The sequence below is a fragment of the Pteronotus mesoamericanus genome, unplaced genomic scaffold, assembly GCF_021234165.1.
Source record: "Pteronotus mesoamericanus isolate MK-2021 breed Mesoamerican mustached bat unplaced genomic scaffold, CSHL_Meso_final contig_94, whole genome shotgun sequence".
NCBI classification, from domain to species: Eukaryota; Metazoa; Chordata; class Mammalia; order Chiroptera; family Mormoopidae; genus Pteronotus; species Pteronotus mesoamericanus.
The window spans coordinates 51986334-52044763 of NW_026555285.1; the positions used below are offsets into that span (position 1 = coordinate 51986334).

Sequence of the window (58430 nt, forward strand, 5' to 3'; positions counted from 1 at the left end):
CTCCCTACGACCCCGCCTCCCCAGCGTGGCAGTCACCGCCCGGACGTTGACGACACGCAACGGCGTTCCGCTGCCACAGACCCTTAGAGCGCACACGGCACACCTGCCAGTAGAGAGTCCTCTCTGTTCATGGGCAAATAATGACTTCAGATAAGCAATTGACTTTAAGGACAAAGAGAAATACTACATCCCGTGACTGTAAACATTCACCAAGAGCTTCCAGGGCGGAACGAGGGGCGCGTGGCCGCGAGCCGCGCGGGCGCTTCTCCCTCGTCCCGCTATTGCTGAGATCAGGTAGGATCTGAAGGCGAACTGCCGCGAGCCTCGCGCGCACTCCCGTTAGGGACGTAGGTCTGGGTGTGTATCGTAGTCAGTGAGTGTATAGTCTAACGACTATACCAAGCACCATTTTCACGTACTTAAAGACAGAGTTAAGCTCAGCGGTATGTAGATGATCATCAAGGTCAGAAATGAAAAGTAACTGTGGGTCTCCAGTCCCCTCCCGTGGGCACGCGCGGGGCACGCGGGCGCCGGGGGAAGTCGCTCACGCCCACCGAGGGCGGCGGCTGCCCCAGGGCCGCGTGCCCCGCGAGTCTGAGGCACAACTATTACGTTTGTCCGTAGATGCTCACGAGCAGATTTAAGGCTGTGTTCGGCTCTAAAGAGTTCAACCTCCTCTTTAGTTCTCTCTACACCCGTCCCATCCACACAACTCAGAAGTCCATGGGGGGAGGTGAAAGGTCCCCGAACACTTTTTAAATATTCTTCTCCATAAAATTCATTGCCAGCATATTTACATAGGGGAGTGTTCATAATTAAAACCATTTTTTAAAATGCAATCATACTTTAAAACTCTTATTTATCCCATTTCCCCAGGATTATCCTCATCCTTATTCTCTGATTTTTGGCCAGCTGTACACTCGTCGGATTGTTCCCTGCGGTCGTAGGCGGCTCGGGCGTCTCTGCGAAGGCGAGTGCAAGTCCCGTTCACTGCCACCCGCTCTGGGACAGGCCCGGCTGCAAGGAGAAGGGCGTTCCCGGCGTGGACGGGTAGCTGGGGAACCCGTCCGGCGGAGCTGGGTAGCCGTCCAGCGCGGAGGCCGCGTGCGCCTGCGGGGAGAGGAGGGGGCAGGTGAGCGGGGCGGTGGGCGGGGCTGTGGGGGGCGTCCCGCCAGGTCGGCCTGTGCGGCCTCAGGGGCCGCGAAGGGAGAGAGGCCGGGCGAGATCGGGCTGCGAGGTCCCCTAAAATTTACAAGAAACATTCAACTTCTTCCGAGGGTGGAGGTGCCCAGAAATGCCATTATAATGTTTCATATTCTTTAAAAATTAAAAAAAAAAGGTTTTCTTAAAGTTTAGCTTGACATGTGGAACACAAGACAACATGTAACTGTCTCGTGTGAGATGCCGTTTGTAACCTCTCAACACTGAGACTTGAAAGCGGGAGGAGCGGTCCGCACAGACGCAGATATTCTAGCGCCTTTGTCAGCAGGCGCTGGGACAAGACACGAACGTTTTGCAGGTTTGGGGAGAATGAGTCACCGCGCCTACAGACGTCCCGCCAAGAGTCACTCGTGCCAGTGCGGGGACCTCGCCCGTGACGCTGGCAGGTGCCGGGAGGGCGCGGCCCACCGGCCGGGCCGCACGCGCCGCCCCCGCCGCGCCGCCGCCCCCGCCTCACCTGCTGCCGCTGCGCGGCGCCGCCGAGCTGCAGGTCCTGCAGGGGGGGCTGCGAGGGGGTCTGGGCAAACCCGGGGACGCCGGGCAGGGACAGGAGGCCTGGAAACACAGAGCTGCCCGCAGCCTGAAGGCCCGACGACAAGCTGAAACGACAGGGGCAGGTCAGGGCGTCAACAGGACGGAAAAGCTGTTCCCGTGCTTGTCAAGTTCTGCCTTAACGCGCGGAAAACGTCTTAGAGCCTCTGTCCAAGGAACCATGAAAGGCAGCCACTTACACAGAATTACTTTGTTATAAAGTATATTATTCTGAATTCCATTAGGTCTACATTTTGCACTGACATACTGAACACTTGTGTTTTATAATGAAGGTGCAGCACCAAACACAAACCCTAAGGCCATCCGAGCAGGCGTTCATGTTTTACACAGTCGCCTTGACGGGACTGAAGGCCAGCGGGCGCTTTATTTTAGGCCCTCAAGTTCCAGCCAGAGAAGCGCCGTTTAGCGGCGCCAAACGGCGCCCTTCCTGTGACGCAAGAGCGAGCCCGCGCAGCACAAGTTAGTAGAGAACGAGAGTCCCGCCCCCAGACGCGCACGTACCCGGCTTGTGCAACAAGAGCAGAGTTGAAATTGGAGCTAAAGGCCGAGGCGAAGCCCGGGAGGACGGGCGCAGGTGCCGGCGCGGTGGCGGCCACAGGTAGTGGGGCGACGGCGGCGACCGAGGAGGGTGCCTGCAGCCCCGCCAGCGAGGGGAGGGCGGGGGCCGCGCCGGCGACGGAGAAGCCGGGGTAGGGGGCGTTGGCGGAGGAGAGCGGCCCCTGGGCCACCGAGAAGAGCGAGGGGACCGCGGCGGACAGGGTCAGGGGGAAGGGCGCAGCCGAGACGGGCGCGGCGCCGGGGAGCCCTGAGAGCGCGGCTGCCGTGGAGCTGGGGTGCGGGGTCGCCGCGGAGGCAGCAGCCGCGGACGAGGTGACCAGCAGCGTCCCTGGGAGAGACACCGAGGGGCTGAGAGCCGGGGTCCCCGTCAGCGGGAAGCTGCCGGCCAGGGAGGTGAAGGGCGGGAGGGCGGTGAACACGGGCGCCAGCGCGGCCGAGGCCAGGGCGTGCGGGCCGTTGGCGGGCGCGCTCAGGCCGGACAGCCCGGACAAGGCGGGAGTAAGGCACGCGGGCAGCCCGACAGGCACGGACGTCGGCGGGTACGTGGGCCCCAGCGCGCCGGGCAGGCCTAAAGTGCCGTGGGCGGCGGCCACCGGGTGCGACGGGCCTTTGAAGGCGGAGGGCGTGGGGCTCGTGGGTTCGGTCTTAATGGTCACGGGGCAGGCGGTGGCCACCGGGCTCGGCGGGACCGGCTCGGCTGGGGCGCCGTGCGTGGGCGGGGCCGCGGGGCCGCCGCTCACAGGCCCTGAACTGGAAGCCGGGGCCGGGGCTGCCAGCGGGGGCGGGACGGGCGGCGCCGGCGGAGAGGCTGCGGAGGTGGCCACGGGCGAGGGCAGGCCCGGGAACAGGGCCAGGCCCGCGGCGGCGGGGCCTTGGCGGGCAGGCGGGGCCGAGGGCGCGTAGCACTTGCCGGCGGCCAGCGCCGGGGCGTCTGCGCTGTGGCTGGGGAGCGAGGGCAGCGTGGCTGGCCCGGTCGGGACGGCGGAGGGCAGCGAGGGAGGGCTGGTCAAGCCACTGTCGCCGGAAGTCAGGAAGCCTTTCAAAGCCGACAGGAGGGGGCTGCTGACCCCGAGGGGACAGGCCGCGCTGGGGGCGGCCCCGCCGGCGATTGCGGAGGGGGCAGGCTGGGACGCACCGTGGGAGGCGGGGGTCAGGGGCAAGGGCAGGCCCGCGAACACCGAGGACAAGGAGGCGGGCCCGGGGTGGCTGGTGGAGGTGGCCGTGCAGGGCGCGGGGAAGGGGAGGCCCACGAAAGGGGCGGCTGCGGAGGCGAACGCCTCGCTGGGAGCGGGGGCAGCCCGGGGCGCGGGGGCAGCGGCTGCACAAGGACCCGGCAGGGGAACGAGGCCCGGAAAAACGGAGGGGACCGGAGCAGGAGCGGGCGTTGCGCTGTGGACGGAGGCGGCCGGGGTGGCCAGCAGCGAAGGCGTTCGGACGACAGCTGGGTTTGGCTGCAGCGCGGGAGCGGCAGCAGAGACCTGACCCGGGAACACCGGGAGGACAGTGCCCAGCAGGCCCGGCCCCGGCCCCGTCGCGGCAGCAGGCGTGGACGGGTGACCGGCCGTCTTGACCGGGGACGCAGCGGGAGCAGGAGCGGCAGCGGCTGTCGCAGGGTTGGACCCGTGAGGAACGAAGAGCTGACTCGCTGGGGCAGAAAAAGCTGCAGGGGAGAAAGGCAAAAACGTATCACCATGCTGAGATGCCCAATTTTAAATCAAAAGAAACACACGACACTCTTTGTAATAGTTCACGAGTGTGGAAGACAATCAGTGACCAGTGTGGCAGCTCTTCCCGTGGATGAGTGACGGGCTCCACGGCCTGACTCCCACTGTGAGGCCCCAGCAGGTCCAGCGACACCCAGACGCGGCTCCGCAGGGCGCACCCAGCCACTGCAAGGAGGCCTCGCCAGGTCAGCAGAGACTGTCCCTTCATGGGGCCCAACTTTTAAAACGTTAAAGAATCTATTTTAATTGCAACTGATGTGGGTGCTATGGCTCTTCCTTTAGTTCTTTCAAGCCACTTACCTGGAGAAATAAGACAAGCCACATCCCCTGCTATGAGCCTGCACGACATCCGCTCTGGGGCCCTCTGGCCTCTGATGGGGAGCCCCCCAGGGAGCGGCCCCGACTGGCTCCGGTTTCCGACTTGTGGGCTGGCTCCCTCCCAGCCTCTCCTGACTCCAACTCCTCTCTAACTCCGGGGAGCTTGTCCTCAGAGCCCGCGCGGGCACAAGAGCCACGTCCGCAGCACCCACAGCCTCCACACCCCGCCCAGCGCCCGCACCTCCAGTGCGGTCCCCTTAACCCAGCCCCCGGGCCCACGTGAGGGCCCCATGCGAGAAAAGAAACACGGCGAAGAACGGACACAGTTGTGTGTAAACACATCAGCTTTCATTTCACTCCCAAAAAGGCCCACTTCAGACCCAAAGGTACAAACTAAAGCTGAAAGGGAGGGGACAGAGGCACACACCAGTGCCTGCGACCAACCCCGGCTGAAGTGATGGTACTTAGAAGACAAAGGAGGGCGTTAGAAGACAAAGGAGGGCGTTTCAGAACGGTAAAGGGATCAAGCCAACAAGGAAAGGCGGCCCTTGGACACGTGAGCATATCCACCCTGAAGCACCTAAGTGGACACATCAAATACGGGCAGACATGGGGCAGGCGACAGGACTGTGAGGCTGGCGGGTGCGCGCGCCCCTGGACCTCGCTGGGCGGGCCACTAGGCAGAGCGCCAGCGAGGAAACACCAGCCTCGGGATGCTGAGAGCAGATGCGTCCAGTGGGAACCGCACCTCTCACCCCGGAGCGGCAGGCGGCACATTCCTTCCAAATGCACATAGAACATAGTCCACGACAGGCCACATTAGGCCACAAAACATGTCACAGTGAATTTAAGACTGAAATTTTTTCAAGCATCTAGAAACGAGAAATCAACTACGAGAAGAAAACAGGAAGGACAAGCACATGGAGGCCACTTAATATGCTAATAAACAGCGAATGGGTTAACGGTTACATCGAGGAGGAAATCACACACACAAAAATAAAAGCACCAGGACCCAAAATCTGTAAGACACAGCAAAAATAGTTCCAAGAGAAGAAATTTATAACAATAGAGGCCTACCTCAAGAAACGAAAAAAAATCACCAAGAGAACCCAACCATTACTGTTTGCCTTATGCAAAAATCTTCTACAAAATATTAGCACACCAAATCCAGCAATACGTTAAACGTATCATAACCATGATCACCTGGGATTTATTACTGGTATGCAAGGTTGGAAATAAAATGAAGTATAAAAGTCATATGATCATATCAATCATTCTACAAAAATCATCCATTTATGATATGATAAAAACTCTCAGCAAACTGGAAATAGAGGGAACATACCTCAACATAATAAAGACCATATATGACAAACCCACAGCTAATATCATACTCAAAGGCTAAAAGTGTTTTCCTCAAGATCAGGAACAAGACAGGGATGTCCACTTTCACCACTTTCAGTCAACATAGTATTGGAAGTTCTAGACACAGCAATTAGACAAGAAAAATATATAAAAGGCATCCAGATTGGAAAGGAGGAAGTAAAACTCATTATTTGCAGATGACAAAATACTGTACAGAAATAAACCTAAAAGATTCCACCAAAATAACATTATTAAATCAATAAAGGGGGAGACAAAATGAACATTCAGAAATTGGTTGCACAAACTATCAGAGAAATTAGGGAAACATCACATTTATAATTGTATCAAAAAGAATAAAATACCTAGTAATAAATTTAACCAAGATAAAAGACCTATACGCAGAAAACTACAAGTCATTGATGAAAGATAGAGAAGATAAAAATAAACAGCACCATATGGATAGGAAGAACCAACATATCTAAAATGTCCATATTACCCAAAGCAGTTTACAGAGACCATGCAAACCCTATCAAAATACCAATGGTATTTTTCACAGAATTAGAACAAATAATTCTATATGAAAGAATCAAAAGACTCAGAATAGCCAAAGCAATCTTGAGAGAAGAGAATAAAGTTGGAGGTCTCATGCTACCTGATACCAAACTATACTACGAGGCTATAATAATCAAAACTGCATGGTACTGGCACAAAAACTAAAATATAGCTCAATGAATCAGAATACAGAACCCAGAAATACACCTATACCTATACGGTCAATTAATTTATGACAAAGGAGGCAAGAATATACAACAGGGTACAGACATTCTCTTTAATAAATGGTGTTGGGAAAAGCAGACAAGCACATGCAAAGAATAAACTAGATCCTTTCTTACACCATATACAAAAATAAACTCAAAATGGATTAAAGACTTAAATATAACACCCAAACCCATAAAACTTCTAGAAAGAAACTTGCACAGTGCATTCTTTGACATTGCTCTTAGAAACATTTTTGGATATGTCTGCTTAAGCAAGAGAAAAGAAAAAAATAAAACAAATGAGACTACATCAAACTAAAACGTTTTTACAGAGGAAACCATCAACAAAGTGAAAAGACAACCTACTAAGTGGAAGAACATTCACCAATATACATCCAATAAGTGGTGAATATCCAAAATGTATAAGGAACTTATAGAACTTAGCACTAAAAAAAACCAACAACCTGGTTAAAAAATGGGCAGAAGACACAATATAACGTACAGATGATGTATTACAGAACTGCACGCCTGAAACCTATGTAATTTATTAACAATGTCATCCCAAAAAGAAAACAAAAATGGGCAGAGGACCCAAGTAGATATTTCTCAAAAAAACATTCAAGAAAAGATGCTCAAGGTCACTAATTATCAAAGAAATGCATCTACCATGACCCAGCAATTCCATTTCCGGGTACTTATCTGAAGAAATCCAAAACACTAACGCTAATTTTGGGGTGGCCAAAAAGTCCGTCTGGTTTCCCCCCAAGACGGCTCTAGGGGCACGTGAAACAGTTCTGTTAGACGGCACTGCGGTGGCTGGCACATCAGCGTGCGTTTAAAGAAACGATCAGCATGGGTGAATTTCTGTGTAGCCATTTTAATGTGGAAGACGGAAGAAAATATGCAACATCTTCAGCATATTATGCTTTATTATTTCAAGAAAGGTGAAAATGCAACTGGAATGCAAAAAAGGATTTGTGCAGCGTGTGGAGAAGGTGCTGTGACTGATCGAATGTGTCAAAAGAGGTTTGTGAAGCTTCGTGCTGGAGGTTTCTCGCTGGACGATGCCCCGTGCTCAGATGGACCAGGTGAAGCCGACAGAACTCAAATCAAGACACTAACTGAGAACAATCAATGTTATACCACTCAGGAGACAGCCGGACACTCAAGATATCGCAATCAATAAGGTTATTGGTGAAAATGAAAAATGCGTGTTTTGTTTGACAGAGTAAGTGAAACAGACGTTTTGGCCGACCGAAGAGCCATGTGCATCCGAACGTCCCCTGCAGCGCCCTGCCCCACAGCCGAGGTACAAAAGCGACCGAAGCGCCCCCGGACAGGGGCGTGGGCAAAGCGGACGGGCGCGTGGACACATGGGACACCACTCAGGCGTAACGAATAATGAAACATTGCCATTTGTGACAACACGGATGGACCTAGAGGGTCTTGTGTTCAGTGAAATAAATCAGTCACAGAAAGACAAATACCATAAGATTTTACTTCTATGTGGAATCTTAACACAAAGTAAATGGACAAACAAAGCAGAAACAAACCTGTAGATCCAGGTAACAAACATGGTTGAGGGTCGAGGGGCCTGGTGAAGCGGCAAAGGGACCGAGAAGCGAGAAGCAAACCTCGGCCATTTCCAGGCAGCCCCGGGGCACCGGCCCTCCTGGCGGCCACGCCCACAGGTACAGAAACGCCTGCCCCGCCCGGCCGCACGCTTGGAGCCAATATTAAATGTTAACTGTATTTAAAAAAAATTTTAAAAGGCACCTGTTTTTAATCAAAATAATTAAGGTAGTACCTGATATAGCATTTTTTTTTTATCGCCCTGTGTGTTTTCTGTACAAAAGGAAATGAGGCTTCCAATACCACACACTGTGGAGTGACCGTGGAGGGAACCCACAGCAGCTCGATCACAGTGAAAACTCCGGTAACATGATACAAGGGCGCAGGGTTAACGTTAAATCCAGCGAGCGCGTGCGTTCCGAGGTGTATGTGCACCATGCGCCGCCACCAAGTCTCTTTCCGCGAGTGCCGATCAGTTCAGTTCTTTAACCAGGACTCACCCGCGAGCACAGGGACCCCGAGTATGCTTGGGCCCAGATGTCATCAGGGAGTGACAACAGAGCAGACTATCGAACGGACACCAGTTACCTGGGAATCAAATGTGGTACTTACTTGGATTCTGTGGTTTTGAAGAATTGGAAAGGTCTTCATTTTCTGTATGAAAATAAATAAAGAAAAGTTGATGGGAAGCTTTAGTCGAATTATTTACCACCATAATAATAATCAGCAACTGGGGTAACAAAGAAAAACCCAGGACACACAGGTGCCCTGCGTGAGCAAACACAACGTGTGCCGACACAGCACAGCGGGAACCGCCAGAATCGCAGCGGCAACTATGTACAGGCGCCAGCGTTAAGGACGACCGGCCCCCTGCACCTTCTCCCCCGCCTGCAGTCTCTGAGCCAGCGGTCACCTCACAGACACGTTTACGAGCCCCTTCAGGACAGACGGTGGCCTCAGCGCCGCCCAGGAGCAAGTGCAGCCTGCCCGTGCGGCATGGGGAGCAGCCGCTGTCCCCCGCTGGGTAGCCCCCCAGCGTGCGGTGCAGACCTGGGGGCAGGGGCAGATGCAGAGCGCGGCGCCCTCCGCCGTCTGAGGAGCCACCGGCGAGCCTCGCAGCCGCCAGGACAGCAGAAACAGGCTCTATGCCAGGGCCCGAACTGCCCCAGCGAGACTGACAGCCAGACACGGCCCCAGCGCCGGGTCCGAGGCCCGGCCGTCAAAGACGCGCTGCGGAGAAGGTGGCCTCTCGTGGCTTGGCTAGAACTGCCCAGGAGCCAACACCGTGATGCGGAAGGTCCAAGGGACCCACAGCCCAGACGGCGTCCCCTAAAGAACGTGTCTTGTTTAAGGAACTAGAGCAAACGACTACACAGGGTGTCTATCAGCAGAATGTCCCTGAAAGGAAGGGAAGAACCGTGAAACCCCACAGCGCAGACTAAGACCGCGCAGGCGCACAACGCTGCCAGATGCGCGCTGAGAGGGCGAAGACTTAGAAATATAAAAATCCGACTCCGAAATACTAAATGCAAGGAATGGTAAAGATCAGAAATAATATTACTTCAAGGCGAATTACTTAGGTAGAAGAAACAAACAAAAATAAACCCCACTGGGAATGGCAAAAATACAAAGAAAAAAAGCTATCATAAATAAAGAGATGAGCCACTTAGAAGACAAATACAGTGCAAATGAGGAGCACCAGAGAGAAAGGATGGGTGAAAAAGCAACAATTAAAGGAACAATAGGAACAAAGCTCCTGAGCTCCCCTTTGCACATCCATCCAAAGGGCCTGCAGGCCGGGACAAGAGAGGCAGGACAAGAGAGGCAGGACACACGCCAGGCGTCCTGGGGAAAGCGCTGCTCGCCTCTGAGGACACCTCTGACCCCTGGCGTGAGGACGCCGCTCCTTCTAGGCTCAGGGGAAGCGCCGAGGTTCTCATGAGGGAAAGGAAATAAACTGGAACTGGTTTCTCAGCTTCCACCTACACACGCCCTTTCTGAAGAAGCTACTTAGAAAAATGTTCTACTGTAAGAAAATGAGAATGAACAAATCAGAACAGGAAATCAAAGAACAGAAGAAACAGGAAGAAGCCAGGAGTCCAGAGGCAGAGACGAAAGGACGGGCCGCGCTCCAGCAGAACCAAAATGGACCAAGAGGGAGCCCGGCCCGGCGCGCCGAGCACAGTGCGGCCTCCCTGCTGTTATGCACCGACAACCACGGAGGACGTGGAGGCGATTGCTAGCGACAGTAAAGATAAATTTAAGATGAAAAACTGGGATACCATCATGAGCAAAAAATAAAATGGAAGAACTAAGAATATGTAACTTTTACAGTTGTTGGAAATTCCTAGTAAATCTCCCTCACCTGTTTAAAAATCAGAATCCATCTAAATATCATTCATAAACCAAGTAAACTACCAAAGAAACAAAACCCTAAAAAAATCAAAACTAAAGATTCAGGCAAAATACTTTTGTAAAATTTAAAAAAAAAAAAAAAAGGAGTTAAGACAATGTTAACACCCAATAAAGCCAGGGAAAAAAGAAATACTGTCATAGTAAAATACAGCTCCACTGATGTTATGTTAGACCCAGGAAACTCAAAACACTGTCAAGATTTAAAAAAAAAAAATAGGTGATCGGTAATAAGTAGCTAGAAATGAATTATTTCATTTAAAACTGCAACAAAAACTACTTCTAAAATCCCAGAGGCACAGAACCTATACTCTAGACAGTGGCAAAGTCTCCTTAGAGGGGCGGAAAGCAGCAGCCCCGGGCGGGAGACACCACCTGATGTGATGCACACAGGGACGCAGGGTGGGCCGGGAGGGCTCATATTATGAAAATGCCAGTGCCCCCCAAATTATTCCATAACTATACGCACACAAATTTAAGTTTTACTTGCATAAAATAATCTTTAAGCTCAGAGGGAAGAATTAGTTTCCAAAAATAGTTTAAAAATATGAAAACAATGACCAAAGGCAGCCTTATCAGTTATCAGAACACACTATATAAATCTGTTAATCAAGTCAATATAGAACTATCGTAACCTAAAATAACTATAATGGAACACAGTTTAAAAAAACACCACCACAGAATTAGAGCCCCATGTGGTATTTCCAAACAGTGGAGAAAATGCCTCCGGGAATAAACGACGCTATCATCTGGGTGACCTTCGACTCCAGATGGAGCAGGGCTCTCCCGAGACCCGGGCCACCTATGGCCATGAAGGTCTGGCCCACAACAGCGTGGTCCCAGCTGTCCCTTCACAGCCTGTGCGTGGCTACGCAAAAACGCAACACTCTCAAGGCAAGAAAAACGATCTATTTTGCAGAACGTGCTCTGCAGCTCTTACGGGTCAGAATACTCAGCTGCAAAACAGAACCGTTCTGGCTAGTGAAAAAGAATTTATTAAACGCTGTTAAGTAACTCTGAGTCTCTAGGAAGGCAGAAAAAAAATTAGGTTCTATCCCTACACTACACAGATATAAAAATAAATGGCAGTGGATTAAAACCTCCCTATGAAAGAAGAATCACTATAGACGTAATTAGAGAATAAAACACTATAGATGCTATTTCATACTGTTGGGGTGACACTTCCTAGGCAAAAAAGAAAACTCAGGAAAGTCAAATTTTAACAGCTAATCAAAATAAAAATTAAACTTCCATGTAAAATGTAAGTGAAAATGCACACTCCATCAGCCTTGTCAGAGCGGCGCGCGTTCAAAACTGACCCCACCCGAGTGAGAGTGCGCGAAGACGCGGCCCCAGCCCCTGGGGAAGACAGCTCCGCGACGCGCAGCGGCCAGACGCAGCCCGCCTGGTGCGGCTCAGCGGGTCAGGCGCCGTCCCACAAACCGCAGGGCCCGAGGTCCTTTCTGGTCAGGGCGCCTGCCTGGGCTGCGGGCCAGGTCCCCAGCAGGGGGCACGTGAGAGGCAACCACACGCTAATGTTTCTCTCCCTTCCCCTAAATAAAATCTTAAAAACAGACAAACAAGATTCCTACTTCACATCCAGTGTTCCCAGGAGGCCCAGGAAAAGGCTGAGCCAGGAAGTGCTGGGGAGAGAGGTTAAGCCCCTCCAAGCCCCCACAAGACTGCCTTCCCCACCGTGCATTTGCCTAAATGGTGACATTCACAAAGTCGATTAAACACTTTCTGTCAGTCACTGGCCCCTGAGGAGGACTCTCCTGTGTACCCTGCTCCTGCTCACGCACGCGGGGCAGCGGGCGGGCTCTGAGGGAGGCCGGGCCCGCCCAGGGGCCGCCTGCGCGCCCTCTGCTGCCACACAGCCCTCCAGACACCCCCCCATACCCCAGACTGCGAGCAGGAGGGGGTCGTTTCCTCTGCCCGCCAACGACACCACTGCTTTACCTGTCCCTGCGGGGTTCGGGGTGTACGCAGGCGGAGGGGGCACACCCGGAGCGATGACACTGGCCAGCGGCACCAGGCCCGCGTTGTTATAAGCACCTGTGATAAAAACAAAATAGAAAAAATATAGAACTCAGTGTCATTTTGTGGCCCCGAGCCCCAACTATATTAACGCACCTACTACTTTATTTTTAAAACTGCTACACAACATAGCTGCCTTCACGCTGTGGGGGTCCGTAGGATGACCACAGAGTCCCATGCGACCCCCGGCGCAAGCTGCTATGCACCAGCTCCTGGGCAGGGCCCACCGCACCGAGAGCGCCCGTCCCGCGTTGGACACACGCCCTCGGCCACCCGGGCGAAGGGCCTCCTCGATGGCGCCTTTAAGCGCCAGCTACCAGAAAGGGGTTCGTGCTGATGCACCAAAGCGAAAACCCGTAACCGTTAACAGTGGCCAAGGATAATCTGCAAGTCACTCGTGGACGGGAAAACGTCCTCCACCAACTCCGCCTGCTGCCCGGCTGTGGACCAAGATGCAGCCACCAACCGCAGGACGGTTAAACCGGGCGCGTCCGGCGAGAGCGGGAGCTTCCCCAGGAGCCCACACCCACACCGGCTTTCTCTTCACTAAGCGGAGAGCGCCAGGAACAGACGGGGCCTGCGAAGGCGTCCTTACTTGGTGTGACGGTCGCGTGGGGCCGGCATGGAGGTATCGGGTACGGGACGGGCCGGTGAGGGTTGTACGTGGAAGGAGGCTGGGCGGGGACAAAGCACAGTGGTTAGGGGAGGCCACGCGCACAACCCTGCTTCACAACAGCCCGAGAGGCTGGCGACGCCCCGAAGCACTTCCGTCACTGGACCCACACAGGGCACAGTCAAGGGAAACGTCTTTGCTTTAAAGGTGTGGCTCCTGCTAAATGGCAGAGGTGGACCCTGCAAAGGCCCCTGTGAAGGCGCTCCTTTTTTATTTCAGAGGATATCACCCGCAGTGAATGGTCAGGCCTTAGGCTGATCAGCAGACGCCCGTCTGACCTGCCTAGTCTCAGTCAGGTGCCGCTGCCGCCGCCTCCGCGACACACGAAACCCACTCGCTTGTGCAAGGTCAGCCCCCCAATCGAGAACCCCCAGACCCTCCCGAACCCACGAGGAACTCATCTCAGCGTTCTTACCCTCGTCTCTCCTTTTGGGAGGAAACAAAGCACTGTTTTCTTAAGCAGTCGGCATTCTGACAAATCCAGCAGAATGCAGACTGGAGCTGTGAATCCAGTATTTAGTCTTTTCGCCTTTTGAAACCCACAAATCTTTTATCGCTGATGGAACGTGTATAAATAACAAAGAACATTAAAAGAACTACTCTCTAGTGCTGACTGGCGGGCTCAGTGGGGTGGGCCTCACCCGGGAAAGCGGAAGGGTGTGGGCCCCCTCCACCCTCAGTGCACAGACCTGGGTGCGGGTTTGGCCACCGCACAAGAGGAAGCCACCGCCATCAGTCTGATAGTCGGTCTCTAGAGACCCAGAGCTAAGCCAACAGCACACTTGTAATGAGAGAGAGAGAGAGAGAGAGAGAGAGAGAGAGAGAGAGAGAGAGACGGGGAGGGGGGTGCTCGGGCTGCCCCCGACGCCCTGCCCTGGCCACGCCCTCCCCGAGGTGTTGGGCACCCTGGGCCCGCCCAGCACCGAGCGCAGCAGACACTCTGCAGAGACAGAAAGCTGCGTGAGAGCCCTGACCCGTTCCACCACTTGCATCCTGCACGTACCGGTTTGGACGGTCCAAGGATGCGCGCAGCTATTCCTTTGCCTTCACTGGTGCATTCTTCACCATCTTTTTTCAAAGGGGTTCCCTGTTTTAACAAAAAATAAAATAAAGACTTAAAAAAAAAGCCCCAGAGCAAAACCAAAACCAAACCCAGCCCCTGGCTGTGCAGGCCTGTCTCACTCTGGGGCACCCTTCCTTTATGCGTGTCCCCTCGCGAAGTAGGGCCCCCGGCCATGGCAAGCTCACGGCTCGCCTCCCAGACCACCACCCGTGCCGAGGTGGCCGCGAGCTGCCCCGCACGTCTCTACGGTCCGCCTGGGTGGCAGTGAAGGGAAGGGCTGAACTGCTCGGCATTTAAAGGCCAGGTCCGGCCCGCCCTGAGCGCGTGGCCCCGACAAGGTGGCACCCCATGCCACGGCGCTCCCCGCCAACCCCGCACGGGATGAGCGGGAAGCAGCCTGTTCTGGCCTCTCCCCAGGACAGGTGCGACCGGAGCTGCCGTCCGGCACCACGGCGCAGGCCACGCACAGAACCAGGGCCCGCGCTGCAGCCGAAACTGGACGGGCGAGGTGGGCTCGCGAGCGCGGGGCGCGCAGTCTGCACCGTGCAGGGCCAGGCGAGGCCTCCTTTACGCCAGTGCTTTCATGTGGTTTGCACGTCAACTTTCACTCTGTGCATTCAGTTGCTGACACTGTAACTTCCTTTCCTTTGTAGGAGCCCCGCCAACTGGCATTTTCTTTAAATATGAGAACTATGCTCAATCCACATTTCGCCACATGACGTTTCCACGGCGGCCACCAAAGCATGCTCACTGGGAAAACTCCATTAATGCGGCTCGGTCTCCCTTTTGGGTACGGGTTCCCTGGGATCGTCCCGCAGGAAGATATCATGGCATGAGGAGCTTTGCAGCCTCCCTTGAAAGCCTGCACCGTGAAAAAGAAGAGAGAGGAAAAGAAAAAGTCAGCGTCCTGGACCTGCCCGCGCCGCTGCAAGACATGCGCTACGGAACAGCCTCCCGTGCAATCAGCCACCATTTACAGTGCTGAACGGGACCAAAGTTAATGAGTAAAATCGCTTCATTTACATGGAATTGCTAATGACGGTAACAATGGTTTTAACATCTCAGTGATGGGCCCTGTACAAAGGCATCTTCGCCCTGCGTTTGGTAAACTGGGCGCAAAAGCCCGTTAACCACGGGCTACGTCCCATTTCTCCAATGACCAGGAGTCACAGTGTCCGTCTCTACAAACTGCCGGACACGGGGTTCAAAACGATGGCTGTGAGGGCACACAAGGGACTTGGTGAGAACTCCGACAGCACGAACAAGGATGGAGGAACCATAAAAAAGAACCGGACACAAATGAAGGACACACTAACTGAAATGGAGGCTACATTACAGGGAAGCAGCAGTAGCGTAGATGAAGCCAAGGATCAAATCTGCAATTTGGAATATCAGGAAGCAAAAAACACCCAATCAGAACAGCAAAGAGAGAAAACAATCCCCTCCCCCTCTAAAAAAGCCACTGTAAGGAGCCTCTGGGACCATGAGGGTTCGGGAAGGAGAGAGGGGACGAAACTGAAAACCTATTTGAAAAAACAAAGACAGAAAAGTTCCCTCACAACAGGGACCAAAGAGGCCCACTCCAAGACACAGGAAAATTAAGAAGCAAAAGGTTCAAGACAGAGAGAATCTTAAAAGCAGCAGGAGAAAAGCAGGTAGTTCCCTACAAGGGAGCTCCTGTAAGACTGCCTGCTGATTTCTCACAGATACTTGGCAGGCCGGAAGGGACCGGCAAGATATATTCGGAGTGATGACAAGCAGGAACCTACACCCTTACTCTACCAGCAAAGCGGTCGTTTAGGATCCAAGGACAAAGAAAGAGCTTCCCAGACAAGAAAAAGCTAGAGAAATTCATCACCACCCAACCAGCACTACATGAAATGTTAAAGGATCTTCTTTATGAAGGAAAAAAAGATAAAAAACAAGAATAATAAAATGGCAATACATATCTATCAACAATTGAATCTTAAAAACGAACAAACAAGCAGAACAGAAACAGATTCACAGAGACAGAGAGCATTTTGCTGGTCACCAGAGGGGTGGGGTTTGGGGAGAGGGCGGAGAAGGGGACGGGACTCAAGGACAGGCTGGTAGGTACGGAGCAGCGGTGGGGACGTACAGTGCAGGGAATACAGTCAGCAACCGTCTGATAACCACGCACGGGGTCAGGTGGGTACCAGGCCTGCCGGGGCGACCACTTGGTAAGTTACACACACGTCTAGTCACTGGGGTGCACGCCCGAAACTGATAAAGTATTTTGTTAACTGTAACTGAAAACAAAAAATGATTGAACAGAAAGAAAAAACAGGGGCTCAGACACCGCTCCTGTGGCTGCAACCGACGGCGAGGCCGGCTCTGCCGCCCGGGGCCTGCACGGGCGGAGGCCCCCCGGCGGCCGCGGGGCCCTGGTCCTCCTCGGGCAGGGCTGCCGCTGCTGCTTCAGGGCCAGCTGCCCACGCCCTGAGGAACAACCGCCTGGAGGACGACTCAAGTGGCCCGGGCTCAGGCCAGCACTGCTTCTCCCACCCTTAGAGATTCTAAGTGAATAAACGAGGATTTTGGTTTATCATTCTTCTCGTAAGCATTTGACTGATACGTATAAATGGAAGGACAACCGAATTCTAAAAGGCAAGTTCCTAGACACACAAAGCTACAGACGAAAGCCCAGAGCCCTGGCAGAGCCACCAAGGGCCAGGGCACACCCAGCGGGGGCGCGGGTGCTGCCGCCTGCCCCCGCCCCCGCAGAGCCCCCTGGGCGCGGCCCCACCCCCCGCCGCGGGCAGGGAGCTACCTGCTCCAGTACTCTCTTGCACCGCTTCTTCTCGGACATGTTTATCCTGAACAAATCTTCAATGGGACGAGAGTTCTGTGCATCGACAATGTTTCTACGAGAGAAAAACAATTTAGCTTTTCATTGAGGAACAGGGACAACACACTGAGGCCAAGGACTTTTGTTTACTGCACAAGTACATCCGAATGAGCTGCTCTCTGTGACAAAAAGGAAAGTGTGACTAGCTGGTGACTGTAAACAACATGGAACATAAAGATGGTGAAGTAATGATGGAGGTTAATCCGGTTTCCTCAAAGAAACAAAATGACCCTATAAATCAGACCCCTACGCTGAGGCCCCGAACGCACCGGCTCGCAGTGCGCGCTGGGAGGGCGATGGTGCCAGCACGGGCCCGCGCGCCAACTGCCCAAAAGCCATGATCGACCTCAAGGGAGGTTCCACCTCATGCTCAACGGTAGTCACACGTTTTGTGGACATCTGTAAACATATGAGACTTAAGCGTGCATGCGCAGCAAACAGCACTCACAGACTCATTACGCCAAGAGCAGGACCCTCTCTGAGCTCGCTTCCGCTCACTGTGACCTCAGGCGGCACCGCGCTAGGCGCTTGTGCACGTCCCGCCATGTTTAAAGTTCACGCATCCCCCTGAGCGGGCGGGACCCTTCTTTTTACAATTGAGGAGAATAAGGTCCAGAAATAGTACGTACATCTTAAGCGCTACCCTCCCCCCGCAAAATACCTTTGTCGGAATGTGGCAGAACTTATCTAACTACAAATCCTACGACGTGATCAGTGAGCCTTTCAGGTATTCCCAGTAGGAAGGCATGCAAGTCATTCATATACAGACATTTGCAAATAAATAAACTTGACAAGCCCATTACTTTGTAAGTTATAACCATGTGTCATATGCACACTAGACATTTTGATGTAAGAATTCAGTTTTATGTTTTCATAGATTTTATTATAGTTCCATTTACTGATATAAATCTGATACGTTAACAAACACTGAGTTAAAAGACACTTAAAAAGCCCTCCAAATTTCCTCCAATGAAGTAAAAAAAGAGAGGTACTCACGAAGCTAACAGCTCAAGAGCAACCAGCTTGTCTTTACTGAAGGTGAAACAGTTGAGGATATTGACCACTTCCGCTGGGTGGACAGCCACCATTTTCTATTAATATAAAAGATCATTTAATTTCAAAGCGAGGCAGTTTCAAAGCAGAAATTACCATTTTGGGGGAATGAACGTTTATATTCATAACACATGTACGTGAGGTGGAATCTGCCTCCTCACAGGCAAGCCCCACCTAACACGGGAATTAACTCCCGCTCCTCGGTGTCGCGATGTGAACTGGGACCCAGGTTCCCCGCCATGCGCTGCGTCCCCACGCCCCTCAGTGTGCTCGTCCACAGACAGAGCACGCACGTGTGCCGCTTCCCTCACACAGGTTAAGCAGAGTGTATTGGACCCAGGTTCCTTCTTTTTCAAGAGCAAGGAGAAGATCTGGCCGATTTATAGGTTTGTGTCACCAGTGAAGGGAACTCAAAAGCCAAGCCGACGTCAGAAGATCGGTTAGAAGCAACACCGACCAGGTTCCTGAAGTCCGGGGTGGGGGTTTGCTGACATTTAACGTGTGCACTGCCAAAGAGCTGGTGAAACTGCATAAGCCTCTCTGTTTTTAAACAGACATCTACAAAATTACCAGGAGTTTCAGTATTTGCAAAAGACCTATTTCCTCATTTGTAAGTTTATTATATGTTTGTAAAGACCTGGAACTACTGAGGGAGCTCATTTATGAAAACGTATCACGTAACCTAATTGTCGAAGTCTCTGGTGTGAAAACAGGCCAATCAGATGTCAGGAAAAGCCGGACTCATTTCAGTCCAAGTAAATCCATCACGTTGTGCCAGGGGAGCCTCCGTGGCTCTCGGCTTTAACCAGCAGGTAAGCTGGGCAGGGGGCCGCCAGGCCCGCCCCGGACAGAGGTCCGCGCTCGGCCCACCCCCCAGGACACCACCTGCCCCTCTGGCCCTCAGGGAAGGAGCTCCCCCGCCCTGTGACGGGCGGCGGCGGGTGAGACAGCTGGCTCTTCATAAGGCAGAACACAAGCAGCTGTTCAGAGAAGAGGCCGCACAGGCCTAGAGGCCTTCTCAGGCACGGTTGCTTGAAAGTTCAGGGTCCCCAGGCCCTACGGCCACCCACGCCTGACCCCGGCCTGACCCTCTATGAAACCACCCCGCACAGGCAGCCACCTTCGGGCACTGCTGAGCGCGGCTCCAGGGCGGTGCGGCCCCACGTTAACTAAAACAGAAGTGTGGCTCCTCGGGCAGGGCCCAGGGACTGTAAGTGCTGGGAGCCGGGGCAGCCGGTGAGGCGGCGCGGGCCCGCAGGGCGTCGCAAAAGCCCGCCTGCCTCCCCTCCGACCAAATATAAAGGGGCAAGGCTATCCGAAAGCAGGAGCCAGAAAAATACTGACAAGCTCAAATCCTGTGTTTGGCTTGCCTAACAATATCCTCTCCGATCTGCCAATTAAGAGCCTATGGTATTTGGTCTCAGAACGGTGTGCCGTGTAGTGGCAGCGTGCACACAATTCAAATTCTACACTCGAAGGGAAAGTAAGTTACTTACGTGCTGTAATGCTTTCATGGCCTTCAGCTGAGGCTCGGCCCAGGAGAAATACCTCAGTAAATCAACCACCTGGAAGCAAAGACGGGGTTTAGCTCTGATGACCGCGGGTCTGGAGCATCTCTGCAAAAGTTATGGCGGCATCGCGAATTCCTGCGCTCGGTGTGCTTCCCAGGCGCCGTGGCGGGGGGGACGCCAGGCAGCGGGGCTCAGGCTGTGTTGCCAGAGCAGCTGCGTGCAGCCACTTGAACTCTAACCCTAACCCTAATCGACTGAAATAAACCCAATAAAAGTCCAGTTCCTTGCTGGCACAAGCCACGTGAGGTGGGCGGCGCCCACCGTGGTGAGCGGGGACAGGGCACAGCTGTGGACCCCGGGCAGCGCCGGCCGAGAAATGAAGGACAGGGCAGCACAGGGACGCAGGCACAGGGACGTGCCGGCAGAAGGGGCGGGAGAAGCACGGGATGGAGACAAAGCGCCGGCCCGAGGACACAAAGATGCTCCGCGGCACCTCGGTCCTCGTCACCAATTCACCTGGAGCTTGTGACGAGTGCCCACACCCACCAATGCCGAGTGACGAAGAACTTTCTGTCATCAAAAAGCGATGAGTACAGGGTGGGATGAATCTGAGGCCGACGAGCACCGAGGGGCAACTGCATCAGCAGCAGAGAACTTTACACGTTTAGTGGGGGGCGGGCGTTAATCGTTCACAGGAGGGTATTCAGAAGTTTAGTGCAGGCCCACTGACTTCCATTCCTTTACTTGACTCGGGAGGGCCTAACGCTCCTTTTTACAACACAGATCCACCCCTTAAAGAAGCGAGAGCCACCAGGAACTGCTCGGAACGGCAGGCCACTTTGAGAGCGGCGCTGGCCAGGCCCTCTGCCTCCACCTCCAAGGATGTCACACAAGCCAGGGAGCTGGTGCGACAGCTCGTAAGAGGTGAGCAGGGCACCAGCCTCACATGACAGGCCCCCCACAAGGTCGCTACCACCCTGGTTAAGAGCCTCCAAGACACTCCAGATTAAACACACGCACGCACGCACGCGCACACACAGAGGCTCCGGAGAGAGTAATATAAAATCTGGGTTAATGAATCATGTTACTGTGAGCTCCTGAGAACAGAAGTTCTCAATAGTTCTATGAAGCAAGGTTAATTCTAGAAACCGGAGTGGTGTGTGTAAAAGAATAAAAATACTTTTTATTCCTGAAAAAGAGATTTAAAAAATAGCAAACAAGTATCACGTGTACTTTCTAGATAACTTGTTAAGAGAGCATTGTATGTCTTTACTCCTACAGGCCTGTGTTTACTACACAGCAGATGCTACCTGGCGCTTTGCCAGCTGCACACTTCGATCACCGCCAGGGCTGACACAGGAGGAGCCTTTGCCACCTCGAGGTGGCTTAGAAAGGCACATGCTTAGAAAGCGGCTTAGCGGAGTTTATAACGACTTTAGCAAAGTGGAACCACCCCTGAGAAGTTCTGTCCAACGGTTCACATGTGTGCGCACATGCACCAAGGGAAGAAAGCTATTCCCTATGAGAAATAACAAACCTTTTCAAAACATTTAAATTTTTAGAAAGCACAACGTGATTCTGAACAGCTGCGGTGGAGGAACACATGAAATGGCAGCAGCGTGTGCACGTGGCAGAGCGGCTCTGGGAACTTAGGAGGCACAAGCTCCACAGGCTGACGCCTCAGCCTCCACGCTGTGACCATCTCCCGCAGCGGCCAAAAGCTGGGGGCTGACGAGCTTGATCTGCGGGCGCAGACGCCGCCGCCCCGTCTGCCTCCCTCTCCAGGCCTCTCCTCCGGGTACGCGGGTCTGTTTTTGCCCTATTTCCCTATCAAGTGTTTTCCAAGTGCCCCTGGGAAATCAGTTCAGTGAACGTGTGCACATGCACACGCGTGCATATGTTTTTGAAGTGGCAAACTCTTCCTCTAGGTAGGTGGAAAGTTCTCACTAAACTGCCACTGGTCTTCTGGCAGGTACAGAAACTCCTTATTAGACACTGTATTTTTTCCCTTATTGTGAAAACTTTTATTTAGTGGCTTCATACAGGAAAATGTCTTCATTTAAGTTTTCTTTTACAATATGTGGTGAATTTTGCTACTATTAACTGATAAATGCTATACAAATTTGAGTATGTTTACCACTAGAAGCTTATAAATTTATGTGACATTGTGCCCAGAATGCCAAACACTTTGAACTGCTTTTTTTAGACACTGCATTTTAAAGTCATGTGCGTGTATGACATTGTGGTGATACCACATATCTGAACTATAAAATACCTGAACTATAAAGTTTCTAATGTTTTCTTCCAAAACTAAAAGTGTCTAAAGTTCCTGAATAAATACAGCAACAAAGTAAAGCAATTCTGACCCTGACCAGCAGGTAAACAGACATTAACCAAAAATATGTATTAAAAAAAAAACTTTTGATTAAACAGAGGAATACCTGTTCACTAGAGAAATATCCGTGCACATATTCAATTGCTTTTAATTTGTACTCTGTCAAAACAGCCTACAAAACATAGAAAAACAGCATTAATATAAGTGAACAGAACAGCAATATGTATACAGCAAAAATGCCCTCGCTTTAAATGATTGAAACGACACCCAGTATCACCTGCAGACCTGGGATACCAGGAATAGATCACCTGGTTTCAGCGGACTGACATTTACAAAGTCTGAGGGTAACTTTTAAAAACCAATGGTAACTCTCATACTTAGATATGCCTGCATTTTCATCCCAACTTCATAGACCAAGACAATATTGACACACCTAATTATTTGGCACAGGCAGCAAAAGACGTTTGGATTGCGTACCAGAAATAACGACTTAAGTGGCTGTTTTGTGTAACCATGATTTCCAACTCTGAAAAACTTGCTGTTCCCCTCATCAGTATTTACCATGTGATCTTTTCACAACTTAGAAAGGAGAGAATATGCAAAGTGACACCCTACGGCTTCCAACAGTAGAGGTCTACTGGCCCACCTGAATGCGCAAATTAGTTTCTCATCAACAGTAATTAAGTATCAGTTCAGGAACAAGTTGTGGCAAATTCCAAATACAGAGAAGCAAGCTGACATTTTATTGCAAATCTTAATTGGATAAACTGGGTTTGCAAAAGCAGGCATTTCCTTCAAAAAAGAACGTTCAATATCGTTGAATACGTGAATTCCACCTCACGTGCAAATTTGAAAAATGTTTTCGAAAAAATCACAAAACATTCTGCCTTATAGAGAATGAAGAAAAACAGCACATCCACAGACAATTTTGTTAGTAATTTCATAAGCTGAAACGAATAATAAGCGCCAGGCACAAGGTGACAAATGCTTCCCAGTCAGTCCCGGACCCAGGAGGCAGGGAAGGGAGGAGACGGTCGTCAAGAAGCGCGGGAGAGGCCCCTCTATTAGCATAAGAATGCGACCTTAAGTCCTTCCTGTTCTAAGCAGGTAAACGCTCACCTAAGCCCTGGAGGGAGCTATGCTCCAGGCCACATTCCAATTTTTTTTTTTTTTGCTGCCTGATTCTTTCTGGGAGGTAGGCTACATACAATAGCCTCAAAAAGAAGCAAAAACTTGGAAAGCAGGAAAAAAGGAGAAAAAAGGTTTCGGAATTCAAGTTATTGAAGCCCATTCCTCAGGGTGTGAATTTAAACTTCGTGTGACTTTAAACGTGAAGCCACACTTTTCATTCAGGCACCAGCGCTGGCTGCCCAGGCAACAGAGCGTGCCGATCCTCAGATCAGAAAACCGGTCCTACCACCAACGACCATTAAAGGAACATTCTACGCATTATCTCTGGCTTTCAATGTCTTAAGGGACTGAAAGGGGAAGACATCGGTCCAGACAAAGTACGAGGAATCGCGCCTCCAAAACGGGAGCGCGACTGAAGATCTGCAGAGCCAGCTTCGGAGCCGAGGACTCTTCATTTCACATCCCCGACACCGCGCTGTCAGCGTGTTTAAAGCGTTAACGTAATTTCTATTTGCGTCGTGTAATGTACCGAGACCTCATGTCCCACACTCTAGGTTAAAATTCCACCTAGTTTTGCAATCCTAAAACCCGTTATTTTGCACAATCTGCACGGTGCCTCCAAGAGAAAAGAGCATGAGAACTCGTTGCTCACAAAATGATTAATGGAATTAAATGTAGTTACCTTTCTAATTTCATCCAACACCATTTCAAACGACTTTTTGTCCATCTTGACGGCTCTCTCGGCGTGGTTTTGACAGTTACACTTTCAATGACAAAACGCTCGTCCCTGCTCAGCTCTGTCAGTCAAAATGTTGACAGCCGACGACGAAAAAGACTCCAGGAGCAAGAGACAGGATGCGTAGAGGTAGACTACTTGGAACTCCGGGAAAATATTCTAAAAATGGAGACTTACAAAGACTTTTTATTAAAAAACAAAAACCTTCAGGCTTCCGCAGCTTTTGCGCACAAAGCTTCAGGACACTTTGGGAAGAGCCGGGTCCTCTCTGAGTCCCGCAGAGAAACCCGGGTGTCGGCAGCCAGGGCTGAGCGCCGGTCCCCGCAGCGCGAGGCCAGGGCCGCCGGGGGACGGTCGCGAAGCCGCTCTTCCGGGCGGAGCGGCCGGGACCGCGGGGGCGCCCGAGTCCCGCGGGCGGCGAGGACGGAGGGGCCTGCCTCCCCGCCCGCCCAAGCGCTCCGGCCGCCGGCCTCACCGCCGCGAACCTGGACCCGTGGCCCAGCTCGCGCTCATCCCAGCAGCCTCGCCGGCCTCCTGGGGCCCCGCAGCCCCGCAGCGGCGGGCGGGCGGGCGGGCTCTTTGTTACCAGCTACACGGCTTCCGGGAGCGGGCCGGCGGCCGGGAGCACGGGGGCCGAGTGGAGGGGGACTCCGGAACCCCGCAGCGCCACTCTGCCAGGAGCCCCTCCCGGCTACCCCTCCAGCTCCCACCGGCTCCTGGGGGCCTTCGATGAAGCCCGTCGCGCCCAAGCAAACTCAACGCTGCGCCGCTAGTTTAGGCCACTCTTTCCTGAAAGCCAACGGAGGGGTCCTTGTGTGGGAACGTAGGTGTCCACGACATATGCCTGAATACTTCGGAATCGGATGCGGATGAACTGCGTCGCAGAACCTGGCAGGCAGTTTTTTGAGGGCCGCACCCCTATGGCGCGGGTTTGTGTGTGCCTGCTTCTGATTGGTCGACCTTAAAGTCAAGAGAATGAACGTCGAGTCGTTACGGCAGCGCTATGGGCGCCCTTATTTTGGCGGACAGAGTCCTCAGCGTAGGGCCGCTTTCCCGGAGGGGCGGAGAAGGTTGGTCTATGGGTCAGCCGGAGGGCACGTGACTCAGGGGCGGGGCTAGAAGGCACGTGGCACGGGGGCGGGGCTCCAGGGACGCCCTGGGGATCCCCGACCACCCAGCGTTGTGGTCCCTGCGTCTCTCGAACACGGCGCCTCCGAGGAAGGGCGGTCGGAGAGGAGCTTCAGCCCGGAAGCCGGGCAGTCGCTGAGCGCCGCAGGCAGCCGTGCGGACCGAGGCTGCTCGGCTGCCTCCGCCGCCTGCCCCAGGGCTTCGTCGCGCTTCCTGTTCCGTCATGGCCAGACTCTGGCTCTGCGCGGGGGGCGCGGGCTGCTTGCTCGTTTTTCTGGTTTTGCACTCGCGCCTTTCTGGCTCTCCGGTGAGTTGAAGAGCGAGGAGGTGGCTGTCTGGGGTGTGGACAGCACTTTTGGGAGGCGACGCTCCCCGCGGCACTGGAGGCGGTGGGCGCGGGCTTCTCTCTAGTCGGGGTGGGCGGGGTAGGGGCGCGGACCCCCGAGGGGTTGCCCTGGGTTAAAATGCACGCGCGGGAGGGCGGGGACATGGAGAGGGACCAGGGTGTAGGGTGGTTAGGTGGCGATGGAAAACAAAAGATAAGCAAATAATAAATTTCGGGGGGGAAATGGTTCTGCAGAGGGTCGCTGGCGTGTGGTTTTTCCGCGTTGCGATGGTGCAAAAGCGATACCCTTCAGGAGACGGTGCTTGCACGGGCTAGCGCTGTGCGGGTCTGCACGGCGTCCTGTGCTGTCAGCGTGTGGGGCTCTCGTGTTGTCGGGTCCCATCGAGTTATAGACACACACCTGTGTCTCTGCTTCTTCTGAGCGGAGGACGGAGGCCTCGTGAGATGAAACTCGAGCTCACGGCCGAACTGTAGGCTAATGGAAGTGTGCTGAGCACGTGTAAGGTCGGTTAGGCTGAGACGTTCCCTAGGTTTCGTGGAGAAAACGCAGTTTTGACTGAGGGCATTTTAAAATGATGGTGGGCTCACCGGGTTTTCCGGCTACGGCGACAGCCTCAGACAACGTGCAGGTCTGTGTTTTGGTCATCTTGGTGTTTAAACGAGTAAGGCCGTTTCTTCCCCCTCAGTTCTGACCTCTGTGTCAGGTGTCGAGGGATGCTTAAAAAATAGGCCTTTTTTTTTTTTAACCTAGAGTATAACCTGAATCCCAATCTTCTGATTTTATTTAAGGTTTTGAGGGAGTTTGTGTTTCAAATTTCCTGGAGAACTGAGGACGTCCCGTACCGGCTGGACGTGGGTTGGCCTAAGCACCCCGAGTACTTCACTGGGACAACATTTTGTGTTGCCGTTGACTCCCTGAACGGACTGGTTTACGTTGCCCAAGTAAGTAAAATTGGGGTTTTTAAGAAATACACGAACACAAAGGAAGCATCACCCTGTTCTACCCCACTAAGTAGCCACATGTTTTTATATCACGCTAATTATGGAATTGGCTTTTTGAATTGCTCTCACGTGAACACGACGACATTGAATTTGATACACGTTAATCTTGTTAGGTTTTGAAGCTGAGTTTTTTTAAGTGTCACTGGATTCCTCCATTAACTCTGGAATGGCGCTGCTTGCAGCCAAAATAAAGGCGACTTCCTTACACCCGATCCTACCTCGGCTGTTATCTTCGTGTCCCTCCAGAGAGGGGATGGCATCCAGAAGGTGTTAGTGTTCACAGAGGACGGGTACTTCCTGCGAGCGTGGAACCACACGGTGGACGCCCCACACGGCATGTTCGCTGCCAGCGCGCCGCAGGAGCAGTGGGTCTGGGTCACGGACGTCGGGAGCGGTACGTGTGCCAGCGCGCGGAGCTGTTCCGGCCTCTGCCGGAAGGTCCCCCTTGGCCCGCGCTCTAGCTCGTGCATTTGAAAATCACAGTCGCCCGATCTAATTTGCATTCGCTTACTGAGTCATGAAATCACTTATTTTTAAAAACAAGCTGTACTTCTGTAAAATTAAGACGTTTAACGAGGAGGCTATGTTAGAATTTTTAAACTTGATAAGAGCCTTTTTTTCTCTTTGAAACTTATTTTTCAATTTTTCGATAACAGCTTGCTTTTTAGTATTATTTTGTATTGATTTCAGCTTTACAGCGTACTGACTAGATGACCGTACATGTTCCAAAGTGTTTACCCTGATAGTTCCAGTCCCCACCTGGGACCATACATAGTATCCCAGTATTTTTGACTATTCCATGTGCTGTGCTTTCCGGCCCGTGACTGCACTGTGACCACCACCATGTCCTCCTTAATTCCGTCACGTCTGCCCCCCAGGCCCCCAGCCCCACTCCCATCTGGCGGTTGCCGTCCAGTCTCCGTGTTTATGGGTCTGTTTCAGTTGGGTTGGTTGGTTGGTTTGTTTTGTCCTTTAGACGCCCCGCGTCAGTGAGATCATAGGGCGCTCGCCTTTCTCTGACTGGCTTATGTCACTCGGCATCGAATCCTCTAGGTCCGTCCACGTTGTCACAAGTGGCAGGGTTCGTTCTTTCGATGGCCGGGTGATACTCCATTGTACCTGCGAACTGCAGCTTCTCACCCACTGGTCGGGGGGTGGGGGAGAGGCCCGCCCTCCCCCGGGACCCTGGTGGCTGTTGCCTCAGCTCTCTTCCCGGGGCCGGGGGCCCAGGCCCTGCTCACTCGGTTCTGGTCTGCTCTGTCGTAACTCCAGGCCTACGAGGTTGTCCCCTGATTCCCAGAAATCGACAGAACACCCTGCTCTCCTCATGCTTCCTGTTACAGCTCGTTTTTCCAGGCGCAGATCTGAGGACAGTTGCTGTGCTCCTCCCCATTTTTAAAAGGAACAAGTTCCTTTTAATAAAAACCTTATTTTGCAAATCTACGTTTGTTTGTACTATGTATGGTGCCAGGTGGGGACTGGAACTATCAGGGTAAATACTTTGCAAATCAGCTCCTTTCTTTTTTTTTTTTTTTTAATTATTTACTGGTATTCTATTTCCTTGGCTAATTCTTTAGACACTTCGGACTTGGCTTTCTTAAATAATGTTTTGTTTTCTTACCGTAGCTACCAGCTTTAGCTTAGGCCTTCAAACCAAATGTAGAAATAAAGACAGTTTTTAAGCGAGAGTTGTAATGCAGGCTCATCCTGTTTAAGTCCAGTGAGCACAGCGCATCCAGTTTCTCGCTTGGAGGGACCCCAGTCTGGTCTGGGTGTGCTTTCAAGTTGATTTCTGTTGGCGGCTTTATGGTTTTTCCCTAGTTGTTAATATTCTTTACTTTTGCTTAGAAGGTAGTTGTGACTCCCAAGAAATTATAATATGAATGAGAAGATAAATAATAGTGATTTGGAAAGATTTAGTCCCTTCTTAGGAACGAAAAGTTTAATGAGTTAGGAATTTGTTTCCACTAGGAGAAAATGTAGTTTCAAGAATCTGTATTACAGAGAACTATTTTGTTGACCTACTGAAATTTGAGATCTGTGCATGAATGAGTGAAATAACAGTTTTCAAACATAACTGGTTTTTCCCAATTCCATCTTGACTTCCTTTTTCAAGTAATGCTTACTCAGAGTCATAAGACGAAATGGAAAATGGTGTGCTAATAGTTTAATGTGAGCTTTGTGTGTAAGGAGTCAATTTTCTTGGATTTATTTATTTGGATATCGAGTCTATTTATCTTGGAGTACCTGAGGTTTTTACTTTATGAATAGGTTTGGCTATAACTAACAAGGAAGCTCAGTTGCTCGTCCAATAGAACATTTGAGTATCTGAGTCTATGAACTTTTTATTACTATCTAATACTAATCTGTTCTTTGCTCCTGGTTTATCATTGGCCCTTGAACAACATGGGTGTGAACTGGGTGGGTCCATTTATATGAGGATTTTTTCCCACAAATACTGTAAATGTATTGTCTCTTTCTTACGGTTTTCTTAATACCGTTTTCTTTTTTTAGTTTATTTCATGGTAAGAATACAGTGTATAATACACGTAATGCACAAAATATGTGTTGATTGACTGTACATTTCATTGATAAGTCCCAGTCAGCAGTAGGCTATCAGTAGTTGAGTTTGAGGGTGTTTTAAGTTACCTGTGGCTCAGGAGTCAGCTGTGCTTGAGAAACATGAACGTTTGTGCTGCGGTTACATTGGTGGAATGTTCGTGCCTGTCTTCATAGGACCCTTTGGTCACACCGTTAAGAAATACAGTGCCTTCGGCGACCTCGTCCAGGTCTTGGGCACCCCGGGCCAAAGGGGCACGGGCCTGAACCCCCTGCAGTTCGACAGCCCCGCAGAGCTGTACGTGGAAGACACGGGGGACATGTACATCGTGGACGGAGACGGAGGGCTGAATAACAGACTGATCAAGCTGTCCCAAGGTGCGTGGCCTCATTTTGGACGCCACTACGTCCGAACATCGGGTAGTAAGTTGGGTTTAACGTGTTTGATAGTTGATACAAAGTTACAGCTCTTGTGTGGGAATCTGTGTGAAGGGCTCAAGTGTGTCCCTGGGGAAAGAGCAGCCCAGGCGTCGGGGCGGCGGCGGCAGGCCTGCTCAGGCTTCGCCCGCAGCGAGGGGTCCCTTGGAGATGCGCGGGAGGCAGCGCGAGGACTCCGCTGCGAGTGCCGGGGACGAGGGGTCACCCCACCCCGCAGGGGCTGGGTGCCCAGGGCCCGCACCCCCGCGCCGAGCTGCCTGCGCTGGGCCCGCGGAGTTTTGCGGAATCCCCTGCCCTGCGCGTGCAGGCCCGTTACAGACGGGACGGTGAAATGCTGCTCTGTGGTGCTGTTTTTTGTTTTTGTAAAGCGTGAGCATTAGGCAAATGGGTATATAACAGAAAGCGAGGAATGGACGCATCATTGGAAAGTTTGCATCCAGTGACGTAAACTGTAACGGGCACGTGTGCAAGGCGTTCTCTGCGTGGGCCCAACCATGTGCGTTCACCACGTACAGATTTCGCGATGCTCTGGCTGCGTGGGGAAAAGGGCACAGGGCCTGCCAAGTTCAACGTGCCTCACAGCGTCACCGTGGATTCCTCTGGTCGGGTAAGAGCGCCACGTCCACGTGTCCGGATGTGTCTGCCTGTGTGTGTGTGTGTGTGTGTGTGTGTGTGTGTGTGAGCCTGGGCCTCCGCCTGCGCCCGCGGGTCTTGGGCGCCGGCACATGTCTGACCATCAGGGACGCGCAGGCATGTTGGTGGGCGTGTGTGCCTGGGCGTCTGGACAGCGCCTTGGGGCTGGGGGCACCCCACGAGCCCTCCCCTGGACGCGAGCCCCATGATGAAGGCGGCTCCCAAGCGCTTCCCAGCGGGCGGGAGGGACCCCCTGCTCCCCGGCCTCGGAGACGGAGCACATCCTGGGCTGGGTGAGTCAGGGTCCCCGGAGGGAGAAAGACCAGGCCGTTTTCCCACTAGGGAGCCACTGTGGGTATTCAAATACAGTTTTAATTCTAGAATTAAGCAAAGTTAGTTCTAGAATGTATTGATCAAGAGAGAGAGAAAGGAGGTTCACCTGGGAAGCTCGAATAAACAGACGCGCGGGCAAACGCTGGCCCTCGCCAGCTGCGCCCTGGCCGAGGAGCGCAGAGCCTCCCCCAGCAACCTGCCACGGGTGTTTCTCCGGGCGCGCGCCTCTTCTGCTCTCAGACCCCTGTGAACGTGACCGGTCGGCCCGTGGGCATTGCCGCCCCACAGCCAGGCCCCTTCCCGAACTGCCTCATCGCTTGTTTCTCCGTCTGACCCCCGCCGTAGCCCGTGCCCCGCAGTGACAGGGACTGCGAGAGGCCAGCCCCGTCGTCCCTCAGCAGACAGGCCGGCGAGGCACCCCCGCGCCCCTGCTTTCCGCCTCGGGCCTCGCGCGCGGCGGTCACGTCATGTGCGTTTGCTGAGCGCCTGGGCGTGCAGTGGGTCGGACCGCCTTGTTTTCGGGCCACGGAAACTGAACCCACCGTTCTGGGCTCTGCCAGCAGCTTCCGGAGTTGGGATTTGGCTTCCAGTGTGGACAGAGCGTGAATGTTCTGATCATAATGTTTTCAAACACTTAAACCGTCACAGACAGGAAGGTAGCTGAACGTGTGAGCTTTGTCCGTAAACTGGGAACTAGAGAGCTGAGACCCACTGCCGTCCTCGCGGGGTGCGGGCAAGATCGAGCCTCTGAGCGAGACAGGCTCAGACCCAGGGAGCCCACGCGGTGAGGGGCCCTTCTGCGCGGCCCTGGAGGTCCCTGGCGGAGACGCCGGAATTGCTGAGCCCCAGTCCCAGGGACTAAACTGTGCGTCCTCCTCCCCCCTCGCCAGCCGAAGACGGCAGTCCCCAAACCAGCCGCCTACTCGGCTCAGCAGCCTCTCCCCAGGGGCACAGACAGCTTTGTTTGTGGTTGGACATGAATTCAGTGGCTGCCAGAACTCACACAAGTTGGTGAAGACACAACCAGGTCACCCTGAAAACGCAGCCCACGGATCCACAAACCCAGGAACGCCGGGGGTCCGGGGGCAGAGGCGCAGGTCGGCAGGTCGGCTGCCCTCCGGTCCCTTCCTCCTAGCTCTCCAGAGCCCCTGCCACGTGTTGCTAGGGGTGACCCCACCGTGTGACCGCTGCGGGTTGTGTAGATCAAGTGCAACAGCTCTGGAGGTGTCATTAAAGCACACCTCCTTGCTTTATCACGGCAGTGTCCCTAGTGACTGGCAGCAGCCTCTCGCAAACCTAAGTGGCACCTGCTGTCTGTCGCTATTCACGTGGCGCTCGAGCCTCCCCGGCGCCTGCTCTGCGTGGGCCAGCGCTTCAGATGCACCTCAGCACGGCCAGCACGGGCCACCGCTCCTGCTGAGCGAGCGAGCCCTGGCTCCCACGCCTGAGCGCCCCAGGCCCGCGGCCTTTGACCGCGTTCCGTCGCCTGGCCTGGGAACGGACAGGCCAGTGGGGCTCGGCGACAACATGCATTAGAGGCGTGGGCAGGCCGTTGCCCCAGATCCTCGGCGCTGGGCTCCGCTCATCCGTCATTGTTCCTGCGCGCAGTGGAGCTGACAGGGCGGCCTGGGTTTGGGGTTGAGACCGATGGCCGTGAGCGGGTCTCCCCCTTGCTGTCGGCTCACTCCAGACAGACATCCAATCGTGAAAACGGGGCCTTTAATACGCCTCTTATTTGGAGACCGCTGAGTACGGAATGAGACTGTATGTGAGGTTTATGCAGGTACACGTCCCCCGCCCTCCTCTCCCCGCCTTTTCCTCTCCGCCCGTCACGGCGTAGAGCTGCCCCTGCGAGCACTTGTTCTGGTTCCCCAGGTGTGGGTTGCTGACCGAGGAAACAAAAGAATCCAGGCCTTTGAGAAGGACACCGGGGAGTGGCTGGGAGCCTGGGACGACTGCTTCGCAGAAGAGGGGCCTTCCTCCATCAGGCAAGTGCTGCTTGTTTGTTTGTTTTTAAGACTTTATTTATTCTTAGAGGGGAAGGAAGGCAGAAAGAGAGGAAGAGAGATTTCGTGTGGTTGCCTCTTGTGCGCCCCCTGCTGGGGACCCGGCCCACAACCCAGGCCTGTGCCCTGAGTGGGAATCGAACCGGCGACCCTTTGGTGCGTGGGCCGGCACTCAGTCCGCTGAGCCCCAGCTGCCAGGGCTTGTTATTTTAAAATGCTTCTGTCGTTTGCTTTACAGTAGGTTCCCTGAAGAGCTACCTCAGAGTTTAAAATATTTGTTGTGAGTGTGACGCAGGGAAAGGGGGGGAAACTATGCAGAAAACACGCGCTCGGGTTTCCAGCCCCAGGCAGCTGCGCCTGCAGTGCTCTGTGCGGCCCAGGCCTGCGCCCGGCCTTTTCTAGAGATTTCCCTCAAGATGCAGTTGGGAAACGTTTAAACACAGAAGGAAAACGAAGGTCTCGATTCTGCAGCGTCAGACCCAGCCGATCACGAACTCTTCATCGCCTTCGCTTTGCGCAGAACTGCGACGCTGCTGCTTTCTCATCCGAGTTAGTCTGTGTCTGTGTCTGCTGTCACACATCTCTTGCTCCCACATTGAAAGAATGTCATTAATTAAGATTCTTTCGAAAGGACACTGGCGTGCGTTCTGGCCTTCCCTCAGGGCCCGGCCCGTGCTGGTGGTTGTGGCCCTGCCTGGCCGCGGTCCTCGCCCCAGACCCCCATCTCGGGCACCCCCTCACCCTCTGCGGGGCGATCGCAGCCTGGACAGGGGCTTGCCAGCCCCTCTGCCGCCGAGTCCCCACTGTTGATCCCCCCAGTAGAACACGAAGGCGGGAGAGGCGGGATTGGGGCTCCTTGTCCGCAGCGGCGTTCTCGGTGCCTGAACAGGGCGGGCTGCGAGGAGGATGCATGGATGAACCAGTCTGGTACGTAAGCTCACGCGTGAAGTACTGCGTGGAAGCTTTTTCCTTTGTTGCTCTTTGTGTGTGTGCGCGCGCGTTACTGTATGACTATATTAGGCACAGATAAAAACCAACCCAGCACACTACAAATCTAGAAAATGTGCTGCCAATCATTGATCAGCCAGAAGGGCTCATAAAACAGCTTTGGAGGGAGAAAAACCTTCCGCAGGTAGGTGCCTACTGCTGCTGCGCACGGGCGGGGGGACTGACCGGCGCGAAGTGAATGCGCGATGCGTCCACGAACGGTGACGAGCCGCGCCCTCCGCAGGTTCACCCCGGACGGGCAGCACGCGGTGGTGGCCCAGCTGAACCTGAGCAGGCTGCTCCTCATGGCCGCGCCCCCCGGGGGCCGCATCGGCTCCTGCTCCGTGCGGCGCGCCGTCCAGCTGGCTGACCAGGTCTCGCCCCACCTCGTGGACGTCAGCGGGCGGACTGGGGCCATCTACGTGGCAGAGATTGGAGCAAAACAAGTACAGAAGTACGTCCCTTGGAGGAGCTCTTTCCCGCCCTTCCATTTATGACGCCGCTTGGCCCGGAGCCCCTTCAGGTGAAAGTTCAGACTCTGCACATTGCTGTTAAGTGCCTGAGAATAACGTTCAAGTGCAATTCATTTCTTTATTTTTTTTTACCTGATCTGGTGTCAGAAAACTTGTTTCAATGTCACGAAGAATTGTATTGCGTTGCCGTTGTCGTGACTTAATTTTGCATGTAAATGCACAAGGATGTTTTGCTGAAACATGCTGTAACTAAAAAACAGGTCAGAGAGAGGGAGTAAGGCTGTAACCCCGTTATTTGTCCTGGTAAACTGTTCCTGGGGCCGGGGGAAGAAACAGGAATCAAAGTGGGTTTTTAGGATAACTTACTGAATTTTACGCGGAGAACCACAGACCACCGGCTGACTCACGTCACGTCAGATGGCCCGAGGGATGGGGCCCGCGGGCGCTGGCCCAGCCGCTGCGGAAATGGCGAGGCAGGGTCATCCGGGTCCCGTCGGGCAGCCCACGGACGCACAGGACAGCCGTTCACGCGTGCGGTGGGGCTGGGGGAGGTGCCCGCCCTGGCGGTCGGGGACCCAGAGACTTCACGGTGGGGGGGGCCCGCCGGAGCTGCACCTTGAAAAGCCGGGGCGGAGAGGAACCTCCCAGCCCAGGCAGACAAGTGACCAAGCGTCACAGGCGGGCCGTGAGCTCGGGGGCTGCTTTGAAAAAGCCCTGCTTGGCTTTGGCCCTTCGGTTGTGAGATGCAAAGGCGTTTTTGCAGACGGGGCTCCCCTCAGTGCCCCCCTTTCTCCTCAGCCTGCGTTCAGTGTTCCCAGTGTCTGTCCACCTCATGCAGGCCCAGGATGACCGCACGGGGCGCCGGCCGAACGGAGCGCGTGAAGGGACTCGCTCCCCGCCTTTCTGTCTCCGCGCCTCTTGTTGGCACTGGGGTGAGGACAGCAGCTCTCCAGTGAGGACTGTTTTGCAGTTTCCTAGTTCCTCTGAGATGCGGGTGGACCCTTCGCCGGTTCCCGCCTCCCGGATCACGCTCCCCCGGCCCCCTGCCTTCCTCTTCCTCCCAGCGCATCCCAGCGGTGGGCCAGTGCAAGGCGTGAGTGGACCCTCTGTCCCTCCGCACGCCACCTGCCGTGCGGCCTCGCGGGTTTCGGGTGCTGGGCTCCCGTCTTCGTGCTCAGGAGGGCGAGTCTCCCAACAGGAAGCCGCCTCCGGGGGCGCAGGGCCCAGGCACACGTGGTTGCACCCGGATGGGCTGCGTGGTCTCAGACCGAGCAGCCTCGGTCCCCGCCCAGACAGGAGGATCACTCTCCCCCGCAGGGCGGCCGGGGGGGGGGGGGGGGGGGCTTCCATCTGCGTCTGCAGCGGCGCCAGGGCCTCAGAAGCATCTCACGGTCCGAGGGGCTTCTCCGCTTCCCTTTACCTGATGCTGCGCCTTCGCCTGGATCTCACGCTTGTTTCAGAACGTATCTTTGTAGAGGTTACGGGGTTTAACCAATACCGGAGCTGTGTTACTTGTTCTGCGTCTTCACCAGGACAGGGAGTGCGAAATGTCTCTTCCGAAAGAACGCCGCTTAGGGAGATGGACGCTGTCACTTCAAAAATGTTTCATTTAATTTTGCTTCGTTTTCTGTTATATCTTGTATAATGTTGAAAATATTCTCCCATCTTGCTAAGAACATTTTATCATTCCAGGGATCATGTTTTCCAATGTTTTTCCTTTGGATTAATTGTTTAAATGGATGAGAAATGTATTTTCTATTAAAATATATTAAAATTTTGGAAGGTAAAGGCAGTGTTATCTGGCTCTCCAATTATAGTTTGACTTTATTGTTAGAAGAGCAGTTTGTAACTTCTCATTTCATTGAAGAAATCCAACAATCATGAAATCACAGGTCGATGCTGAGTTTTTCTCCCAATACTGTGCTGTTTTGATTACCGTAGCTCTGTTGTGTAATTTAAAGCCAGGTACGGTGATGCCTCCAGCTTCCCTCTTCCCTCAGGGTTGCTCTGGCTCTTCGGGGTCATCTGTGGTTCTACGCAAATCTAATGATTTTTTGTTCTGGTCCTTTTAATAAATGCCATTGGAATTTGATGGGGATTGAATGATGTTTGTGTATCACTTTGATTGCTATAACCATTTTAGAGCTGTGTTCATTCTTCCAACTCATGCACATGGAGTGTTTTTTCCATTTCATTGTGTCTTTTTCAATCTCTTAATAATACTTTGTAGTTTTCAATATATAAGTTCTTCACATCCATCATTAGGTTTATTCCTAGGTTATAGTTTCTTAAGAAATTTTTTCAGAGATGAAAATGTTTTTGCCTCACTGATTTTGTTTTAGAAACTAATTTTTTTTTATAACTCATATTTAAAAATCTTGGAGGCCTCAGAAATGAGTAAATGGATCCCGAGACCTAAAAGTCTCGGCGCCACTTGTGTACATACTGCCCTTTTGTGTAAGAAAGGGAAGAGAAACGTCTTCGCGAGGTTACGTATGCGTGAAGCAAGTCAAAGGATAAACAAACCAGTACCGTGTTATTTTTGAGCTATGCAAAACCGCTCAGAAAATTAGGAAGGAAAAAGAGCTGGAGGCGGTGGCGGCCTGGCGGCAGCCGGGCACAAACTTACAGGGAACAGGGACACAGCCTGCGCGCCTGCCTGCCCCGCCCCCGCCCCCGCCCCCAAGGAGCCGTGGCAGGCCAAGCGCGCGCAGCCGGGGAGCCTTCTCTCTCTGAAGTGCTGGCAGCCACGTGGACCTGGTGGAGGACGAGACACGCTCAGTCTTCTGTTGTCTTAGAAGCGTGACTACACGTGCCACCCGTGTGTTCCTGTGGAAATTATGTTCTCGTGTGCACCGGGCACGGGGAAATGTTTTAGTACTAACAGGTACAAGCTCATTCCACTTACGCCCTGCGAGCTGCTGAGCGAAGATCGCCGCTCCTGGGGCTCAGGTTCACCCGGCGCAGCCTGGCCGCCGCCGGCCTCGGACACCGTGAGGGCTCATCCAGTTGCCGCCTTCCAGGGGACAGCGCGTTCCCCGGCACCCGAGGCAGGCTCCGAAAACGGCGCTCTTGTCCGCGATGCAGCGGAAAAAGCGGGCGGTGGTGTGGCTACGGAAGTTTAAAAAATCGACTGGTGGTTGAGTGTTGGGTTGGGAGGGGGAGAAATGGTGAAGAGTTTTGTTTTTTAGTGTCAATAAATTGAATAAAAAAACACGTGCCTTTAAAGGTTAACATCATTTAATGTGTTATTTTCACTTATAAATATACAATTTGCATATACAGGGGAAATAGGTTCCGTGGGTACAACAGAATACTAGAGACAGGGAAGCAATCAATCAACTCGAGAGGAACAGGACAGAACTGCACGCCATGCCTGTGCGCACGTGAACACGGGACGGGAAGGAGGACGACGCGGGACCACAGCCGACGCAGGGCATGACAGCTCGCGTCCCGACCCCAGGGCGCCGCCCCCGCCCGGCCCGGCCACGACGGGCCGACCCGCAGCCACGGGCTCTCCCTGCCCCTGGCTGGAGATGGAGCCCCTGAAGTTACCTCGGCTGAGCAACAGCTGAAACACTCAGACTGATGTGCACAAAGCCAACGGCCCCTCCTTCCGGGCGTGTGTTTCAAGTGCACAAGGAAAGCGAGTCTTGGCCGGAGTGAGTCCCTTCCAGCTGCCCCAGCGTCCAGACCCAGGGTTCCCTAAGCAAAGCACCCGAAAAGGTCGGCGCCCACGGGACACCCTGTCCACCTCTGCCCTGTGTGCATTTCCTGTCAGGATCAAGTCACTAGTGACAATGAATTTGGGGACTCAACTATGGCTGCCCACAGGCTTGTCCCCGCTGGGGCGGGGGGTGGGGACGCACACACATGCCCAGGCTTCGGCCCACAGCACCGTCCCTCCGGTCAGAGGCCAGCCGGGGAACGGCCTGTGCGCCAGCGGCGTTTCACTGCGACATAACACTGCGGTTCTAGGGACTCCCAGTTCAAAATCCACACTCAAAGGCAACATTAAAAACTTCAGTTTCTGTAAGTAAAGCACAGCTTTAATGACGATCATCTGGAAAAGCCACTTGTTGATGATGTGAAGTCACAAACGCGACACCTAACCGTGAAGACCAGCAGTCTGCACATCAGACGTGGCAGTTCTGCACCACATCCGGCCTCAAAGGACGAGAGTCAGTCCCACCTCCCCTTGGGTAGAAACAGGCTCCAGACACCCATGGCAGGGGGTGCACTCCCCCCAAGGTTCGTCTGGCATTGGGGTCAGGGACACTGTTTCCGTGGGCAGCGGAGGCAGCTGGCCGAACAGGAGGAGGGGGCCCCTGAGGCCACGGACCAGGACAGGGTCTGCACCGCTGGGGGTGAGGGGGGGCGCAGGGGGGGTTCGGGGCCTTCAACGCGCTGAACTGCACTTGCGAAGGGACATTTTCAAAGCACGCAGGACAGAAAGGAGGTGGGGAAACAGGAGCTGTAACGATCTACATGCTGAAGAAGTAAAATCGCAGGCCTCCGGGTTCTGCAGAGCCCGCACACAGCTGCAGCTTGGAACTATACTGCTCGTGTCAGGGGTCAACACTGGGCGGGTTTTCCCTTCTTCAAGTTTTAAAGAATAAAGCCCTGAAACTGTGAGGCTCAAGTCAATTCCAAACTGGTTCTGTTTTCCAAAGATGGCTACCAAAACCGCGGGAGGCAGACCAGGCCCAACAAGCTTTGTATTTTCAAAGCGGGGACTGCCCCCCGGGGTAGTCAGCCAGCCTTGCCCGAGGTCTGCAAGCCCCACAGGCCACAAGCTGTCACCCACGGCCTCGGGGACGTCCCCAGGTGGCTCGCCAGCCTGCAGCGCCGGAAGGAACGAGGCCAGTTCTGGTCTGAGGTCTGAAAGTTCGCCCTTCACCCCAAGGAGGCCTAGCTGGTCTTCCCGCCACAGTCTCCCACGTGCTCGCGCCTCTCCGCACGGCCAGCCGGGCACCTGGCGACGACCCCTCGTGCACTCGCCTCCCCCCAGTGCCTTCCAACACGGCCACTCAAGCCCCGTCCTCCAGGGGTTCCCCAAGGAGCCAGCGGAACCGGCTGGTGCCCCCAAAGAGTCTGTGTGTCGGCTGTGGTCTCTGGTCCTTATGCGGACGAGTTATAGTTATGACATCACTACTTTCAAAAGAACGATTAAAGAGACTATTGAGAACATGGATCACACACTGAAACGCCTGCCAGCAACACGGCTGCGCATGGGCAGGGGAGGCCTGCCCGGCAGCTGCAGGGCCTAGAAGACCCAGAACAGGGACCCCAGGGCCATGCCCGTGGCCGCCCCGGCCAGCATGCCCAGCGCCAGGTCGCCGTCACTGCCCGGGCGCCGCTCTCGGACGACGACGTGGTGGGCGGGCTGCTGTCCGTAGAATCCTGGAGAGAGAGAAGCAGGCGCCTGAGCAGTCTGTCCTGTCCCGCAGCCCCGCTCGCCCGACGGGGACCCCTGCTGCGAGCAGCCACGGTCACGGCCCAGGCCTCGGCCGCCTCTGGACAGCGGGGGCGGGTGGGGAGCGGCTGTGGACACTCCCGCTGTCTGCCACCGCCAGCGGCGGGACCGGCCCGGCCCTGTGAGAGCCCCTCGCTGCTGCGCTACCAGAAATCCAGGTGTTCGGCCTCCCTGGGTCCGAGGTCCCAAACACGACCAGAGAGCGGAGCCCTGATGAGGCCGCGACGCCCCACCTCGGTCCCGGCACCGCGCCTATCAGGGCGCCGCTGTGAGCGCGCTCCTCTTCACGAGGAAAGTCAAGGGCAGGATGGCCTCCGACCCCCGGGAGCCCCGCCACAGGCCCGTGGGCAGGACCTCGCTCGTCCCGCCGTCAGGAGCAGCCCGGGCCGACCGCGGCTGGCTCGGGGGCGGGGGTGCCCGGGCTGGAGCTGGACGGCCCCCCAGCCCAGGACACATGAGCAAGACACACAGCCCGTTGGAGGGGAATCTGATTCCATCCGACGACGTCTCCCTGCCGGCCGTGCTCACAGAGACCAACCACCGCCGCTCAACGGCTGTGCCCTCGTCTCAGCAGGCCAGCAGACCGCCCAGCGCGGGCGCAGCGGGCCACCTCCCCGCGGCAGCGCGGACCGGTGCACGGGCCCGGGACCGACTGCAGCCCCATCCACGGGAACGACATGGAGTCCGTGTTTCCCTCAACATCGTCCAGGGGTGCGGCAAGGAGGTGAAACCGAACTGGCCCCCGTGCGGGAACTGCCGAGGCTGCTGACGGACCAGTGACAGTCTCACCGCTGTCCCTGCTCCTGTGCACGGGAAAACCTAAATAACTTCTTAAAGGTGTCAAAAAACACAAAAATGTCTACATCCTTTGACATACTGATTTAGCAGAAATGAAAATGAAAAAAAGAAAAAGAAAAAGAAATGAGCCCCGGCTGGTGCGGCTCAGCAGACTGAGCGCCGGCCTGCAAACCAAAGGGTGGCTGGTTCAATTCCCAGTGCGGGGCAAATGCCTGGGTTGTGGGCCGGGTCCCCACCAGGGGGCGCACGAGGGGCAGCCGCACAGGGATATTCCTTCCTTCCCCTCTCTAAAAATAAAATCTTTTTAAAAAAGGAATGAAAAGCGTGTCCTATGACATTTAACAGAAATAAGAAAGGAAACGACTAGCAACGGGCAAGCCATCCCTACAACAGCAAAAAGGAAAGCAATGAGCAGCCACCACTATATCTAACAAACAATATACTATGAGGATGAGACGTAAAATTCTAAAATGGAAAAAGTAATGTAAGATCATGAATAGGAAAATTTCGTTTTGGATGCGGAAAATAACTCAAATACAAATGGCTGTCCTAGGCCCAGCCAATGCACAAACACTGCGCTTTTTCGCGTCACTATTTTACTGGCTTTCAGTTTGACAGGAACACGTCGGAAAAGGGAGACTCCCACCCCCGCACCGCCCGCCGCCTGGGCCGCGCGGAATTTCAGGAGCAGGTGCGGAGAGGGGCCGCCAAGTTAGACGCCGAGGCACCAGAAGCCCGGCCCCCGACGCGGGGGCAGGGCGGCCCCGGCCCCACCGCCCCAGCTCGGCTCGCGGCCCTCGGAGGCCGGTCTCTCCCCAGGCTCTGGGACCCCGTCCCCACCCGGACCCCACACGCCCCTGCGGACCGCGCCACCGCACCCAGGGCGCACCCACGCTGTACTCGGTGTCACCCCCGTGGGCCTCCACACACGGCCACAGAGGAGCAGGGAGACGCCCATCCGAAGCCCCCAGGACGGTCGGCCCTGCGGGGCCTCCGCTGCCCTTGCAAAGCGGATCATCGCCTCAGGAGGGGCCCGTTTTGAGGGAGGTTATCAGCAGGCAAAAAAAAAAAAAAAAAAAAAAAAAAAAGGGAGAACGCACGCCTCTCACCCCTAAAACGGGCCTCTGAGTTGAGTCGCGTCTTAACGGACGCCCATCCCAGTAACAACCCGGCCGGGAGGCTGCGCCAGCCACGCCCGGCGCGCCAGCGGGCAAAGCGGTGGGACCCCGCCCAGCGCTCCACGGGGAAAGCCCAGCGCAGAGGGCCTCGCGGTCCAGCACCCGCGACCCAGCCGCGACCCTCCCACCGAGAGGCGCGTCCCCCTCGGCGCGGCGCGCAGGGCGCCCGACTCACCTGCGGCGGGGAACTGGCAGGGGACGGCGTAGGCCTGCCCGTTGGCCGCGTAGACGATCTGCGGGCCCGGCGCGAACGCCGCGCTGTAGGGGCCGTAGCCATAGGCCTGCGGAGAGAGGCGGGCCTCAGAGGCGGCCGGCGGCCGGCTCCGCTCGGAGACACGGCCCCGGGCGCGCCGGGCGCCAAGGGACCGAACCCCCACGTGGCGACGTCCACGCGTGTCAGGCCACGGCTGCCGTCTGGCTCCGAGGTGGAAGCTAAAAGCTTTTCCCCCAAGAACAAAAATCAAAGACGCCCGCTCTCGCCACTCTTACTGTGTCACGACGACAGAGCTGGGCGCACGTGCACGAGCTCCCCCCACCGGAGCGACCGCGGCCCCCCTTGTGAACCTCTGATAACTTCAGAATTAAGTATCAAACGCGCGCGGCGGCGCCCACCACAGCAGCTTCTCCACGTCCAACCGAACACCCGGCCAGCATCTCTGCCCACAGCACACGCCGCGGTCTTTGGTATTGGGCATGCGATTTTTCTAAGGGTTACTTTCTTTTTTAAAAGCAGTTTTCTTATGGTTAGACACAGAATGTAAGCAATTCGTGAAGTATAAACTCTAAGCCGTAGGAGCCGCGCTGCCAGCACGGCCGCCACTGCGACGGCTCAGGTCGGGGCCTGCCCTAGAGACGAGCTGTGAGCGCGAAGGTCACAGGGCGCTCGCTCTATTTTATGACAGCAAATGGCGAGAATTTGTTTAAAGAGAAGCGTTCGGAATGTATTTCTCATTTCTCGGATACCAGCTCCAGTTTTGCTTGTCTTTTTAAAGAGACAGGTGAGTGGCACCGGGACCCCGGCCGTGGTGTCCTGTGCCCTGCGGCGCGGGGAAGCGCTCCCTACCTCGGGCTCTGGGGCGGCGTAGGCCGTGTACGGAGGCGGGGCGGCCACGGCCGGGCCCTCATAGGCGACCTCGGAGCCGACGTAAGCCTGTGGGGAGAGAGAGGGAAGCCAGCGAGCCGCCACGGAGCGGCCACAGCGGCGCTCATGACAGTACACACATGTCCTTCTCATTTAGAAAAGTCCTTTAAAACAAAAATGTTCCCTTTGAACAGCAGAACAGCTGGGAGGCACTGAATGGCAGCGGAGGGCCCCGTCCCCCGCCCCGGGCCCCATGGCACCCAGGCCCGTGGGGAGGGCACCCACTCCTCCGTCTGGCCGTTCGCCACCAAAGGCCCCCTAGTCTGAAACGGAGCGGCCATACACTCTGCTCACAGCATGTTTCTTGCATTTTTTAAAAAAAAAATCCTTCTTTTAAATTACTCCCCAGTGGAAAAGAAAAATGTGATTTAAAAAAAAAAGAAAAAGGCCCCCCTGTAGAGAACGACCCTGCCCCGAGGTTTGGGGGTTATCAGCGCGCACAGCTTCATCCGAGGAGAGGACGTGCGTGGAGGGAAACGTAACTGCAGGCGCGCAGCAAGCCCGCGGCCCACGGGGGGGACAGGGCCCCCGCGCAGTGAGCCCCACCGGCACCTGTCCCGTCACACACGCCGCTGCCCCTTCCGCTCCCCCGCCCCAGGGAAAAAGGGGGCACCCATCCGAAGGAGCCGCCGCCGCAGGCCAAGGGAGCCGTGACGCCCCACCCCGCCCCGTCACCAGCGGCGCTGGTGGCGGCAGGGGCCTCCGAGGCCAGAGGCAGGGCTGGAGACAGGACCGGGAGGGGGCGCAGCCAAACGGTCAGAGCCGCCTCTGCCGCCTCTGCGAGAAACGCACGTTTCTGGAAGGCCACCCTGGAACCGGCCCCTCTGCCCCCCACCCGCAGGTCCAGCTCGCTCCAGCCCACCAGGGGCGCCCCCCAGCTCCGCCTGCCCCCCCCTCCGCCCCACTCCCTCTGTCCTGTGTCCCAGGGAGTCCAGGGGACACGTCCCTGCTGGCTGCCCCAGGCTGGCACTCACTGTGTTTGTCCTGCAGTCCTGGAGCGTGAACTTCCAGGCCCTGGAGGGGAGAGAGGGGCTGCATCACCGGAGGCGGCAGCGCGGGGCTCAGGGCCCTCCCACCGGCCAGGGCCCGAGGCGGCCTGTCCCAGGAGCGGCCGCACGGCCCGGCCACCGACCCACAAGGCCACTCATTTGATAAGTGCAGTAAAAATACATCACGTGTGAAAAACACGCCTGTCATATGTACCATGTCTGACAATTCACACACGCTCCACACTGCCGCTTGTGGTCTGCCTTCCAGCAACTGTGAACCACCAGCTGAACCGCACGGCGCCCTGCTCCACCTGCTGCGCGGCGCCACGACGCGCCGTGACCGGGGGCAGCAGTGTTTCGCAATGAAGCCTAAGGCTGGCATTTTTCTGCCAGCCTCGGAAGCTGCCATGCATGTGTGCCTAAGGCACACAAATCCTGTGACACACGTGTGGTAAAACCATCACCACGGCACGTGCACGCCTGTCCCCGCCCACGGTCGCCCTCCACCTCCTCCGGTGACGATGCCTGAGCTCTGCTCCCGCGACCCCGGCGTGCGCTGCACTGTTCACCGAGCGTCAGGAGCCCAGAGGCTCCCTCGCCTCCGAGCTGTGAGCTCGCACCCGAGATCAGTGCCTCCTGCCCCCAGCATTCCGCTCTGTCCTACACCGGCTGCTTCCTGGGTTCCACCTTTCCGGAAAGTACACGGGGCTTGTCTTTCTCTGGCTTCCTCCACGGAGGTCCCTGTGTTGGCGCGAAGAGCAGGCTCCCTTCCCACCGCGGGCACGCAGCGACCTGCCGCCACCCGCTCGTCGCCTCCTGCAGACCCAGGCTCGCTGCCTCGTCGTGGGTGCCCGGCCAGGCTGCGCGGAGCACAGTGGGGGCAGGGCCGGGCCCTCTGCTGCCACCTCACCTCCCTGACACGCGCGCAGCCGCGGGGCTGCAGAGCCAGGCATGGCCCCGTGTCTCGTCTTCCGCGAGGAGCCACCACGGTGGGTCTGCGGTGACTAGTCCGCTTGTGTGCCCACAGGACCGTGCACGGGGTGGGTGGGGGGCTCCCTCCGCCCAACGTCCCCAGGGAAACTTATCCTTGGTCTCTCGGACGCAGCCGTCCTAAGAGGTGCAAGGCGACTGCGGCTTTGACTTGCATTTCTCTGACGGTGAGTGATGTCGAGCACCTTTCCATCCACCTGTTGGCTTCTGAAAACTGTCTTCTCAAGCCCTGGCAGGCAGCCCGGTGGGGCGGGGTACTGTCCTGTGCACCCAGAGGCTGCTGGCTCGGCCCCCGGTCAGGGCACGTAAGGGGCGGCCAGCTGCTGTTTCTCTCTCACACTGGTATTTGTCTCCCTCCCATTCCTCTCTCTAAAATCAATACACCAACCTCAAGTGAGGGGTCAAAGGACTGTCCACTCAAGTCCCTTTCACGCCTTTGCGCCGCACTGCCTTCTCTGCCACGGAGCTGCACAAGCTCCCCGCGTGCCTGGGCATCGGCCCCTTGCCGCGCGGCCGGGGCCGGCCTCTCCCCTCCGCAGGCCACCCTCTCGCCGCGGCGGCGGCTCCCGCGCTGTGCGGGCGCTTTTCGGTTCCACGTGGCCCTGCTCTCCCACCACAGCTTCCGTTGCCGGTGCTTTTGGTGCCACCCCCGAACAGCATTGCCGAGCTCCAGGACAAAAGCCCTGCGTCCTGCGGCGCCTCCCTGTCGCGCTGCAGTTCAGGGCGCCCCCCCCCCCCGCGACAGGGCTGTCCTGCCCCCGCCCCGAGCGTCCCCGGCCCCCCCGTGAGATGCCCGCTGCCCGCACCTGCAGGGGGGCTTCCAGGCCCTGGGCTCTGTCCCTGGGCCGGTGGGCCTGTTTTTACGCCAGCGCCACACCGTTTTGATTACTACGGCCTCAGGATACATTCTGAGATCAGGGAGTGTGATTTCTGGCCTTGTTCTCCTCTCTCAATGCTGCTTGGGCTGTTCGGACTGCTTCGGGGTTCCACACAAATTTTAGAATTGTTTTTCTATTCCTGTAAGAAATGCCCCACCTTCTACTAAAACATTTGTATTCACGTTGTATTTTCATAAAACCCAGCAGGCTGACGGGTCGGAGCGCCTGCCCCGCGTTCACATGTACAGGGCAGGGCGCAAAGCAGGTGTGCAGCCATTCGTGTGGAAAACACCATCACTAATAAACAACATAGGAATAAACTCCGTGTTTCAGGCACTCACAACTGCCAGCCTCCTTTGCCTCGCCCTGTACACGTGAATATTGTAACCACCTCTGTTAATGCATCATTGTGATGTTCCACATTAACGCGTGCAGCGCTGCTGAGTGGACCAGAAAAAAGAAGAAACCCCCCCTTCCCAAGTGCCATTTGCTGGGTGCGTTCCAGATTCTGGCCGCACACCAGCGCCCCCGAGGACAGGCTCCTTGCAGCTCCTGAGCCTCGTTCAGAGACGGGACGGGCGTGAGAGCCGAGAGGAGGGCCGGCCGGCATCACACAGATGTCAGGGCTCCTGAAAAAGGCACCTCCGTAAAAAGTACGAGGCTTAACCCGTTCAGTTATGCCCATCACCGGTGTGCACCCCGCGAGGGAAAAGGAGAGCCCGCGGGGATGCTGTGCCACACTGCACGGCCGCCACCCAGGCCGGACACAGGCACAGGGCGCAGGCACGCGGGGCGGCCACCGGGGGCAGCAGGGCCCACACGCCGCCCCCCACGCCCTCGGAGACCCCCAATCGGCAGCCAAGGAAAGCCCCACTCCCGTTCTCTCCCCTTCCTGGCAACTGGAAATTAAAACAAAATACTTTTTAAGAGTAAACACTTTCTAAGAAACAAAACTTACAAGCAGTCATCTGGGCTTTCTGCGCAAAGACTGATGGTCTTCCCGTCTCGGCAAACAATCTGCAACATACAGTCTTTCGGCTTCCCATCTGGAGGCTGAATATCTATGAGAAATAAGCACAACAGTAGAATAAAGGAACACACACACACACCCCCACCCACCCCCCACCCCCCACCATCCCTTGAAGGATTTCTTCTTATCTAACAGCTCAGACAGACAAAGCACCAGTACTTCCCAGCACGTCACGTGCGGAACAGCTCTGCGCTAACCCACCGCCCGCGGGAGGAACTAGCCTTGAGTAGGGGGCACCCACACGCAGACACAGAGAATGGCCCGGACGTTAGAAAAATAAGCCCCACACAATTAAAACTATTACAAAGCGTACGACAGCAACACTTGCTGACTTCATACACAGGAAGCATCAGACTAGACCCCCGCTCCGCTCCGAAGGTGAGACCGGGCCTCTAGTGCCTCTGTGCGCGCTCTCGGAGCCCCGGGCGCCTGTGTGTGACGGCCGGCGGGGGGTCAGAGGCCAGTGCTCCCTGCGGCAAACTCCACTCCGAAGGGCCACGCGCCGACAGCAGGGCTGTCTGCCCGCGCCGTCCGCCAGAGGCAGAAAGCTCTGCGCCTGCTACCAATCAAACCCTTTAAACGGGGAGGAAGGGCTAAGTCCAGGAACCCAAGGCATCAGACTTGAAGATGCCGGCTCCGGGTCACACACCGGCCCCGCCTAGGGCGGCCCGTTTCCTGCGGTCCCAACGCCCAGGTCCCTGAAATCTCCACCACCTCCTCCACGAGAGGGGAAGGAGCGTGGGCTCGTGGGTCTAACTCGGAGGAAGAATGAATGCGTTCCAACCACCGGGCCGACTGCGGCCACCTCCCCTCAGGGAAGCGCCCCGGGGCCTGTGAGCAAACGCAGGGGGTCAGGAAGGACTCAAGGCCACAGAGAGCGGCGAGGAGGGAGCGGCGGGAGCCGACCGCGGCAGGCGCTCACCCCGGCACTGCAGCCCCGAGCGCAGGTTGATGCAGTCCACCGGCACGTGCACCTTGTCCTCCACGCTCTGCCGGGTCTGGTCGTCGTAATAGATCAGGTGACCGTCGGACCAGAGGTCGAACCAGTTCTTCTTCCAGCGCTTCAGAATGGTGCCTGGGACACAGCGGGGAAGGCTGGCTGTGAGCTCAGCGCGGGAGCAGCAACGAAGGGAGCCGCCCTGGGCTCGCCAGGCCCCTGCACCCGTCCGAGCCCATCCCAGCTCCCGGGGCTGCCGGCGGCATGCGGACAGGACCGGAGAGCACCGCCCGCTCCAAGTTCCCCAGTGGTTTTTAACCTTCTCGGGGTGACACAGGTTAATAAAGTCACACAGGTTTCAGGCGCACAGTTCCATGGAAGGTCATCTGCACGCAGAGATTGGCCAGAGTAGGTTTACAGCTGCGAGTACACGAAGCAGAGGCCGCTCCCGGATTACTGTTGTTACTGCATTGTTCCCCATACAAACAACGGTGAACCTCCTTCCGCCCCAGCTGCGTGCACTGTGCGCCCACCGCCCAAAGCCAACTCTTCCGTCGCCGGGTATTCGACCCCTTTGGTCTTTACGACCCCCGCCCCCTTCCCTCTGGTCACCACCACGGTGTTGTCTGTGTCCATGAGTTTTTGTTTTCCTGGCTTGTTCATTTGTTGCTTTGTTTTATATCCCACAGATGAGTGAAATCACATGATTCTTAACCTTTTCTGTCTGACTTACGTCACTTCGCATGATATTCTCAAGGTGCACGTCTGTCGTTACAAACGGCAGTAGTTACTCTCTCTGTGGCTGCGCGGCGTTCCGTTGTCTGCATGCACCGCATCTCTATCCAACCCTCTACCCAAGCCGTTTCCCTGCCTTGGCCGCCGCGGACACCGCTCATCGGCCCGCCGAGAGCGGCGGCCGAGCCTCGGCGGCCAGCAGGGTCGGGGCGAGGGTCGGGGCGAAGCCCGCCGCGAGCGCAGAGGCCGCAGGGGAGGCCGCCGGGGAGGCCGCCGCCCGACCACCCACGGGCGCTCCACCTGTGCTGAGACGGCCGGGGATCCCTGGGAATCCCGGCAGGAAACCAGGGTGGCGGCAGCGACCGGCTTTCCCCCGTTTTGCTTTCACACAGACAGCGCCCAGGCCGCGCCCGCCCCGCCCCGGGCCCAGCCGTACTCACTCTGCCGCAGCAGCCACCCGCTCTTGACGCAGGCCATCGCGCACGCGCACGCGCACCTGGGGGAGAAGCCAGCAGCGTCAGAACCGCTCCACGCAGTCCGACACCCCGTGGGCGGGGCTTCCCACACCGGTACCCAATCCCCAGCTCCAGGGCCCGACGGGGCGTCTCCCGAATCAACCCAAACCCGACCCGAACCCCCGAGTCGGTCTTGGAGCCCAGGGCCAGCTCCCACCCCCAGCCTCGATGTGCCCCCCACCACAGACGCTCTCGGCCCCTGTCCTGGGGGGCTGTTCAGCAGGTTCCAGGGGTGTTCACTGGTGACGGGCCTCCGTGTCTGTGGAGATCCCGGGAGGGGCACAAGGCGGGCGCCACTGGCGAGCAGCCCGCCCTGCATCCTGGGGCCCCCCTGCCCCGCGCTAGCGCCGGCTTGGCTGTGTCTGAAAGGGGTTCCGTGGGAACAGCGAGGTGTGCCCGGCCCCTTACCTCCCAGGAAGGCCCAGGGTTCTAGGCGTTCACACGTCTCTTATTATATCACAAAATGACAGCCGCGAGCCTGAGTCTCCATCCTCACCCCCTTCAGGGTCAGCGGAGGGAGGGACCGAAGCCACTCCACCTCCCTGGCCACCTGGCATTGACCGAACACCGTTTGTCCTCAGCGGGGCCAGCACAACCCCACCGCGCTCCCACTGGGGGCTCAGGCTCCACCCCGGCGCCCCCGGCAGCCCACGCCCAGCAAGAGTCAGCCCTGCCGGCGAGCGTGGCTGCCCCTGACGTACCCGGCGTCCTGCGCGCTGACGTCCCGCGGCCTCGCTCCTCCCTGGGGCGCCCAGGCGACTCCACACACGCGCAGTCAGGTGCGCGCGTCTGTCCGCAGGTGCCGTTGCCAGGTCAGGGCAGAGCGCCTGAAAATCAGGGAGAAAAGTTCGATAGATTTAACCCTTAAAAATAAAAGCATGAAGAACCAAAAAAAAAAAAAAAAGGTTAAGACCAAGAAAAGGTTAAGAAAGAACGTTTATAGCCACGAGGCTGCCCTGAGTCGACTCCCTTCGCTTACAAAGCTCACAGGGGACAGAAAACGGCAATCGCTCGGCAGCTCAGGAAAACCCGCAGGAACAGGGAAAAAACCCCAGGAAACTCATTTCCCTCAGCTGAACAGGCCAAACACAAAACACCAGCCACTGAGAGTCCCATCAGATCGGCACAAATGAAAAGAGCGGGCGCCCAGAGAGGAGAAGGTGCGACGCCGGGAAGGCAAACCTGCAGGCCCCCGGGAGCGGACGCCACCGGCACCGAAATCCTCCGCGGTCACGCCCTCCGACTCCGCCAACCCCTCGCGCAGGCGCAGAGGCTCCCCAACGCACGCGCGTCGTGGCAGCCACGCCCACTGGCGCGGCTCCCCCGGCTCCAACCGGGGCGCAGGACTGCTGGGGACGCCCGCCCGCGGGCAGGTCCTCGTGCCAACAGGCCGCGGCCCGAGGGGACGGCCGACGCCGCACAGCTGCGTTCTGGAAGGAACCCGAGAAGCTGGCACCCACGCCACGGGTCTACGAGGGCAGCGATGCCGCGACTGTCTCAGAAGACAAGGTGGCGATTCAGTGCTATCACACCCTGCTGCACTATTTAAAAAATTTTAACAATGTGCATGTGTTACATCCTGTTTTTTTGAAATCAACAGATACTAATTGGAGGCTGAGGTACCAGGCCACTTCTGTTTCCTGCTTCGGCATTTTTAGGTATTTTCCCAGGGGAGCTGGGTTCCGGTTGGAAAAACAGAGCAAAAGCCTAAGGGGGCCCCTCACAAGAGCAAGTGGGTCGCCCTCATTTAATTTTTCCCAGGTGGAGGTATGGCTGAATTCTTGCCTGTCTCCAAGCCTTTAGGAAAAGAGCTCCACGGAGCTTTTACTCATCTGAAATTCCAGCCTCTCCAAAGTCTCGCACTCGGAAGGTTCTAACCTCCTTGCGATCCCTGCCGATTCACGCTGTGTGACCTCGCCAACAAAGGAGAGGAGTTTTGCATCCTTCCCCACCTTCCGGCCACACTCTTAGGCTTTTCGGTGCTCACACAGCACGGGGACCGGCACTCAGCCTCTCCCCTTCCCTCCAGGGGATGCAGACGCCGCTCCCCGCTGCCTGCAGCCACTTTGTGATGAGGAGGGAGCAAGGGTGTAGGGCAAGGGGCTGTGAGACAGAAAAGCGAACTCTGTGGAACCACAGACTCAGCCGACCTGTGCAGCAAAATGATTGGTTTTTTCATGATTTAAACTGTGTTGAACTGGTTTCCTACAAACGTGCAGCCTTAAACATCCCAAAATGATCATTTACTTCCAAAATGATTTGAGACGGAGAAATAATACCATTATATTTTCATTCAACAAATACCCTTTGAGCATCTACAACGTGCTCCGCCTTGGAGTGCGACCGGGGACTAGAAGTGACCACGCCAGAACCCCTGCTTTTGCGTAGCTTCCGCTGCAGCCGACGCAGCAAGTTACACTAGAAACTAAGAGGCCGGGCAGTGGAATGTCACAGCTCTCCGGTGATACGTTCCCCCAGAGCAGGAAACTGGAGGTGTTCTGACTAAAACCTCCTCCCTTCATGACGTGAATTCTTAGTCTGTGGTTCACGTGAAAAAGCAAGCAGCTGGGAACAGGCCCAGGTGCTCCCAGCAGGTGCGGGGAGCTCCGCAGACCCGGCACAGACACACTGTCTGCGGCGCGGCCACCCAGCTCTCTGCCAGTGGCCGTGAAGCCCAGTGAACAGTCCAAAAATGTGGAGGAATGGCATGGAGTTTCCTGAATTTCTGCGATGTTTTTTTAAGTCTCTAGCGATGCCTGACGTTAACTTGGTTGTGTGCGCTGTTGCTCCCGAGAGTCGGTCAAAATGTCCGACCAGGTGCACCGAGATCAGGAGCTGCTGGTCCGGGAAGGGCCCAACACACTGGTGTCCCGTGCTCGGCTCCGGTGCTCCCAGGGCCGATACCAGCCTACAAGGCCAGAGCTTCTTAGAAGCAGCAGGGCTCCAGACAAAGCCCGGGATCCCGATTTCCTGTCGTCGGATGATTGGCCGCTGATTGTACGCATCAGCGATCACCATCTGAGGGGAGACAGTGCGCCCGCGTTGGCTTTGGCGTGTCCCTGCGGTGTGGCTGCATCTCCCGCTTTTCAGGCAGCCGGGCTCGAGGATGTCAATGAGAGGAAATGCAGCCGCTGACCTGGACTCGACTTCGGGCCACTGGAGGCCTCGCTGTACAGCAAGTTCCGGGAAAAAATGTTTACAAGTGCGTTTCACTTGAGATAATAGAAAAACGGAGCTGGCTACACACAAAGGAATGAGGGCTTAAGCAGTGAAAACTGTCACAAGATGTCTGGTTCCCCTTTTACTTTACCGATTAGATCACTGACTCATAACCTCAAGGCCTCTTGCAGAATCTTAGTTCCCCAAACCAGCTGATTCAGGTGACCAGTTAGGGATGATCCAGGCAAGACGATGTCAGGAACTCAGTGAGTCAGACGCGAGAACTCAGCTTCACCCCGGTCCCCAAGCTCAGCTTCTGCCTGGAGCGGCCCTCGACTAGGGGGCTCCAGGCACAACAGCCGGGCGCGGGCGCGGCGCACCCCCACCCCCGCCCCGTGACCACATTGAAATTACAGCTGCATCAGAGCGCAGCCACTGAAAAAACCCTCTGAAGTCTGGCTGGACAGGAGTCCGATGCTAAAAATATGCCAAAAAAGCCACTTCCCAGCTGGTAGGAGGGGCAGGGACACAGGATGGGTGAGCCCCACACCCACGCATGCAGCCAAGTTGCAGCTGGCGCCAGAGACACGCAGGACAATGGGGCTGGTGTGGCCTCGGGGCAAGGTTCCCCCCCCCCCTGCCCGGCTCAGCCACCTCCCTCCCCGTGTCAGACCCTCCCCCACAGGCCCCAGGAGGGTGGCAGCCGGCCTCTGCGCACCCTGCGACCTGCTGAGCGGCCTCAGGCCCGCCGGGCGCAGAGTCCAAACCTGCATCGGCCTGTGAGCACCGCCTGCCCCACCCTCGTGGTCGCAGAGACCCCCCTCTCGCACCTGGCCTACCCCCGGAGGCTCTTCCTGAGGCCCTCCCGGCGGCGGCGCCTTACAGGCCTGCGGCTGCGGGTCTCCGGGGCCTCGGGCCTTCAGCTAACCTGCCCCAGGCCCAGTACCGGTGGCAGCCGGCCCGGGTTGGCGGCTTGGCCCCTGCCACACAGCCAGACCCGGCACAGGCCCCAGGCGGGCAGCCCGGGGCGGGACACCGGCCGCGCCTGGCGTGGCCCTGCTCCTCAGTCTCTCCCAAGAGGCCCCAGAACCAACGCGCCGGGGCTGGCTTCCAACCGCGCCAGAGCAGCGCCCAACTCGCTGCGCGAGTGGCATACCCGTAGGGAAGCCCACAGCCCCAGACCCCGCTGTGGGCACGGGCCCCGCACAGCAGCTCCCGCCCTGTGGCCGCAGCCAGTCCCCACGGTCAGCCCGCCTGAGGGCCACCAACGACCAAGGCCCGACTGCCACAGGAGGGCGCACACCACCCACACAGGAGACCCTGCAGGGCCCCAGCTCAAGGGACCGGAGGACTGAACCACGGGGCCCACAGCAGACCCACCGCATACCAAGGCGCCGCCCCCACAAGGCTGGGAGACACCGCAGATCCACATCGTCCGTGGAAACGAACACAGGAGGCCGCCGAGACGGGGAGACAAAGAAACAGGCTCCAAAGGAAAGAACGGGACAAAGCTCCGCACAGAGAACTAAACAGAACAGAGGGAAGCGATCCACCAAATCCAGAGTTCACAGCAACGCCTACAATGATGCGCTCGAGGAACTCAGAACTTCAGCAAAGAGATAGCAACCCTAAAAGGACAGAGATGCCATAAAAGAGAACCAGCCGGAAATGAAAAACACAGTGACTGAAATGGCGAATAAGCTAGGAGGAATCAGCAGAGTATTGGATGAAGCAAAGCATCAAACCAATGATTTGGAACACACGGTAGTTGAAAGCACCCAATCAGAGCAGCAAAGAGAAAAAGGAATTTAAAAAGTGGGGATAGTTTAAGGGACCACTGGACCCACATCAAGCATAACAACAACTGCATCTTGGAGGCACCAGGGGGAGAAGAGAGAAGGCAAAAGACTGAGAACCCATTTGAAGAAATAATGACTGGAAACTTCCCTCACCTGGTGAAGGCAAACGGCACACAGGCCCAGGAAGCACAGAGTCTGGAACAAGAGGAACCCAAGGAGGCCCGCAGCAAGGCCCATCATAATTAAAGTGCCGAAAGTTAAAGGTAAAGAGAGAATCTTCAGAGCAGCAGGAGAAAAGCAGAGAGTTCCCTACCGGGCAGCCCCCATACAACGGTCAGCTGATGCCTCTGAAGAAACTTCGCAGGCCAGAAGGGCTGGCTCACCACAGTCAGTCACGAAAGCGGGGCCCTCGGGCCAAGACGGGTCCACCGTCCCGGCTCCCGTGCAGAACCGAAGGGGAGCTAAGGGCTTGCCAAGCGAGAAAGAGCTAAAGGAGTTCACCACCACCGAATATGAAAAATGTTAAAGGGACTTCTTTACGAAGATGGAAAAAATAAAGGGAACATAAATATGAATAACACAATGGCAATGATACATATCTATCAATAGTCATTTAAATGTAAATAGATTAAATGCTCCAAGCAAAAGACATAGGCTAGCTGAATGGATAAAAAACAAGACACATACACATGCTGCCCACAAGGGACCCCCTTCAGATCCAAAGACACACACAGACTGAAAGTAAAGGGATGGAAAAGATATTTCAAGCAGATAGGAAAAAAAAGCTGGAGAAGCTATACTAATATCAAACAAGACAGGCTTTCAAACAAAGGCTTTAAGAGACATTGATTTGGTAATAATAAAAGGATCACTCCAACAGGAGAATATACCCTTTAAATAGTTATATAGCCAAGTAACATAAGGAAATAAAGATCTTAAACAGATAGAATCTAAAAAATATATAAAAGATCAGTGAAGCCAAGAGTTGGTTCTTTGAAAAGGCCACCAAAATTGATAATCCTTTAACCGGACTCATCTGAAAAAGAGAGAGAGGACCCAAATTTTAAAAAAAATCAGAAATGAAAGAGAAGTGACAACTGACACCACAGAAGCACAAGGGATTGTAAGAAAATGCTACAATTACACGCCAGCAAACTGGACAACCTAAAAGAAAGGGATAAATTCCAAGAAACACAATCTTCGAAAACCGAATCAAGAAGAAAGAAAATCTGAGTAGACGATTCTAACTAACGAAATCAAAGCAGTAATCAAAAACTCCCAGCAACTTCACTAATCAGCCGGGAAAGGCAAATTAAAACCACAATGAGGTATCACAGCACCTCCCGCCTGCCAGAATCGCTATCAATAAATCAAGCGCTGGCAAGGACGTGGAGAAAGGGAGCCGCGGCGCGCTGTAGTTGAGAACGCGGACGGGTGCGGCCACTGGGGAAGGCAGCGTGGAGGGTCCTCACAAAATTAAACATGGGTCTGCCTTCGGACCCTGCGATTCCACTTCTGGGAATCTATCCAAAGAAACCCAAAACACTAATTCAAAAGATTAAATGCACCCCTGTGGTCGCTGCAACGTTTACAGTAGCCAAGACATAGAAGTAATCCAAGTGCTCACGGACACACAAGTTGATAAAGAAGAGACAGTATGTATTGGGTTGGAATTTTCCTCCTCGAAATCCAAGCGCCCTCCCTCGCGCAGTGGCCAAGCAGATTCTCAGGGCCCAGGAGTAAAAGGCGCTTGGAATTAACCATCTTCCCCTAGATTTTTTAAAATTGAACGTATGGGGGGGGGGTGAGGCCTTAGTTAATAAAACTATCTAGGTTTCAGGTGTACAATTCTACAATACATCATTTGCGTATTGTATGATCCTCCCAACTTAACTCTTTCCTCCACCCACCTTGAAAAACTGGAACTTTTATTATTTGCTCACTTATGAAGCCTCCTCTATGTAAATTACTCTACCTTTGAGATTAAAATAAAAATAAAAATAAAAACTGCTGTGCCAACGCGAAAGAAAAATCCCTGACCTCCTCCGGAGTTCCCAACCTCGTCGGTGAGAGACTGAAAGGCGGAAAAAAAGATTCTCTCGAAATGATGTGCAATCGCGCACCTAAAGCTACGAATACTGCAAAACCGAGCGCGCGGAAGACGGCGCGGAGGGCGGCAGGCCCGCCAGCGAACGCCAGCTGCCCCGCCGACCGGCGGAAAGACAGTGAGGCGGTGCCCCCGCTCGCCGACCCTCCCCTGGGGACCCGGACCCGGGAAACGGCGGCCGCCCGGCAGCCCCTGCGAGGCGGGGGCGCGGGGACCAGCTGCTCGGGGAGCAGGGCCGGAGGGGTGGGGATGGGGACAGGGCGCGGGCCGGACCCCTCCGATGGGGCGCGGGGGAGCGGCAGAGCCCACGGCAGTCCGGGACTGCCCAGACCCGACGGGGCTTTTACCTGCGAATATCCCGGCGGCCGCCGTCGCACTCCAAGCAGATGAGCGCAAGGTCGCCAGGGAAACCCACGGCCCGGCCCGCTGCGCGCCTGCGCTCTGACCGCCCTCCCGCGCCCCCACCCGACCTCCTCGCCAGGGGTACGCATGCGCACTCCCGGCCCGCGCACGCAGGCTTGGACCCGCGGCTGTGCCCGGGCGAGCCTGGGGTTTCCGAAGGAGGAGCCGAGGGGCGGGGTCTGCGCATCTTCAGCCCTGCTCCAGTGCACGCTGAATTTTCAGCCAAAGAGGGGTCGTCTGCGTCCTTCCTTCGAAAGCCCGTCCCCGATCCGGGCTCCTCACGCACTCGAACTGGAGCAGGGATACACAGAAGCTGAGCCTGGGGCCCCCGTCGCGACGGAAGCAAGGAATGCTCAAAAAAATAAAGGTGGGGAGGCCCAGGAAAGGACGCGCCCGTGAATCTGAAAGCTCCCCGGGGCCAAATTTGGAACAATCGGCGCAACAAAATAAAATACGTAGTATTAGATTCAACTTAGAGTATAAACTAAATGTATTAGAGTTCATTCTGCTCTAATAAGTGATTAAATGAATTAATGGTAAGAAGAGGTACATCTTCCTTACAGAATTCTAATTACTCATACACCATTTAGAGAGGGTGTTAATCCCTGACCCGATCCGCCCCACCCCCACCCCCATGTATGCTGTGCAAGCGACATCCTCCCAAAGAGGACATTCTGAGAAGGGGAAAAATAGCTTTGTCGCAGGTGAGCACGGGTAACCAGGTTCTTGGTGATCGCGTGCAATGAATTGAAGCGAACACACAGTTTATAGCAAAGAGCTCCGAAGCAGATTTATTAAGCAATAATATACACCACAGAACACGGCAGCCAGCCAACTCCGAGCAGAGATTGACCCTCAGTGGCCCGAGGGATTCTATTCTTACAGGACGGATATTTCCTGGCTAGTGTTGGTGGGCTTTTATTGCACATGGACAAACAGTTACATTACTTTTAAGCTACTGTGCATGCGGTCTCCCATGATTTTCCTTGATTGCCCACCAGGGGAGAGGGTTCCCATAATGCTAATTTATTATAACGCTATTATAATGAAGCTGGGGTCAGTAGCATCTTCTGCGCCGGTGCCGCATGATTCACCATGATTCAGCGCTTTTCCAGAAAGCAGGGAGAGCCGGTCTTAGAACAGGGCCTCTGTCCTGTATTGATGCCCCTTGTTCTAGTCCAGGGGAGCCTCTGGAATTTTCTCACTCCTGACTATCTCCTGCCTCAGTCACGCGTCTGGCAAACCGAAGGGTCAGGGCACCTACCGGGAGGCAACGCGTCGAGGATTCTCTCTCATTCTTCTCTCTCTCCTTCTCCCTCTCTCCCTCCCGCCATGTATATATACAGGGAATATATGGAATAATTGTATATATATGAAATTATATATGAAATAATTCCCAGAGGTGCAGGAAAAGGAGAAACTTCATGCAGGTGAATAGTTTGCAAAACGGGGAAACACAGTTTCAGCTGGAAACCAAAAGTGTGTTTTAACCAAAACAATCCTTTCCCGAAGACAGGTTAACTGATTTTAGAGAGCAAGGGGGGGAGCACATCTGTGTGAGGCAGGAACACCAATTGGTTGTACATTTATATCTTTTGATTTGGATATTATTCTATGTTGTAAGGTATAGATCCAATTTTACATTTTTTCAGGTGGCTCTCTTTTGTCCCAGTACCATTTATTGAATAGCCTATCTTTATCACCAGTAATTTATTTGAGATGCTACCTTTCAGATAACAACGTCCTAAATTATTTGGGGGTATTTCTAGATTTCATTATATTTCATTGGTCTGTCGACATTCACACATTAACAACACACTGTTTTATTGATTGAGGCTTTTAAATCTATCTTCTTATAGAGGAGGTCTAGGAGTTCCTCCCTGTTACTACTCTCTATTTTTCCAAGTTTTCCTGGCAGATATTCTTGCTTTTGATTTTTTTTGTTGATTCTTTGTTTCATATGTAAATTAGAATTACTTTAGTTAAAAATAATTGTGTTATAAATTGTATTAAATTCATAATTATTTTAGGGAGCATTGACATTCTGATATTAAATCTACTTATCTTAGAATATGATGTTTTTCTCCATTTTTGGGTGCCATTTGGTGGTTACTTAAACTTTTATTCATATAGATCTTGAACAATTTTTATGAGTTTATTGCTAGGCATGATATTGCTATTTTATATATTTATTTTCCCTGTAAGTAATCCTGTACAAAATATTTTGTTATCTCTTTAAACTAGTTATTAAATTGATAGCTTTTTTTTTTCACTTTGATTACTGCTTGTTGATGAATTCTCTTATTTTTCGTGTACTTTAAATGATCCCAGCTGCTTGGACCCAATACATAAGTGAGAAATAAACGTCTGTTGTGTAAAGACACCGAGGTTTGGGGCTTGTTACTGCAGCATTTCCTAGCGATCTTGAGGGATAGAAGTGATTAAACACCGACAAAAAAGGATGCCCAACACACTAATATATTAGGTTGAAATTCTGTAGCAGAAG

The 58430-nt window shown here is 55.1% G+C and overlaps 3 protein-coding genes across 3 annotated transcripts; 1 reads left to right on the top strand and 2 right to left on the bottom strand.

Moving 5' to 3' along the window:
• Positions 1 to 987: 987 nt before the first annotated feature.
• Positions 988 to 24218, bottom strand: PROSER1 (proline and serine rich 1). Its single transcript, XM_054586578.1, has 12 exons — positions 23832 to 24218; positions 19669 to 19737; positions 18116 to 18210; positions 17042 to 17135; positions 15002 to 15112; positions 14191 to 14274; positions 13110 to 13188; positions 12437 to 12532; positions 8678 to 8719; positions 2275 to 3991; positions 1679 to 1820; positions 988 to 1110 (listed from the first exon to the last, which is right to left on the bottom strand). The coding sequence occupies exons 1-12, from the start codon at positions 23874 to 23876 to the stop codon at positions 988 to 990; spliced, it is 2697 nt and encodes an 898-aa protein (XP_054442553.1). The 5' UTR covers positions 23877 to 24218.
• An 823-nt stretch (positions 24219 to 25041) lies between these two features.
• On the top strand, positions 25042 to 34860 carry NHLRC3 (NHL repeat containing 3). Its single transcript, XM_054586679.1, has 7 exons — positions 25042 to 25320; positions 26149 to 26301; positions 26608 to 26755; positions 29098 to 29298; positions 29874 to 29965; positions 32200 to 32312; positions 33562 to 34860. Exons 1-7 carry the CDS (start codon positions 25237 to 25239, stop codon positions 33812 to 33814), a joined length of 1044 nt encoding a protein of 347 aa, XP_054442654.1. The 5' UTR covers positions 25042 to 25236; the 3' UTR covers positions 33815 to 34860.
• Positions 34861 to 38907: 4047 nt separating this feature from the next.
• PLEKHB2 (pleckstrin homology domain containing B2) lies at positions 38908 to 55990 on the bottom strand. Its single transcript, XM_054586579.1, has 9 exons — positions 55870 to 55990; positions 49159 to 49284; positions 48383 to 48438; positions 47193 to 47345; positions 46199 to 46301; positions 43358 to 43397; positions 42306 to 42392; positions 41418 to 41523; positions 38908 to 39193 (listed from the first exon to the last, which is right to left on the bottom strand). The coding sequence occupies exons 3-9, from the start codon at positions 48417 to 48419 to the stop codon at positions 39057 to 39059; spliced, it is 663 nt and encodes a 220-aa protein (XP_054442554.1). The 5' UTR covers positions 48420 to 48438; positions 49159 to 49284; positions 55870 to 55990; the 3' UTR covers positions 38908 to 39056.
• Between the last annotated feature and the right edge of the window lie 2440 nt (positions 55991 to 58430).

Bases quoted from the DNA above. Each gene is read 5' to 3' on its own strand.
- PROSER1 (XM_054586578.1), bottom strand. From the start codon at position 23,876: ATGGACAAAAAGTCGTTTGAAATGGTGTTGGATGAAATTAGAAAG. The intron at 19,738-23,831 runs GTAACTACATTT...CTTTGCTTCCAG, and splicing joins TGTTGGATGAAATTAGAAAG to GTGGTTGATTTACTGAGGTA. The intron at 15,113-17,041 runs GTAGCTCCCTGC...TTCACGGTGCAG, and splicing joins GCAAGAGAGTACTGGAGCAG to GCTTTCAAGGGAGGCTGCAA.
- NHLRC3 (XM_054586679.1), top strand. From the start codon at position 25,237: ATGGCCAGACTCTGGCTCTGCGCGGGGGGCGCGGGCTGCTTGCTCGTT. The intron at 26,756-29,097 runs GTACGTGTGCCA...CTGTCTTCATAG, and splicing joins GGTCACGGACGTCGGGAGCG to GACCCTTTGGTCACACCGTT. The intron at 29,966-32,199 runs GTAAGAGCGCCA...CTGGTTCCCCAG, and splicing joins CCGTGGATTCCTCTGGTCGG to GTGTGGGTTGCTGACCGAGG.
- PLEKHB2 (XM_054586579.1), bottom strand. From the start codon at position 48,419: ATGGCCTGCGTCAAGAGCGGGTGGCTGCTGCGGCAGA. The intron at 46,302-47,192 runs GTGAGCGCCTGC...TATTTCTCATAG, and splicing joins CTCGGGGCTGCAGTGCCGGG to ATATTCAGCCTCCAGATGGG. The intron at 39,194-41,417 runs GTGAGTCGGGCG...CTCTCTCTCCAG, and splicing joins CTGCCAGTTCCCCGCCGCAG to GATTCTACGGACAGCAGCCC.